Source organism: Helianthus annuus, chromosome 10 (genome assembly GCF_002127325.2).
Source record: "Helianthus annuus cultivar XRQ/B chromosome 10, HanXRQr2.0-SUNRISE, whole genome shotgun sequence".
NCBI classification, from domain to species: Eukaryota; Viridiplantae; Streptophyta; class Magnoliopsida; order Asterales; family Asteraceae; genus Helianthus; species Helianthus annuus.
Genome location: NC_035442.2, coordinates 8,976,446 through 9,048,534, shown reverse-complemented (window position 1 = coordinate 9,048,534; position 72,089 = coordinate 8,976,446). Strand labels below are relative to the sequence as shown.

Genomic DNA, 72,089 nt, shown 5'->3' with positions numbered 1-72,089 from the left:
AAAACCAGGGTTTAAAGTCCCTGACGAGTTGGTTCTGTTGCGCGCCCCTAGGGTTAATGATCTTTACATTTTAGACATGAGCGCTGCAACACCAACAACTCCTCAAAAACAATGCTTTGTGACAAAATCTAAAGCGACTGAAAAAGAGTCGGTTATGTGGCACAGAAAGATGGGTCATATACACATTCGTAAAATGAACTTTCTTGTGCACAACGATTTGGTAGAAGGTGTGAATGTTAAAAATTTTCATTTATCTGACGATTGTGTTGCATGTAAGAAAGGTAAACAGGTAAGGAAGTCTCATCCGCTAAAGATGATCAACACAATCCGGTTACCTCTCGAGAGATTGCATATGGATCTCTTCGGGCCGGTCAACGTCAAAAGCATCAGTTGAGACTCTTACTGTTTGGTGGTTACAGATGATTATACAACGTTTTCATGGGTTGTTTGTTTGGAAAAGAAGGATGAAACGTTCGAGGCTTTAATGGTTTTGTTTAAAAATATGGAAACAGTGTACAAGCTGCCGATCAGAAGAATTCGAAGCGATAATGGAACTGAGTTCAAAAACAACAAAATGTACGAGTTCTGCAATGAAAAGGGGATACTTCACGAATTCAGTGCGCCATATACTCCACAACAAAACGGCGTGGCTGAGCGAAAGAATAGAACCCTAATTGAGACTGCACGTACTATGTTGGCCGATTCAAAGCTTCCGATTTTCTTCTGGAGTGAAGCAGTGTCAGCAGCTTGCTATACACTGAATAGAGTTCTGACAGTGAAGAAATATAAGAAGACTTGTTTTGAGTTGTTGCATCGCTACAAGCCAAATCTTGAGTTCTTGGAACCTTTTGGCTCTCCGTGCATGTTCATCGATGCTGATGGTAAATTCGGAGCAAAAGCGAATGAAGGATTTTTCGTAGGATACGCCAGCCCATTAAAGAGGGTATTTGTACCGTGTCTGGGGAAGGTGATTCAGGTCCATCATGTGGATTGTCAGAAGCATACGCCGTCACAACAACTTCCCGGACAAAGGTTCCTATTTGATTACGACAAACTCTGGGAATCGTTTCATCTGTCGTCCGAGCCGAGTGAGGAGGAAATTGCTTTAATGTATCTGTATCAGCAAAGTCAGTTGTACGAGCCGGAATCTAGACCGATAGATGTTCCTACGCCCACCGTGGGCACTCACGATGATGAAGCTGGACCGAGTGGAACAGTTCATATACCGCCAGAGGAACCAGAGGAACCAGCTCTGACATTTGACGTTTCTGACGACTCAGAGGAGGAACCCGCTCCTACCTTTGATGAGGAACCAAATGAGACATCAGAGGAGGCTGTTGATCAGATTGTTGATCTCGACATTTCAAATCTGGAATCGGAAGTTGTGGTGCCTGATACTGCTATGCCACGGACACTGTCTTACCATCCTTCAGAACAAATTATCGGCGATTTACAGAGTGGCGTCAAAACAAGACATCAGATAGACCAAGCTTTTTCATGTTTTTATTCTGATATAGCTAATATGCAGAAAGAAGTCTCATACAAATGTTTTATTTCGCAGATAGAGCCCAGAACTTACAAAGAAGCATTGACCGAGGACAGCTGGGTAAATGCTATGCAGGAGGAACTGCAACAGTTTGAGAAACTGGGCGTCTGGAGACTGGTCGATCTGCCGAAGAATCAGAAGCTGATAAAGACAAAATGGGTGTTTAAATGTAAACGTGATGATAGAGGAGTAGTGGTGAGGAACAAAGCACGTCTCGTGGTCCAGGGCTTCAGCCAGTAGGAGGGAATAGACTATGAAGAAGTTTATGCGCCGGTAGCAAGGCTTGAAGCAATCCGCATTTTTCTAGCCTTTGCTTCATGGAAAGATTTCAAAGTCTATCAACTCGACGTTAAATCGGCATTTCTGTATGGCAAGATTCGAGAAGAAGTTTATGTGGGGCAACCACCGGGGTTTGCAGATCCGCTAAACAAAGACAAGGTGTATTTGCTGGATAAAGCTTTATACGGTCTTCACCAGGCCCCGAGAGCCTGGTATGAGACGCTTTCGACCTACTTGCTGGACAACGGGTTCACAAGAGGGACAGTAGATAGCACCTTGTTTACGAAAGAAGTAGCTGGCCACTTGCTAATTGTGCAGATCTATGTCGACGATATCATTTTTGGTTCCACCAACGACGAGTTATGCAAAGAGTTTGAAGTTGTGATGAAGAAGAAATTCGAGATGAGTTCGATGGGGGAGATGAAATTCTTCCTCGGGTTACAAGTTGAACAATTACCCGACGGAATTTTCATTCATCAATCGAAATATGTAAAGGACGTGCTGGATAAGTTTGACATGACAGACTGCAGTCCTGCATCAACCCCTCTCGCACAAAATCATGGTATATGTCCAGATGAACAAGGTGTGAAGATGGATGAAACATTATACAGATCAATCATCGGTTCGTTGATGTATCTTACAGCTTCCCGGCCCGACATCATGTATCCGACATGTTTGTGCGCTCGATATCAGTCAAACCCGAAGCAATCACATCTGACGATCGTCAAACGCATTTTACGGTATTTGAAGGGTTGCCCAAGCATCGGCTTGTGGTACCCTCGCTCGGGTGATTTTACATTATCTGGTTTTGCTGATTCAGACTTCGGTAGTTGCAAACAGAACGCTAAGTCCACCACTGCTGGGTGCCAGTTCTTCGGAACTAGGCTCGTTACCTGGCAGTGCAAGAAGCAAATTGCAGTCGCGCTCTCAACTTGCGAGGCTGAGTACGTCTCAGCCTCTAGCTGTTGTTCTCAGATTCTCTGGATTCAACAGCAGATGCGCGATTTCGGCCTGCAATTCTTGGATACTCCAATATTTGTGGACAATGAAACGGCCATCAATGTTACGAAAAATCCGGTTCACCACTCAAAAACGAAACACATAGAAATCCGTCACCATTTTATTCGAGATTGTTACGAAAAGAAATTAATACGGATTGAACATGTGAGCACCGATGATCAGAAAGCTGATTTTTACACGAAACCGTATGATAAAAAGAGATTTTATTATCTTTTAAGGTTAAATGGGTTAAAAAATCTGCAATCTGGGAGGGTTGTCGAGTGTGAAGCCGAGCTGGGCGGCGATCTGACTTGAACCGTATCATGTTGTCAACTTTTGTTTGTACAGTTGTATTTTCTGCTTTTCGTTAAAAATAAAAACACAAAAATATGTTTTAGTTTTAGGGGGAGATATTCGCAGAAAAATACAAAAACATGATAAAATCATAAAAATCCAAAAACATTAAAAAATACAAAAAGAGCTGTGTAATATAGGGGAAATGATAGTACATTAGCTAGACAGACACAGTACGCTAGTGATATGTAATGAAAAATGCAATTAAGCAGTCTCGCTAAAGATGTGCCGGTAGGTTCTTGCAGATTTAGTAGAACGGTTTGGGATATAAACTAAATTTAACTTGCGTTTTCGTGGGGAACACCTCCAGGATATATAGGTAACCCCTGAAATCCTGTTTGAAAGGCCCCGTATTCTGAGATACTAGGTCTTTATACTCGGTGATATCTGGGGTATTATCCCGGGACTTCTGCTGTATGGAAATACTGACCTAGTCCCCGGATAATACTTAATGCAAAAAGCTTTGAAACATAAGCTTCACCCTTAGCATGCTGATGAAACAATAAAATTGATAGTCGCTGCTGTTGAAATGCAAAAGATCCTCTAAAGGGGGCCCACTGAAAAGTCGAGCCGTCATCTCTCTGCTGAACGGAAGTTCTGACCTGAGCTCTCACGGTTTCGCATTTACCCCCAACAGATATCAGTTGTGGTATATTCACCTGTAAGACTGCATACGGGGATCCGGATACGGGAGTATATACTGAGGTGGGAACACACGTTGACGTTTAAGTCTCTAAAACACTATTAACGTATCCCGAATAGTTTGAAAATTCTGTGAGAATTTAAAGTGGATCAATATACCGGCAATCAACGCGAATTGCTTAAAGGTTTAAAATGAAATAAGCTTAACGGTGCTTGTGTTCTGTCGGTAGCTGATATGATCCCTTAACACGCTCAGAAAAATAGTGTGTGTATATATTTCTGTTTGTACAGCTTTAAACCCAAAAAGATTTTCTTTTCTCATTTTAGTTTCGACAACTGATACTGGGGATTGGAAGTTCAAAGCCTGTGTGCAGAACATGTCGGTATTTGTTGAGGTTTGGGTAAGCTGTGATTGCAAACAAAGATCTGGGATGATGTTTGAAAGATAAATTGTGCAAATGTTTTAAACGAAGTAAAGTTCATTAATTTGAACTGATTTTGAAACAAAATGACAAAGTACTTCATAAATCTGATTATCCAAGGCCATTAACTTGGACTTGGAAGATCAATCAGTTGTTCCAAGGTCATTAACTTGGACTTGGTCAACTGGGTGTCAGCATGTGAAATCGAACAAGTTGAAAAAATGATTAAAAATTGAATTTTTTGAAAAATTAAGAGTGGATCGCTTTTATGACACATCTATGGACCGCTCTTGTGAAAAGCAACAGTGTGAACCGCTCATAAGGCATGACAAATAAGCGGTTCAGACATTCATATATAAGGAACTTGGTTCGCTTATTCTGCCATTAACCTAAATCGCTTATACGACATTTGTCTCTGGGGCGATTCCACCTGTTTATCGTGATTATCAAGATTTCGTGCTGATTTGACCTTATTTTCACTTGTTCGTGATAGATTACTACTTTGTACATCATGGGCAAGGTAAGTCATCTTTTAATTTCAGTTCTAAATGTTATAAATCATGTCAGTCGGCTTGTTTGTGTGAAAGATTTATGTTTCAAGCCTGTTTTGTGTGAAATAATTGTTGATTCTGTGTCGCATGATCATTTTAGGTGTAGTATTACATGTTGATTGATGAGATTTGATCGATTGTTGAGGGTTGTCGGAACTGATGATGTTTAAATTTAGATCTAGGATGCTTTAGACTATTCTAACAAAATTAAAAGATAGCCTTAGGATCGGAATGTTAAGCAGGATCTGATTTTTTAATCAATTTTAAGTTTTAAGATGTTTTTACACGTTGTAGATATGTGGACCGCTTTTACAGCTGGGTTTGTTTAGGACCGCTCATAGGTTAGTCTTGAACCGCTTTTGTGAGCAGATGTACTTTGAACCGCTCATAGGTCCCATGTTGAATCGCTCATAAGTCACTCTCTAGGACCGCTTTTGTGTATTTGGTTTGAACCGCTTTTTTGTACATTCCAGGACCGCTTTTAAGGCATATTAGGTTAGTATCGCTTATGTGACCAGGGGTGGATCGCTTTTGTGTAAATTCTATCTAGGACCGCTTTTTAGTCATTCCTGTGGATCGCTTATAGGGTGTTAAGACCTTGAATCGCCTTTGTGGTTATTATATTTGGATCGCTTTTAAGGTTATGTGATGGATCGCCTTTTTGGTCAAAGTGTTAAAATTTTGAAATTTTGTCTAAGTCCCTGTTTGTTGTTGTTGTGCAGGCATCTACGAATGTGTTGTTCGATCCAGTCCACAACAGTTGTGTGGATTTAGATGTGGAGAAATATCCTCTGTTATCTGAATTCAGCAGTATTCTGAGTTACATGGATCGTATACCAGTAAAGAAAGCTATGACGGAACAGAGGCCATTATATCGATCACATATCAGCAGATTCTGGAACAGTGCAAAGTATGATGAGAAAAACAAGGTGATCTCAGCAGAAGTTGAAGTGAATGGAAAGATAGAGAATATACTAGTGACTGAAGAGTTGGTTCGAGAAGTTATGAATTTCCCTGATGAAGCCAACTACCCAACTAGATTTCCTGAGCGAATGGTGAAGGGTTGCATGCTACGGTTGGGATACAGAAGCACGTTGAATACTGGAAATTACTTGAAGTCAAAATTTCAGAAATCTTTCAAGTTCTTGATTCACTGTATCTTCATTTCCCTGAGTCACACAAAGGGAAGTTATGACCAGATGAGAGATTATCAAATGAATATGTTAACTGCTTTAGTATTGAACAAGAAATATAGTTTCTCGCACATCATTTTTCATTATATGGTGGAGAATCTAGCGTCAGAAGTTAGAGTTTGGAGATATCCACGCTTTGTTCAAATGATGATCGACCGTGCTTATCCTGGTATTAACAGACACATTAAGGATGATCTTCTTGTTCAAGGACACATGTCTAATATCTCGCTGAAGAACTTGATCAAGTACCATCCTCATCATCCAGAGCCGGAGTTAGTGATTGAAAACTTCGGATTACTTAAAGATGCAAGTTATGTGGATCCTGATCCAGAAAATCATCAAAACTGGAGAAATGAAGAAGAAATGAAAGAAGCATTGTATGCTGAGGAGTTGAGGATAATTCAGGGTTTCAAACCAACGAAGAATGAATGGTATGTGAAGGAGTCTGGGCGCAGACGTAGACTTGTATCTCCGGTAGCTGAGGGTTCTTCTTCAAAGCCAAGAAAGAAACAAAAGAAGAAGGCTGAAACTATGTTAATAGATGAGTCTGAAGAAGAAGTTCCTGAGGTAAACATTGAAAAGGAACAAGAGGCGGCTAGTGTAGCTCATATTGAAATCGAGACAGATTTGTTCACAACAGAAGCAGATTTTGTTGATAGACCAGTTACGTCTGAGGTTGAAAAGGAGAAAGAGAAAGTGGTAGATGATGTTGAAGGCGACGATGTTGATAAAGACACTACTAGTTCATCTAGTGAGTCTGTGTTTGAAATAGTTGATGCAAGAGAGCGTGAAAGACGAATGAGGGAGGAGGTAGAAAAGGAGAAGTTACTCAGAAAGAGGAAGAGAGAAGAGAAAGAAGATGCACCTTATGAACCGTCTCCAGAACATGTTTATGCATCTCAATCTACTCCTAAGAGTACAAAGAAAGCTGGAGGTAGAAAGAAGGCTACTCCAAAGATAAAAGTGTCCAAGCGCCCTCAAAAGATCATGCATTCACAACAAACACCTCCACGTCAACAAACACCTCCACATCAACCAACACCTTCACAATCTCCAATACATCAATCACCACCTAGACAACCAACACCACATCAATCACCAAAACAACCTACTCCTCCTTCACATTCAACACCACCCAAACAACCTACTCCACAACGACAACCATCTCCTTTGTTTCCACCATCACCACCTCCATATCAAACATTCTATTCTTCACAAAATATTTTTGGCACACCTCCTCTTGCTCAAGCACAACCTGGCTCTTCAAGTAGAGGTCTTGCAATACCGCATGATAATCTGCTAGATGTTGATTTTGATTTTGCAAGCAATTCTCAAGTTTTAAAGTTGGAAAAAAGAATTGATGAGGTGATAGCAGAAAACAAAAGGTTGGCGGATGAATGCAAAAGAATTGCTGAAAGAGAAAAGTCTCTTGCTGGAAAGGTGCAGAAATTAGAAGGTGAAAACAAAGTGTTGGAACTGAAGATAAGTTGATCAGACGGAAATTGATGTTTTGAAAGTTCGAGTGTCTGAGTTAGAAGAGGAGAAGGGTCGTCGGGAAAGTGAAAACGAGTACTATAAGCTGAAGAACAAAGAACTTATGGCTGCTAAAGCATTACATGAACATAAGTTCTACATGTTAAATAGGGTTGTAGAAAGTATGTTGGAGACGTCTGTGGAACAGAAGTATGAAGAGTTGAAGTTGGAAGATCTTCGTGCTGAACGTAAAGCAGAAGTAGAAAGGAAAATGAAAGATAAGGGTAAAGCTGTTGAGGGAAGTTCTGTAATGACTATTGTGCCTTCAATGGTGATAGATAATCCAGTGCCTATATCTTCTGTTCCGGGAATAGTCGAAGAGGATTCACTGACACAAAAGTTAATTGGTGGTGAAGAAGAAGAGGATGATGAAGATGATGATGATGAAGAGTTTGTTTACTCTGCAAGCAGTCACAGTTCAAAAGGTGATGATGACGATGACGCTGCAGGAGGTACAGGTGTTAGAATATCTGAAGCCTCAAAAGAAAAAGTCGTTGAAGATCTGCTGAACGACACAGTAAATGAAGAAAGAAGTGAAGCTGGGGGAAAGGGGGAGTCGAGCAAGAATCAGATTGTAGAACATCACGAACCCCTGTTCTTATGTCTAGATGTGTATAGGGAGATGTTAAAAGATGTAACTCCCAAGATTCCAATTGATCTTGAAGCTGATCTGGAATCTTTTGATATTAATAAACAGAAAGATTACAAGTATAACTATGTTGAGGATGCAGATCAGTACGATAGGGTTGAAGTAGAGGATTGTTCTGATAATGAGGATGTTCCTGAAGACACTTCAAAGTTTCCGACGTTAATGGAATTCTTTGCAGCAGAAAACAGAGAAGAGTTGCGTCAAAAGGTGACTGAAGCGGTGAATGAAAATGTGTTCGATTGTTTGCGAAAAGAAGCTGAACAAGAAAGTCAATCAAATGTTGAGAAAGAGGATCATTCAAAATGGTTTAAAGACAATCATGAGAGAAAGTTCAAGAGGCCTTTAAAGTTTTTTCAACGTGATAGATCTGTTTCTCTTGGTGATATTATCAGTTAGGGTTTTCTTCCTCAAGTCAACGCATATGCAGTGAGAAGAGAATATGGTGTCCAATACTTTCAACGTTTATATGACATCATGTCACTACCTTGGTGGGATGTTGATGAATTGTCTCAGGTGAGAACGTTGGAATATGAGGTGAGACAGAATGATAAGGCAATGTGGGGATATATCAAGTATGAGACTCTCAGAGGTTATCTGAAATGGAAACCTCATCGTCCAAGACGGGTTGAAAGAATAGATCCTGAAACTGGTGTACGGGAAACTATTCTGAATGTAAAGCCTCCAAGAACCATGACGACAATTCCGATGCCTGAAATGGAACAAGATTTTTATAAAGGGTTTATTGATTGGGTGTATAGCTGTCTAACAACCGAAGCTATCATTACATACAGAGCTGGGAGTGAGCTGAGATATATTCGTGTCTATGATCCGATGTGGCTGGTGAATTGTTCGGCAAAAGACATCGAATGCTTGTTTATTCACAAGATACGATATAAAGCAGAAGATAAAGATCAAGCTCAGCAGTTCCAACGTGTTGTATCAGTGTGCTTTCAAAAAGGAATCAATTCCGAAAGCAAATGGAAATCATCTTGGTGGGCATTGGATGAAAAGATGAAGAAGAAAGCTAAACGAGAACGTGAACGTGAAAATCGTAGGATGGAAGAGAAAAGAGGAAAGTTTTTTAAGAAACAACAAGAAGAAGAGAAGGCAGAAAAGCGAAAACGTGAAAAGATCAGAGTAGCATTGAGCAGGAAGCCTAAAGGGCGTGAGGAGCATTACAAAGCTGCTATCTGAAGACCAATTTTCAAGACAAAGACTGCGGCTTCATCCAAGGGGGAGTTTGTTGGTGCATAATGTCTAAAGCCTGCGTCTTTGTAAAGTTAGATTAACGTATATGGTCTAGATAGGTTATTTTGTAATAGTTCAGGGGTTGAAAATGTAATATTATGAAAGTTATGTTGCTGGACCGCTTTTGTGACAGTTGTCCACAAAAGCGAACCAGGCTGGATCGCTCATGTGGACATGTCACATGAGCGGTTCCAGAATCTTATATATACCCCTGAGTTGTTTTCATTTGTAACGTTGTCTTGTGCTGTACGTCGAACTGCTGACCGATTGGCAATCGTTATCAAGTGAAGTAAAAGTGTTTAAAGTGTACATCTCTCTGTTTTCTACTCCTTTCTATCAGTTTTATCATCGTATCATGCTGAAAATGTGTTTTCGCCACATTTTCAGTAAGCACTAGCTCTGATTGACTCATTCGTGTGGTCAAAACTGATCCTACAGTAAGGGGGGTATCTGGGCATGTTTCAGCAAGGTCGGTTACGGACCGTAACCATTTCCGCATACGGTTCGCAAGAGGTCCTTACGGACCGTAAGGCCTCAAGCTTACGGTCTGTAAGACCGTCGCTGGCAGCAGTTTTTGGACAGCTGCCTGTTCAGCCCGTTACACCGACTTAGATTGTTAGTTTCTGAATTCAGGGGCTTGCTAGGCGGTATTTAGCCCTCTAGGGACACCTGGGGTGATCCCCCAACCATTGTAGACTTGCTTGTCTTAATCTTGGACCATCTAAGTTCACTATATAAGGGCAAGAGGTGTAACCATTTTCCTTTGCTCACTTGGGACTTTGGTTCAAGGCATCTATGGAACTTCTCTGGTCTACACCAAGTTTTCTTAGGCTCCATAATTCTCCTTAGGACTTTTGTAAGTGTCCTTAACCTCCTTTAATCCATTCTAGCTTAGTTAATTAAGTAAAAGTCAAACCGTCGTAATTAAGGTTTGACTTCGTGATTAACCATAATGTGCTCTGTCAAATCACGAATTAAAAATACCTTTAGCAAGGTAATTAAGTGGGTAACAAACCCTTAAAAGGGTATTTCCAGAATCCCAATCTAAGCATGTCAATTGTCGAGTCAAAGCTAACTCTAAAAAGTCAACAGGATGCTTAATTTCAAATTAACATATAACTAGCAATGTAGGTTGCATGAAACCTGTTCTATCATTAATATAACTTGGTAAATGATGTAAGAACATGTTCCAACATGTTCAACTCGACAATTTTCTGTTTAGACCCGGTTTGGAACCGAAAGTCGTATAGTTTGACTTTCGCTTTGACTTTCAGTTCTGACCCGTTTTGGTCATAATTAAGATTGCCTTAGAGCTTCTTTTGGACCTAATAATATGTTAGTATATCCTCCTGTGCTTATACAACTTGCTTCATTAGATATCTTGATCGTATGCATGTTTCCGTTAAATGCCCATATGTTGACCATTATGCCCAAATGTCCATAAATCATGATTTCTGAGAATAAAAAGGGTAGACATCTTAGTTACTGAATTATAGACTTGTCCCCAAAATTTGACATCAGTTTGAGGTCTAGATTAGGAGTTATGCTCATTAGCGTAATTAGAAGCTTTCTTATTAAATAGTTAGCGTAATTAGCATGTAACCTACCTAGACCCAAATTTTATATCAAAACCTTATACCCACTGTTATATAATAATATTTTGGGAATTTTAAAGATTTTTGTTTATTTTTAGGCTGAGCATAACATAAGGTTTTAAGCTTAATTCGGCTTATGCCGGTTTTGCCCTTTTAGACCAAAAAATGAGTTTTACAAAACCTTTTGACCCCAAACCTTTTTCTACTGATTTGTTATAATAAATATATTATTTTGAGCCTTCTGGAATTATAAAAATATCAGCTTTTCTTTTAAAACCCGGAAATGGCTCCAAATCGCATTTTTAGGCATTTTTACGACATAGTATATGTCAAAACTAGTTTATATATATAAGAGTCAACACCTACTGATATATTTTAGTAGAAATTTATATTATAACAGTAAACTAAAGTCGAAAACTCAGATTTCCAGTTTTGACCCTTTAGGCATATGTGAAATTACCAAAATGCCCTTTCGGTGCATAAAATGATTATAACTAATAAAATTCACATATATATGATGCCCTACTGTTATAACATGATAAATTAAGTATAACTACTGATTTATTCAGATATAAGGCTCAGATTACTAGTTTGATTCTTTTATGACCTATTAAATGACCAAAATGCCCTTATGAGGCGTAATTTGAGTTTAGGAATATTTGGGGCATAATTGGACATAGCCTACTGATATCACAACATATTTGGTGCATATTATCTCAGGAAACTTGTATATGATTTATATGGTTGCCCGTTACGCACTTTCGCGTTCGGGTCGGCCTATGTAACTAGTTCATGCATATTAGCCGAAACAGGCCAAACCGTATCATCTTAGTCTCTAAATTCAGAATGTATTTAGTTTACCCATATTATACAAGTCTCCAAACTTGTCGGGCCTACGGCACATTCCTTTTCGGTTTTCGCATTCCTCGCGATTAAACCATATTTAATATTCGAAACCAACCGGTCTAAGCTTAGGCTAAATTAAAGACCCGATAGGATTCTAATAGGTTATTATAAACCTTCGTTCCAGAATAGGAGTCCAGTAAAAGACCCTTGCACTTGCTTAATTGTGGTTATACTTGCTCAGGTAAATACTTTTAACTTATTTTCACTATACGGGCTTGGGGGTACGGTATATAAAATACCGCTTGGTCGGGCAATTGACCCCAACTCATTAGTAGTTGGGTACTATCAATGTGACCCATTTGAAAAATTGGTTTTGTTTGTTTTACGCCTTTGGGAGTTTAATGACCATGTCCCGGATATCCTTGGCATCATTTTAAGAAATGGCCACGACCTTGACACCCGGGTGTAGGCGTACACCCGGTAATGTGTCCATATTATTAAGGTCTAAACGTTGGCTTCCCGCCGCGAACTTATACTGAGTGGTGTGTCAATTAACCTTAAACCCGGCACGACCCGGGCGACTGAATACATAACGAACATGTAATTCTTTTACAAGTTTAACTTTGATTAATTATTCCCAAGTTATAAAATGTTTTGTGCCATGTGCATTCAAATAAATTTTAAACCTTTTCAAAATGAGTCAGTTAAATTGTATTTACCAGTGTAAACTGACGTATTTTCCCCAAAAAGATTAAGTGCAGGTGCTACACGAAATAGGCTGGCTTCTCCTAGCATCATAGAGTCTCGCAAACTTTGGGATGCATTTACCTGTTGAACAATTTTCTCTTTTTATTCCGATCCGCCTGTGGATCTATTTCGACTACTTATGATACCTTAATATTACATTTAATGGTTGAAATAAATATATTTTCATTTGCTTCCCCCGTGCATTATAATTTGTGTTGTTTGACAAATGATGATATCAACTACGTCACGATACTCCCCGCCGGGCCCACCGGTGACACGTGGAAATTAGGGGTGTGACAGGTTGGTATCAGAGCCAATACTGAGTGAATTAAACACTAGCCTTTTGTGTTTAATCTCAGTGCACTAATTGCACATTCTTCGAGTTCCAAGTCTAGACATTGAACATAGGACAAACTCTGTTTTGGTTTTATTTTGGGTCTTTTATTATTATATTGTTATTGTTATCTAAATCTTGTATGCAGGTCATCATGCCACCAAGATTTCTACGCGGAAGAGGCAAGGGACCCGTCACGGGTCATGATCACGAAGTCGGGCCCTCGCACCGGCGTACTCCATCCATTACTATGAGCACCAGCCCGCAAGAGCCATGGAGGCTCTACGTTGAGCTTGGAAGACGGTCTGTCTCCCTTAGCTCTTCACCTTCCTACCAGCACTCCTTTGGGCCCCAATCAGAAAACGAGCCCAACGAACAACCACCCTCTTTCTTACCTCTGCAGAGATCCAACTCTCACCACTCCTTTGGTGACCCAACCCCAACCTTCCAGAGCCGGTTCAACCCGGGCAACATTTTTCCAGAACCCGTGGGTTTTAACCCACTTGGACCGGAAGACCACTTCTCTGGGGATAACGATATGGACGAGGATACTGACCCTATGGAGCCTGCTACGGGGACGCCCAACCACCCGATAGAGATCTCTGACGGATCATCTTTTCACGGATCGCCTTATCGCGGTCCAGACAGCTACGAGGAGAGGTTCCGAAACATCGACTGGTATTTTACCCCCTCACACCACTCGTCCCCCTACCAGCAGCAACAACAGCAGCAGCAACCTCAACAGGATCCTTCTCAGGATTCTCGTTTCGTGGCAGTTACTCCGCCACCACCACCACCAGTGGAACAGCAGCCGCCTCCGGAGCCACCGAGGTGGAGGAGGTCGAACGCACAGATGTCCGTGCGAGGGGGTGTCCGTATTAGCACACCCCAACCATCAAGTGGCAGCCATTATCCGCCACTTCAGGAGGAAGAGGAAGAACCACAATTGGGGGGTCCATCAAGCCCCATTCCAGAAATCAACTCAGTACCTGCGGCACCACCATTGGGTTTCGATAACCCAATCCCTGCATACGCCGGTTCGGCGGCGTATAATCCTTTTGAGCAACCGGCACATACCCACTACAATTACAACTACGCTAGTGTGGATCCATATCAGGAAGCATGGGATTATAACGCTAGCCACCCAGAGGGGCCTTATGGTGGCCTATGGACTACTGGCTACCCGACTTTTGGGTACCAGCATCCGCCGCCTCCTCCACCGGTGTACCAGCCGCCGCAGCCACAGTTATATCCACCAGAGCACCAGCAGGAAGTCCTTGAGAGATTAGACCGTTGTGAACGGGAGATTCGGACTGAGCGCAGACACAACAGAGGATTCTTCAAAGGACTATCAGATTTGATCAAGGGAAAGTCCAAGAGAAGGGACTAATGAAGATCCTTGTTATTTTTATTTAGTTGTAATTCAGTCCCTGCGTGGACTTTTTGCTTCAGTATTCAGCTCCTGCGTGAGCTTGTTATTTTGTACTCTGCTCCTGTGTGAGCATGTTTGGTTAGTTAACCCCTGCGTGGGTTTGTTCTTGATTTCCGCCCCTGCGTGGGCATTTATTTTTGTAGAAGTCCCGTTTTGGGCAAACGTTGTACTTGTTTGAAACAATTTATGAGATGTTTTAGTTAAGCTTTCATTTTATTTATTATATGCATAAAACATGAAGATAAATGAAAATTTAAAAAGGATCTACTAATATATTAAATGGGTAAAATCTAAAGAGAACAGAGACCTAGCCTTTGATTAATAAAACAAGGCCAAAATGGTAGTTCCATAATTAGGTTAAGATCCATAATTAACATCTCAATTTAGGACTATTCTGCGTTAAATATTAGAGAATCTTGGAGGTAAAACCTAGCCCTTGTGTTGTTGCAAACATGGCCAAGATGGTATAACCCACATAATAGATTCCAATTATTAACATCTGTTAGTATGTTAATGATCTTGGCAAACTGTGAATCAGTAAAGTCACACAGGCCATCCAACATAAAGGGTTAATTTTAAATTCCCTTAACCATTTAACCACTTCTTGGAAGTGAAGTGCCTTTGGGTAATAATTAAATGTCCTCCGTGACTAAGGCCAGTGGTAGCTTATAACTCCCTGTTAATAAATGGTAATGAACTATGATTCAAACCTAAAACATCTAAGATACTATAAAATCTTGGTTTATTAAATATTTTAACTGTCCTTGTGACTAGGCCTTATGTGCTAGTAATAAAGTATTCTAGGATAATAATAATATCCTAATGTTCTAATGAATTAACCTAAAATGGCAATTTAAAACCTTGGTTAATAAAACATAAAATACTGTAAGAGCCTTTAAGTAAAAACCTTGTCCATCATTTATATGTAGCAATTGAAGCTACATAGGAAACCGTGATGATGCTAAATTCTTAGTAACAAGTGCTGAGCTAAAAGCAATTGTGAACGATGCGGTTGCGAAAGCCTTGGAACGACAGTACAGTGAGTACAGTGAGACCCGAAGTAGAACCCTACCTATACCGCATGCTAAACCAAAGAATCATTCTGAGGCTCACGACAAACCACCACCTATTCCACCCAAATCTAAGAAAGATGATGACCCACTCTCCTCAAATGAAAACAGTGTTCGCCCCAAAAAGATTGTGTTTGACAATGCTCCGCGTGATAAGGGTTGCAGATATAAATATTTTGTGTCCTGTAAACCCCGGGATTTTACTGGGGAAAAAGGAGCAGTAGAATGTATGACATGGCTTGATGAAATAGAGACAGTTGTAGACATTAGTGGTTGCGCTGAGAAGGATATGGTTAAGTTTGCATCCCAGTCCTTCAAGGGTGAGGCTCTAGCTTGGTGGGGGGGCGTTGATCCAGGCCTCTGGAAAGGTTGCCTTGTACAATTTGTCATGGAAGCAATTTGTTGCTCTTGTCAAGGATAACTACTGCCCTCAGCATGAGGTTGAACGAATAGAATCTGACTTCCTATCTCTGGTTATGAAAAACCTAGACTGCCAGGCATACCTCACCAGTTTCAACACCTTCTCCAGAATGGTTCCTTACCTAGTAACCCCGGAACCCAAAAGAATTGCGCGCTTCATTGGGGGTTTGGCCCCAGAAATCAAGGCCAGCATGAAGGCCTCCCGACCTACCACATTTAGATCTGTAACCGATTTGTCTCTGTCCCTCACCCAAGATGCAGTGAGACAGAGATCGTTAAGAAATGCGGACTCTGAAAAGAGGAAACGGGAAGACGAAAATTCACGACGATCAGGAAAGAAGCAAAAGGGGAACCGTGATAGTAAAAAGGGGTCTGAAGCCAGGAGGAACGATCAACAGTCGGGCGATAGGCCCAAATGCAAGGTTTGCAAGAAACACCACTTCGGGAGGTGCAGGTATGAGCAGAAATCCCAACCTAAGGCATGTGGGATATGCAAGTCCACTGAGCACCGAACTCTCGAGTGCAAAAAGTTGAAGGATCCAACTTGTTACAGTTGCAATGAGAAAGGGCACATCAAGACCAATTGCCCAAAGATAGTAAAGAAGGTTGAGGAGGGGAAGAAGACCAACGCTAGGGTCTTCCAGATGAATGTGCAGGAGGCCATCCAGAATGATAACGTCATAACTGGTACGTTTCTCATTAATGACGTTTACGCAAGAGTATTATTTGATTCTGGAGCAGATAAATCCTTTGTAGATGATAAATTCTGTGAATTATTAAGATTGCCTATTAAAGCCTTGAAAGTGAAATATGAGGTAGAGTTAGCAGATGGGACTTTAGAAACCGTCTCGACTATGTTAGATGGATGTGCCATAACCATTAGGAACCACTCTTTTCCTCTGTCCCTCCTCCCGTTCAAACTAGCAGGCTTTGATGTAGTAATAGGAATGGATTGGTTATCGCGTAACCAAGCCCAGATAGTGTGCAACAAAAAGCAGGTAGTAATCAAGACCCCATCAGGTAAACCACTCACTATTCAGGGAGATACTCAGCACGGATTGTCAAAACAAGTGGCCATGCTTAAGACATCCGGATGCACGAGTAGGGGTTGTGTCATTTATATGGCACAAGTAACCATTGGCGAGAAGAAGCCCAGGATCGAAGACATACCGATCATTTCTGACTATCCCGAAGTTTTTCCAGAGGAACTACCTGGTTTGCCACCAGACAGGCAGGTGGAATTCAAGATTGACATCATTCCTGGAGCTGCACCAGTAGCCAGAGCACCGTATAGATTAGCACCAACAGAGATGAAGGAATTAAGGACACAGCTGGATGATTTACTGGCTAAAGGTTTTATTAGGCCTAGTTCATCTCAGTGGGGAGCGCCAATTTTGTTTGTTAAAAAGAAGGATGGATCAATGCGCCTATGCATTGATTACCGTGAGCTAAACAAGGTTACCATCAAGAACAAATATCCTTTGCCCAGAATCGATGATCTATTCGACCAACTACAGGGAGCGAGTTACTTCTCTAAGATAGATCTCAGGTCAGGCTATCATCAATTGAAGGTTAAGGAGGAGGATGTACATAAGACCGCGTTTAGAACTCGTTATGGTCACTACGAGTTCCTGGTGATGCCTTTTGGGCTCACTAACGCACCTGCCGCATTCATGGATCTCATGAATCGCGTATGCAAGCCTTATCTGGATAAATTTGTCATCGTCTTCATTGATGACATCCTCATCTACTCAAAGAACCGAGCCGACCATGAGAGGCATCTTCGGTGCATTCTTAAGCTGCTCCATCAAGAGAAGCTTTATGCCAAGTTTTCAAAGTGTGAATTTTGGCTTCGCGAAGTCCAGTTTCTTGGACATGTTGTGAGTGAGCGTGGAATTCAAGTGGATCCCGCAAAGATAGAAGCTATCATGAACTGGCAGGAGCCAAAGACACCTTCAGAGATTCGTAGCTTCCTGGGTCTGGCTGGATACTACAGACGATTTATCGAGAACTTCTCAAGAATTGCAGCACCCCTAACTTTGCTGACTCGCAAGAATAGTAAGTTCAATTGGGGGCTTAAGCAGCAAGAATCCTTCGATATTTTGAAGCAAAAGTTGAGCAACGCTCCTGTTCTGACGTTGCCTGATGGAATTGATGAGTTTGTAGTATATTGTGATGCATCACACACCGGGATGGGGTGTGTGCTTATGCAGAAAGGGAAGGTCATTGCCTATGCTTCACGTCAGTTAAAGGTGCACGAAAAGAATTACACCACCCATGACTTGGAGCTGGGTGCCGTTGTATTTGCACTAAAACTGTGGAGGCATTACTTGTATGGGACCAAGTGTGTGATCTACTCTGATCACAAGAGCCTTCAACATCTGTTCAATCAGAAGGATTTGAACATGAGGCAGCGACGATGGATGGAAACATTGAACGATTATGATTGTGAAATAAGGTACCATCCAGGCAAGGCCAATGTAGTCGCAGATGCATTAAGCAGGAAGGAAAGAGTGAAACCAATAAGGATCAATGCCAAGAGCATTGAAATTAAGAATAGCTTGAATGAAAGGTTGTTGGCTGCACAAAAGGAAGCTGTGTTGGAAGCCAACTATCCTGAGGAAAAGTTAGGAGTGACTGAAGAACAGCTGTCCTACGATAAGAACGGAATGTTGAGATTAAATGGACGAATATGGGTTCCTGTATTTGGAGGACTTCGAGATGTTATCCTCAAGGAAGCCCACAGTTCCAAGTATTCCGTCCATCCTGGAGCCGATAAGATGTACCAGGATCTAAAGGCGAATTATTGGTGGATAGGCTTGAAAAAGTCTATAGCTGCTTACGTAGCTAAATGCTTGACGTGTGCTAAAGTCAAAGCTGAACATCAGAAGCCGTCAGGTTTACTGCAACAGCCTGAAATTCCCACGTGGAAATGGGAAATGGTGACAATGGACTTTATCACCAAATTGCCTAAGACGCCGAAGGGAAACGATACCATATGGGTCATTGTTGATAGACTGACCAAATCAGCACATTTCCTGCCCATTAAAGAAACCTTTAGCTCCGACATGCTAGCCCAACTATACGTGGATAAGATTGTGGCTTTGCATGGCGTACCAGTATCTATTATCTCAGATCGGGATACTAGATACACATCACATTTCTGGAAGAGTTTCAGTACGGCTTACCATCCTCAGACGGATGGACAGATCGAGCGTACTATCCAGACATTGGAAGACATGCTACGGGCATGTGTAATTGATCTAGGAGGAAGTTAGGACAGGCATTTACCATTGGTCGAGTTCTCCTATAATAATAGCTACCATACTAGCATTAAGGCTGCGCCTTTTGAGGCACTATATGGTAGAAAGTGCCGAACGCCCTGCTGGGCAGAAGTAGGGGATACCCAATTATCAAGTCCTGACTTGGTCTTCGAGACAACGGACAAGATTGTCCAAATTCGTGACCGTTTGAAAGCTGCTCGAGACAGGCAGAAAAGCTATGCGGATGAAAGACGAAAGCCTCTCAAGTTCGAGGTTGGTGATAAAGTTTTGCTCAAAGTATCGCCTTAGAATGGGATGATGCGATTTGGCAAGAAAGGTAAGTTAAGCTCAAGGTATATAGGACCATTCGAGATCATCGAATGCGTAGGGTCCGTGGCTTATAAGTTGAATTTACCTGAAGAGCTCGATGGGTTCATAATGTATTTTACGTCTGCAATCTGAAGAAATGTTTAGCTGATGAGTCACTAGTCATATCACACACAGATGTACAAATAGACGAGAGCATAAGATTTGTGGAAAAACCTGTGTCGATTGAGGATCGACAGGTAAAGAAGCTCGTGCATATAGTCAAGGTCAAATGGGAGGGCCGCAGAGGTCCTGATTATACGTGGGAATTGGAATCCACAATGAAGGAAAAATACCCTCATTTGTTTCAGTAAATCTCGAGGTCGAGATTTCTTTTAAGGGGGTGAGGATGTAACACCTCGGATTTTCCTGTCCAAAGAAATAAAGACACGTGTCATGAAGGACACACGTGTCAGGAACCCGGAACAATAAAGAGATGTATGGTAGGATTTTAAAGAGGGCGTCATGTTATTAAAATACCTCTGAACGGCCCAAGGGTGACATGTTATTAAAGCACCTCTGAGCGACCCGAATTATAATCCCAAGATCCATAAGTCATTGATAGACATCTTACGTTCTAACCGGTTGATTTCCGAATAAATAAAAATTTCCACCTTTATATGGAAAATGGACTAATGATAATGTTACTACAAGAAAATCTAATTGTAATACTAATCTATTTGGAGATATTGATTAATCTTGTTCAAATCCAAGTTTTCCTTGATGTTCCCGTCAAATTAAAGCTCTTGCAAGAGTCCAAGAATTGTAAGAGCATGCTAGGCATGCAATGGCTGAACAAGATGGTCCCACATCTGAAAAAGTGGCATGAGGTTCGGAATCCACGAGGCTGCATGGTCAAGACTTGAAGATTTTAAAAAATTTTTGTCCTCTGGCCATCGGTTACGGACCGCAAAGCCTTAGGCTTACGGTCCATATAGGGGGTATCTGGGCATGTTTCAGCAAGGTAGGTTACGGACCGTAACCATTTCCGCTTACGGTCCGCAAGAGGTCCCTACGGACCGTAAGGCCTCAAGCTTACGGTCCGTAAGACCGTCGCTGGCAGCAGTTTTTGGACAGCTGCCTGTTCAGCCCGTTGCACCGACTTAGATTGTTAGTTTCTGAATTCAGGGGCTTGCTAGGCGGTATTTAGCCCTCTAGAGACACCTGGGGTGATCCCCCAACAATTGTAGACTTGCTTGTCTTAATCTTGGACCATCTAAGTTCACTATATAAGGGCAAGAGGTGTAACCATTTTCCTTTGCTCACTTGGGACTTTGGTTCAAGGCATCTCTGGAACTTCTCTGGTCTACACCAAGTTTTCTTAGGCTCCATAATTCTCCTTAGGACTTTTGTAAGTGTCCTTAACCTCCTTTAATCCATTCTAGCTTAGTTAATTAAGTAAAAGTCAAACCGTCGTAATTAAGGTTTGACTTCGTGATTAATCATAATGTGCTCTGTCAAATCACGAATTAAAAATACCTTTAGCAAGGTAATTAAGTGGGTAACAAACCCTTAAAAGGGTATTTCCAGATTCCCACTCTAAGCATGTCAATTGTCGAGTCAAAGCTAACTCTAAAAAGTCAACAGGATGCTTAATTTCAAATTAACATATAAATAGCAATGTAGGTTGCATGAAACCTGTTCTATCATTAATATAACTTGGTAAATGATGTAAGAACATGTTCCAACATGTTCAACTCGACAATTTTCTGTTTAGACCCGGTTTGGAACCGAAAGTCGTATAGTTTGACTTTCGCTTTGACTTTCAGTTCTGACCCGTTTTGGTCATAATTAAGATTGCCTTAGAGCTTCTTTTGGACCTAATAATATGTTAGTATATCCTCCTGTGATTATACAACTTGGTTCATTAGATATCTTGATCGTATGCATGTTTCCGTTAAATGCCCATATGTTGACCATTATGCCCAAATGTCCATAAATCATGATTTCTGAGAATAAAAAGGGTAGACATCTTAGTTACTGAATTATAGACTTGTCCCCAAAATTTGACATCAGTTTGAGGTCTAGATTAGGAGTTATGCTCATTAGCGTAATTAGAAGCTTTCTTATTAAATAGTTAGCGTAATTAGCATGTAACCTACCTAGACCCAAATTTTATATCAAAACCTTATACCCACTGTTATATAATAATATTTTGGGAATTTTAAAGATTTTTGTTTATTTTTAGGCTGAGCATAACATAAGGTTTTAAGCTTAATTCGGCTTATGCCGGTTTTGCCCTTTTAGACCATAAAATGAGTTTTACAAAACGTTTTGACCCCAAACCTTTTTCTACTGATTTGTTATGATAAATATATTATTTTGAGCCTTCTGGAATTATAAAAATATCAGCTTTTCTTTTAAAACCCGGAAATGGCTCCAAATCGCCTTTTTAGGCATTTTTACGACATAGTATATGTCAAAACTAGTTTATATATATAAGAGTCAACACCTACTGATATATTTTAGTAGAAATTTATATTATAACAGTAAACTAAAGTCAGAAACTCAGATTTCCAGTTTTGACCCTTTAGGCATATGTGAAATTACCAAAATGCCCTTTCGGTGCATAAAATGATTATAACTAATAAAATTCACATATATATGATGCCCTACTGTTATAACATGATAAATTAAGTATAACTACTGATTTATTCAGATATAAGGCTCAGATTACTAGTTTGATTCTTTTATGACCTATTAAATGACCAAAATGCCCTTATGAGGCGTAATTTGAGTTTAGGACTATTTGGGGCATAATTGGGCATAGCCTACTGATATCACAACATATTTGGTGCATATTATCTCAGGAAACTTGTATATGATTTATATGGTTGCTTGTTACGCACTTTCGCGTTCGGGTCGGCCTATGTAACTAGTTCATGCATATTAGCCGAAACAGGCCAAACCGTATCATCTTAGTCTCTAAATTCAGAATGTATTTAGTTTACCCATATTATACAAGTCTCCAAACTTGTCGGGCCTACGGCACATTCCTTTTCGGTTTTCGCATTCCTCGCGATTAAACCATATTTAATATTCGAAACCAACCGGTCTAAGCTTAGGCTAAATTAAAGACCCGTTAGGATTCTAATAGGTTATTATAAACCTTCGTTCTAGAATAGGAGTCCAGTAAAAGACCCTTGCACTTGCTTAATTGTGGTATATACTTGCTCAGGTAAATACTTTTAACTTATTTTCCCTATACGGGCTTGGGGGTACGATATATAAAATACCGCTTGGTCGGGCAATTGACCCCAACTCATTAGTAGTTGGGTACTATCAATGTGACCCGTTTGAAAAATTGGTTTTGTTTGTTTTACGCCTTTGGGAGTTTAATGACCATGTCCCGGATATCCTTGGCATCATTTTAAGAAATGGCCACAACCTTGACACCCGGGTGTAGGCGTACACCCGGTAATGTGTCCATATTATTAAGGTATAGACGTTGGCTTCCCGCCGCGAACTTATACTGAGTGGTGTGTCAATTAACCTTAAACCCGGCACGACCCGGGCGACTGAATGCATAACGAACATGTAATTCATTTACAAGTTTAACTTTGATTAATTATTCCCAAGTTATAAAATGTTTTGTGCCATGTGCATTCAAATAAATTTTAAACCTTTTCAAAATGAGTCAGTTAAATTGTATTTACCAGTGTAAACTGACGTATTTTCCCCAAAAAGATTAAGTGCAGGTGCTACACGAAATAGGCTGGCTTCTCCTAGCATCATAGAGTCTCGCAAACTTTGGGATGCATTTACCTGTTGAACAATTTTCTCTTTTTATTCCGATCCGCCTGTGGATCTATTTCGACTGCTTGTGATACCTTAATATTACATTTAATGGTTGAAATAAATCTATTTTCATTTGCTTCCGCTGTGCATTATAATTTGTGTTGTTTGACAAATGATGATATCAACTACGTCACGATACTCCCCGCCGGGCCCACCGGTGACACGTGGAAATTAGGGGTGTGACACAGTTGTCAAGACTGTTTGTCGGGTTTCCAACGTTCTACAGCACAAGTTCATCACCGGTTTCTACAGCACAAGTTCATCACCGGTTTCTACAGCACAAGTTCATCACCGGTTCTATAGCACAAGTTCATCACCGGTTTCTACAGCACAAGCACATAGACAATTTGTTGGAAGAACCCGTCACGTCTTCTGCTAGTTACTCTTTTCTTCGATTTCAACAAATCTTTCAAGGTCTTAAGTGATGGACGATTTCAAGAATATGTTCACGAACCATAATGGACTCAGACTCATACTACTAGCAGAAGAACCCGACACGTCCGGTGATTGTTGATACATGGAAAAACAAGGACCATTCACCTCTTTCAACCTACCAAGACACCAAAATCCGTACCGGTGATTGTTTATCCATACTATTCTTCATAGCCGTATTCCCACTCACAAGTTGTTGATACTGAGCATCCTGATACATATCGTTTATAAGAAACTTTTCATGCACTGAACCTTCAGTTGTGTACTCTTCAATCTTCTTGAGTATTTTTCTAACTTTATGCTTGCATCCACCACAGTGAATATTAACTTTGAGTGAAAGAGTTTGGAAACCGGATGGTAAAAACGAAGTAACTGTTGGAATTTGTGGATTTCGGTTGGTTCATAAACTTAACAAGAGAAGCAACTAAAAAAATACAATTGATTAAAAAAATACAATTGATTTCTCTTCATGTTACGGAGAATGTTCTAGAAATTGAAGGAAAAGGAAAAGATTTGTTGAAATCAAATTCAACAGAGATAACTTAATACAACCGGTCAAATCACACACTATATAAAGATTACAGAGGTTTTTACCATATGTATACGGGTCGTACACGGTTTATACGGCCGTATACTCTCAGTAAAATTTTTTTTTACCGATCGTATACAATGTATACGAACGATGTATACAGGTCGTATATTGTTATACGGCCCGTATACTATGGGTAAAAAATGGTAAAAATTGGTTTATTCTGTTTAATCTATTAGAACGATCCTTGTTTTGAGAACCTGATTCTGATTTAAACAATGGAATTTGTGGATCAACAGAAATAACTGAAAATAACTCGCCATTCTCTTGCACCTGTGTCCGTCATCATTGTGTGAGATTAGCCAAACGAGAATGAAAGATACTCAAACCATCTCATCCCGTTGTTGCAAACTCCTTTAATGTGAGATTCTTCAAGTTTGCACATTTTGGGAAAATACCAATGTGTTTGTCAGCTTCGTCAACACACAAAGTGACAGAATGATGTGGAAAAACAAGGACCAGATGTCGATTGTTGAAAGTTTGAACTGATTATTTGTTATCAGGTGAGTTCCAAGTATTTTATCGCGTGTTGTAATTTTAATGAAGCAATGAAGATTGAATATGCACTAGGGTTTTTTCACTTCCGGTTACCAGGCCTATCATTTCCGTCTACGTTTGGTTTCCTCAACGAAGAACCATCAGCCATTATCTGCCCTTTTTCCTTTGGTTTTTGGTTGATTTTGAGGGTGAGGGTTTTGCATTGATTCCTGCGCTCCAATCATCTGCTTCCTGAATCTGAATCTGGAAGTTAACTAGACCCCTCAAGTTGTCATTCGTAACAACTAAGCGTCTGGAGAAGAGTATGTTGATATAGGAAAGTTGAACCCGACACGTCTTCTGTGATGATTCGAAAAAAAATCTGTAAAATTAGTCATATCGATTGCTATAACAGGATGGATGTGACACACACAGATAGATAAGCTGTCACAGTTGTCAAGACTGTTTGTCGGGTTTCCAATGCTCACACAGGGTGATAAACAACGCTGATACGAACACATATGTTTCGAAATAGGCTTTGTTCTTGGTTTAATGAAGTTACACGTAACATCTACTTATATTCAGATTTAAACAATGCCCACCTCAACTGAGATAACGGACATCCATCAAGCTCAAAAAGAAAACTTGTGTTTCCCATAGTCACAAAAGATTGCGGTTTGTATTTCGCATAGTCACCGTTTCCGTAGTAAAAAACGGTTGCGGTTTGTATTTCGCATAGCCACCGTTTCGGTAGTAAAAAACGGTTGGGTTTGCACATTCAATCTTCAATACTTCATTAAAATACAACTAGTGGAAGAACCCGACACGTCTTCATGTTACGGAGAATGTTCTAGAAATTGAAGGAAAAGGAAAAGATTTGTTGAAATCGAATTTGACAACTATGACAGCTTATTAAAAGTAGCAATCACCTCCAATCATTTCCTGGTCTAATCACACACTATAAAGTTTAAAGTTATCGTGTGTTGTAGTTTGGAAAGATGACCAAATAGAGATAATAACAAATTGTGGAGAACTTGTTTGTGTCGGGTTCTTCTACTAGTTACTTGATCAACGGACTGATCGGTAACGTTACTGTACTTGTGCTCCGATTTAAGCGGCGTGCTCCGATCAACATTTTTTAAAGGTGATGAAGATTTTAGAAACCCTAGAATAATGGTGTTTTTTTACGGGAAAAAACGTGATAATTGAAAAACATCAATCTATACGGCCCGTATACAGTGATACGGCCCGTATACATTTGGTAAACATAAAAACCTCAGAAATAAATCCATTGAGCCGTATACTTTTTATAAATCGTATACACTTGTATACGGCTCGTATAACTATATACGGGCCGTATATAGTAAAATAAAAAAAAAACATTCTCTGCGCATTTTCCTATTAAAAAACATTCTATACGGGCCGTAAGGGGGGCCTTAATTAAAATCATATGCACACAACATGTTTGATAAAATGTTTGTGTGATATAAAGTCTATCAAGATGGGTGATAAAATGCTTCTTAATCTGCAGCCTAGTTCGGCAACCTGTTTGATAAAATGCTTTTGCATAGTAAAGCCTTAAAAATTGGATAATGTTCCTTTAATACGTTACATATGACACATAAATGTATCCTAATCCACAGCCTGTTTTGGTCCACCCAAGATTATATAGCTGTAATCAGCAGTCTGTTTTGATCAAAAATAAAGAGAAAAGACCCAAAACCTGATGCACTTATTAATAGATCCTTTCTAATTTTGCGTTTATCACCAAACAATATCTCTTTTTTTTTTCATTTACATAGAATCAGTAAAGGAGTATAGACTTAGTTGACTTGAATGTCTTTATTTAAAGATAAGGGAAAACAGAGCACAACCCAAAGATTAGGTGTTTGTGGATACAAATTGCCATATTGACTTCAAAGTCTTTCTGTGAAGACAGAGCAGGGGCTAACGATTACTTGTTTGTGGATACAATTTGCGGTGTTGACTTCCAAGTCTTCCATGGAACTAATTAAGTTTGACATCTTCTTAACCCGAAATGGCTACTCGGTCTTTCCATCTGACTACACTTCCCTACTTCAATGAAAGGGGGTGAGGTTGTCAAATTCATTTCTAAAACTATAAATGCACTCGTATTGTTAATCTCAACAACCCATAACTTCATCATAAGAATCCATCCATCTTTATACTTCATTTACCAGCTTAATAGGTGTCGTGGGATTAAAATATGGGAATTCAAGGGGGGGGGGGGGGGGGGTCCATTTCATTTTGGTAACTATATTTCTAGTTGCCACCACAAATACCTGTTTTGATGCTCCAAAAAATTCCACGGTGGCTTGCAGTGTCAAAGATAACTGAAAAGAGAGTTTTCTTATGAGTGAGTTAACTGAAAAGTATAATTATACTGGACAAACAAAGTTAACTATAATGAAAATAAACTCAGTAAGACCATAATAGATGAAATGCACACCATAATAGTTAAATAATATATACTATTGTAACAGCAGATGAAGGGAAAGCTGTACAGTGTACACCATATATTAAAAGTATATTTTTCTAGTCTCTGTAATATCATAGATTCATGTCAGTACATCACTCCCAATGTCCCAAGTCCTATACATGTTCACAATATTTCGCATGCTATTGGGTGGTTTGTAGGCCCAATCGGAGAAGTAGGAATAGGGTTGGTATGCTATGGATTGGGTTTGGTACTCAGTTGGCCCAATGTTTAAGGCCCTTAGGGAATAATGTTTAGGGAGGGCGTATAAAAAACTGTTTTGGGGAGTTAGATTTTACTTAGGTCATCATCCTAAGAAGACATACGACGATGCTCCCTTTGTACTCGGTAAATGTTTGTTAAAGTGTAAACTCTCATTTCGTCCCCGCAGTTCGATGAAAATTGCCATTTTCATCCAATACTTGGTTTTCTCACATCTAGGTTTTGTGGTTTTCAAATCTTGTCATTTTCATCCGGTCAAATGCATCCAACTTTCCCGGTTAATTGAGGGGTATAATGTTCATTTTACATATGTGATGAAAGTAGCAATTTTCACCTAAACCCGAAATCCTAAAATTGCAGTTTGCTCACATAACATGATATACATTGTTTAGTTATTTTCATCATAATTTTGTATATAAAATGATAATTACATTAATAATAGGCTCGTTTAGGTTCACGAGACTTAGTATCAGGTTTTCAAGATTTGACATCAACTTTAATAACAAGCTCGTAGGTTGGCTAATGTACCTCACCCCTAAAACTTTTTCATCATATCCCCCCCCCCTAAAAATGTTAAATCAACAAAATCTTTTTGTTATTCATTATGAAAAGGGGGAACACTAATGATTGCTCAAGATCGGCTCGCAAAAAACTCGAATCAAGACGATGCTAAACAAGTTTGAGCTTAAGCCCACGCCTAAAAATAAGCTAAGCTTGTTTTGTTTTATAAATGAGCCCAAACCCGAACTTTAATTATGGAGAGCGTGGTATTAGATCTCACGAACCTAAGGAGCCTGTTATTAATGTAATAGCTATTTAATATGTAAGATATATATATATATATATATATATATATATATATATATATATATATATATATATATATATATATATATATATATATATATATATATATATATAGGGGAGGGTTCATTTGAGAAGAAATTTTTATTGAGAAGAAAAAGAATAAAAGGGTACAATTGTAAAACATTAAATAGTTTTTTTTCTCATCTCATTTATTATTATGTTTGATTAATTAATTAGTCATTAATACTATAATCCTCCACACTAAATATTTTTACCTACACACATCAAAAGTTATCCTACACATTTCGAAATTTATCCTACACATATTGAAATTTATCCTACACAACTCGTAATTTATCCTACACGCCTCGTATTTATCCTACACTATAAATGAATTTTTATTTTTTGTGAAAAATATATATCTTAAAAATAAGTTACAAATTTAATATAGTTAGTTATTAAAGATGAAACTACCAATTAATGATGTATGTAAATTTACTAATATACCCTTATAGTTACATTAAGTACAAATATTAAATGAAGTCTAATGAAGCATTCCTATTGGTTGAAGTTTCTTCTTTTTTCTTCTTACAAAGAATTTCTTCTCATTTGAACCCTCCACTATATATATATTTATATAATAGTTATTATATCTAAAATAATGATGAAAATAATTCAATAATATATATTATGTTATATATAATAGCTACAGTAAACAATTATTTTTGTTCATGTGGCTTGGTGAAAATTGTTACTTTCATCCATTATATCTAAATGACCAATATATTTATTTAACTGAGAGCTTTGGATGGAGTTAATTTTCTGGATGAAAACGACATTTTTTGGCAAATCACAAGGACTCTGATGCACAAAAACCAAGTATTGGATTAAAATTGACACTTTTCACCTAACTACAGAGACGAAAATGATATTTTACTCTTTGTTAAATAATAATATATACCAGGGGGTCTTTCCCTTTACAAAACAAATAAAAAAAATAAATATTCCGCAAGACATTCCATCTTAAAATAAACTTTGGCTCATTTAAAATGGTCTACAAAGCATTGCTTTCTTCGAAATTGTCTATAAAACATTAAATTAAACTAAAAAGCTTCAGATTCAACCCGGTCATTTTAATTTGCCAACTCGCTTGACCCATCTATCGCCAACTCGTTTGACCCATCTAGATACAAGTTACTCTGAATTGTAGATCACACCAATTTTTTCAATGCCAAAAGAGATTTTATTCTACCAAAACTAGCAAGAAACTAGCACACGTAACAAGAGCTAATCACCAGAGGAAGAAACGCAAAAGATATTTAGGTGAAGGATGATTGACATGGTGAAAAGCTACACAGATCTTGACCGTTGATCCAGTGACGCGTTTTGTTTTTTGTTTTCATTAATAACTTAAATAGAATAAAACAAAATAGAATAAAGTGGATGCATTCTATTATCAATTCATATTTTTGTACAAAAGGAAAACATCTAGGATACGTGGAATTTAAAGTTGTTGCATGAAGAGAAAGAAAAAGAGTAGGACCCAAAGATTACTAGTTTGTGGATATAATTTATAGCATTGACTTCCAAGTCTTCCATGGAAATACTTTTCTATCATGTCTTCATCTATAAATGAAATTCGTTTAGTTAATCTCAAAACCCATCACTTCATCATAAAAATTCACCTTTATACTTCTCATTTTTCTAGCTTAATTGGGGTTGTGGGATTAAATAATGGGGAATCGGTGGGGTTTGGGGCTCCATTTTATTATTGTAACTATTATTATGGTTGCAACAATAAATACATGTTTGGGGGCTCGTAATATAAACAGCACGGTGGCTTGCTTTGAGCATGAGCGGCTTGCTCTTCTCAAATTCAAACACAGTGTCAGAGATGACAATGGTATGTTGTCATCATGGGTTGGCAATGACTGTTGCCGCTGGGAAAGAGTCATGTGTGATGGTGTCACTGGACATGTTGAGAGTCTTTATCTCAGTCGTGATGAAGACTTCATCTTAGTTAGTAAAGAGTTGAGCACTTCTTTAGGAGAGTTGAGGCATCTAAAACACTTGGACTTGAGTGGGAATGCTTTTCGAGGAAATCAGATCCCTGAGTTCATTGGATCCTTCAAACAACTAACTTACCTCAATCTCTCTAATGCAGATTTTTCTGGTATTATTCCTTATCACATTGGAAATCTGTCTAATTTAAAAAGTCTTGATCTTAGTTTAAACTATTACATTCGTATTGTTAGTTCAAGCGGTGTTATTGAGAATCGTCTGATCGCACATGATGTGAATTGGATTTCTGGCCTTTCGTTACTTGAGCATCTTGACTTGAGTTCTGTGAATCTTACTGGATTAAAAATCCTTGATGTGGTCCTTTACATGGCGCCTTCAGTAAAAGTGTTAAGTTTGTCAGATTGTGGTCTTTTAATTAACGATAGTTGTTTGCTTCGTAATTTGAGCACTACACTTTCCAACATCAAACACCTAGATCTTAGGGGTGGGAATATTTTCACAGGTAAACTCCCTCACTTTTTTCAAAACCTGACATCCCTACAATTCCTGGATCTTTCATTCGTTCCTCTTGGTGCTTCATCCAACTTTGCAAACTTGCTAAGCGTGATCCCTTCTTTAGTAGAGCTCCACTTGTCATATTGTAGTTACCTCAAAGAGACGCATCTATCTCATATTCTTCATAATCTTACTACCCTTTCTAACATCCAATACTTAGATCTATCTTCAAACATGTTAACAGGTTCAATTCCAGAATCTCTGAAAAAATTAAAAATGTTACAAGTGTTAGATCTATCTCATAACGACTTAATGGGTCCCATTCCGACATTCCATGGGAAACTTAAGGAACTTTACCTTTCTGGCAATTACTTGAATGGTTCAATTCCAGAATCCATCGGAAGATTATCTGGTTTAACAGCTTTGTCTCTAGACGAGAATAAGTTAAGCGGGACTATTCCAGTTTCAATTTCAATTGGGCAACTCTCTAAACTCCGTTCTCTTGATGTCTCTTATAATTCTTTGGAAGGAGCAGTTTCTGAATCCCATTTAGCTAACCTTTTGATGTTGGAGGACTTAAATACAGCTTATAACAGTAAGTTGGCTTTCAATCTTTCACATGAGTGGCTGCCTCCATTCCAATTAATACATATTGATATGAGTTCTTGCAAGACTGAAAATGGATTTCCTCAGTGGCTTCGAAATCAGAGGAAACTTCAAAGATTAGTGTTATCTAACACAACCATTTCAGGACCTCTGCCCACATGGTTGCGAAAGATGCCCATCATTCCTGTCATGGATCTCTCCCACAACAACCTCAGCGGACCTTTAACCAACCTTCCTAATGGGGTTGCTAATGTGGATGATGAGGATTTTATTGAACCAGTGTTATTTCTTCAAAATAACACTTTCAGTGAGTCGATTCCAAGGTCCTTGTGCAAGAGGACAGATTTAGTTTGTCTTGATCTTTCCAAGAATAGGTTAACTGGAGAAATTCCCAAATGTTTCAAGAATCTGCAAAACCTGCGGTTCCTGAGATTAAGCTCAAATGGGTTAAGTGGCACCATTCCAAGTTTTATAGGGCACTTGTCAATATTAGGATCGCTAAACTTGAACGATAATAACTTTAGTGGTGAGCTTCCTGCAGAACTTTGGAATTTAAGTGAGTTATTGGTCTTAGATTTGGGTGATAATGTATTCTGTGGAAAAATACCAGAATGGATTGGAGAAAAAATTAAATCATTGCAGGTTTTCAGGTTACACAAGAATAACTTCACCGGAGGAATTCCTCGATCTCTGTGCACACATATAAATCTTCAAATTTTGGATGTTGCACACAACAGCTTAACAGGGACAATCCCTCATTGTCTAGGAGAATTGCAAGGTATGCATGACAGTCATTACGGTGTTGGTATTAATAAGCCTATTGAGGAGGGGCTGGTTCAGGTTATAAAAGGCAGTTCTCTTGAATATACGAATACATGGAATTATGTCAAGAACATGGACCTTTCAAGCAATAAACTTGTTGGAGACATACCTGTAGAGTTAACTACACTTCAGGGATTGATGGGTCTCAATTTGTCCAATAATCATCTTAGCGGATGCATTCCAGACCACATTGGAAACATGAAAGCATTAAATTCTCTCGATTTATCAGGAAATGAGTTGGGGGGTATGATCCCACCAAGCATCGCAACTTTGACTTTTTTGAGCTACTTGAATTTGTCAAACAACAAATTGTCAGGCCAAATTCCAACAGGAAATCAATTGCAGACCCTCATTGATCCATCAATATATGCGGGGAACAAAGATCTATGTGGCCCTCCGATGCCAAAGAATTGCTCCAATCCTGATGACCCAACCATAACTCCCAATAAAAAGTATGAAGCAACTCATGAGCCCAACAAGGTATGGTTTTATATGGACATAATGTGTGGTTCTGCAACAGGCTTTTGGGGAGTTATTGTAGTTTTGATGTTAAAGAAGCAATGGAGAAATAAGCTTTTCATGTTTGCTGAGGAGTCCATGGACAAGATACACGTTGCAATCATGGTAAGAGTTAACAAGATGAGGAGAGGAAGAGGAGCCATATAGATCCACTCGAATGCAAGTAGTTCTCACACACACACACATATATAAATATATATCATAAATTCTTGTTTTTCATTTTTTTGCTGCTTTTAGGATTTTAATCATAAGGTATTTGTTATATGGTGTGTGTGTGTGTGTTTATGTATAAATTTGTTATGTAGTTCTTATCCATGTTAATTTTATGATTTTAATAGTTTTGAATGGTATTTCGTAATCATATTAATATGATTATTACTCAAGATTTTGTATGGTCATGGCCCAACCCTAAGATATGAATTTGCTATAAATAAAGATATTTGTATGGTATCTCACTTGTATTTTTTAAATAGTTTTTTTTTATTATACATTGTACTACATTGACATGATAGTTCCTTGAAATAGAGAAGTCTCTATTGTTTTTATGATATAACTAGATTTACGCCCGCCGCGCGTTGCGCCGGCGGCACAAAGCATTTGATAACTTCTTATAAATCCAATATCAATATTGTTTTTTTCCACGTATGCATAACGCTAAACCTAAACAATCCAGACGACAAATGTTTTCCCAAAAAATAACCTTAAATATAGGCTTTAGAATCAACGTTGGTCAAGCTGTCAAGCTGGCCGACAACTTGAGTTATTGCAACATCTATATTAAAACAACTGTGGCAGCATCGACTCATTTGGATGCACTTACAAGACGCCACTATATTTATTATAGAATAAATAAAAGCATAAAATGAAATCGAACTGAATCAAACAGAGATTGTAATCACTTTCCCTTCTTTTTCTTGGGATCAGGAGTTGCAGCCTGCTTCCCCGACTTAGCATCTGCCACAGCACTTGTTGCTCTTTTTTTGCAGTTGCATTCCTGGTGAACAAAGCTTTAACGTTAACAGAGCTTAAAACATTCAATTTACCATGCATATATCATATCATGACCCACGATTATAAAGTAGAATAAAGAAGGGAGAGAGATCAAATATGAGATTGGTCCAAAATTTAATAAAAGTGATTCACCAAAAGCACCAAGCTTCCTTATTAAATTGTGGCGATCAGAGAATTAGATGCTTTGGTGTGTGAGAAGTTATGATTAGTTTATAAACTAATGAATAATTACCAGAAGGCCTTCATTTGGAAAGAAAAAAGGCTATATATATGTCGAAATGGGAGTAATATACTATGAAGTTAGGTTGAAAGAAGTGGTAAATATTTATTTCTATTACATATACACGTAAGAAACCAATAATCTGAATGTAATAGTTAGAAGAAAAGGGTATGCTTTTAAATTATAGAACTTACAACTATGACTTGAAGTGTGCTCTTGTCTAAGCTACCACTATTCTTTTTCTTGAACAACTGATTAAAGTGTGGCCTGCAACAAAGAGCATCCTCAAAGGAGATGTAGTTACTGAGCTGCAAAAAGACCAAAATTTTGGAACAATCAGTTAGTATCATGAACTCAAAGTTATTGACGCATTACAGCGAACACCTTATAGGCAGATATAAGAAACCTCGAGTGTGTCACTGCAATGGTGGCATCTCAAGCAAGCTTTGCAGAAGACATAATTACAGCAATGAGTTTGTCCACCAAGTAGATATGCTTGTCACATGTCGTGCATTTGTGGGCTGTACCTGCAAGTGCCATTAGTATTTTGAGCTGCAAATGATGTTGGGATGTGTGGAGTGGATGAACGATAATGTTGGGTTGAAGAAAAGGAAACTAACACATGATAGGGATATCCACGACAAGCATTGTGTCTAACCTTTCAATTAAGCAACCATCTCTAACCAATGCAACGACTCAATTCTTCAAATGAACTCCAACAAAGCAACAATTTATCACCTTCTTTAACCATTATGGATGGCCATTGGTTGATTTTAAAAGTTATCAACTCCATAAAGTCATATACACAAACCACATGAAAATTTCTTACTTTTACCCATGTCTATGTATGTATACAGAAAACCCAATTTAAAACCTCAATCCACACGCATTGTATAATAACAACACATCAAAATAGAATATACACTAAACCCTAAACTCCTCATAAACCACATAGATGAAATAGATGAAATGCTTAGATCAATGTTGTTAGTGGAAAACAGTTGAGCGACAGTTGAGATCTAACAGATGTCGCTGCTACTACTTCAATCGCCATCGTCGTGGTGACCTTCCTTCTCTTCTTCTATTTCTTCTATTTCTTTCACCTTCACAGCAGTCTTCCTTGCTTCCGCTATCTTCGCCGTGAATTTTCTCCTTGATCTTATCAATAATCCTCTTGTTAGGTCGGCGGCGGAACCCTAGATCGGAATTCTCAAACCACCCCAACTCAAACCAATACACAATCAAATAACCTTTTATTTCATCTTACTCACATTCAACACTACACCACCATGGAATCAGTTCCCTTTCTTCTTATGCATTCTTTCTGTCGCGTGGCTTCTCTCTTTCTCTTTGATGGTTCCTAAAACCATCGCACGTGATATGCAAAAAAGGGTACAACCCCCAAATTAAAAGGTACAACTCCCACAAATATACAAGAAAAATCATAATTGCATAAGGTACAACTCCCACAACAACAAAATGTTACAAATTAGAGTGTTATATAATTTTATTGGACAAAACGTAATGTAATGTAATGATGTGGAATTTATTGGGTACATTTGTTTGTTTAATGGACAAAGTTATATTTCCAATGAATGTAGTTTTTTAGTTTTTCAGAAGGAATTCAACAAACTATAAAAGAAATTTAGAGCAGAATTAAAAGTACCTGCTTCTGTTAATCTGGTTTCAAAACTAGTAGGAAGAATTTGTTTTTGTTAGTATGCTGCTGATCATGCTAACATGCCAGTATTGTCTTAGTTGCAATAGTATTCTTGTATTCTGCTAAGTATATTGTGAATCCTTTTTTTAAGACGTGCCATTTGAACCCAACCCAAACTGATACCCCTGTTATAATGACCAGTTTCTGACCGACCAAAGCCGTTGTGACCCGTTACATGACCCTACCCGACCTAACCATTTTTCCAGCCTTAGTTTAAACCAACTTTTAAACAAATCTCATTAAATTACATCTCTTTCAACCCCACACTTTACCATATATATAATATCAAACCTTTATTTAATAAATTTGTGTTTCTTTTAGGCCTTTTTCAAAGATTATGGTTGAACTGAAGGACTTTATAAAGATTCACTCGTTCTTTGTTTCTTGTACTTCAATTTCCGGTTGAAATTGTTTGTAGGCGCTGTTTAGGTTGATACCTAACAACAAATCATTAAAGAATGTTTGGGTTGATTCCTATTGCACAATCTTTTTTGTATTCATGTTTTATATGACACTGTTGAATTTGCTTTGCTACATTGATGCATGAAATCCAGTAGAAAATATTAATTTCTAGTTAGAAATTGGTGCTGATTTATGCTTCCTATGAGTTTGCGACCAGATAATGGGTCGAAACCGCTCCAGTTATAATTTCTGGGTAAAATGGGTTGGCTTGACCCGCTAACACCTGTTTATTAGATGTGTAAGATATTAAACTTGATAATAAACATTATGGTGTTAAAGTAACAATTCTTTTTTGATCAGAAGTAAAGACAACTTCAAAGCGTTTTACCTGACCCTTGCTATCTTATTTTACTTATTTTTCATCAATTCTCAAGTTTGAGATGTCCATGGCTTGTTTTTATGTTTCCTTCCTATCAATTTTAATTCGTCCTTGGGATAAAATGTCCAAATCGTTAAGTTTTTTATTAGATTTTAATGAATTATCTAAAATATGCTCTAAAACTCAATGTTATAACGAAAGTCATATTTGTCACAAGTTATAAAAGCATTATAAGCCTAGAACTTACATGCATACAGATTTTTCAGTTTTGTTTCGTGAAAAAAAAAATCGGAAGAAAATTATAAAATGAGGTTTTTATTGGGTTTTCATGAATACGACAAACAGATAAATAAAATTCGAAATTTGAGTGATATTCCTCAATCCTCTCTATTATCATGGACTTTTACTTTATAATATTAGAAATATACATAAATATCGATTTCAGGCTTTTATTGTAGACTTTATAGTTATTTAGTTGGGCTTGGATTTGAAGGACTAAAGTGATTTTTGGGTTTTTAATTGGTTTATTTTTTTAAGCTGAACGCTATTTGAATGATTTCTCTTTGAACGGCGACAATAACTTGAACGAATTAATTTGTTTAAATTATGATTCAGAAATTATATGTGTTTGCGTATATATGTGTAGAGGAAGGATCCACTAAAAAATGGATTTTGTCTAAGTAGCCTAAGAAGAATTGTGATTATAACATGTCACACTCCTTATAAGTAGGAAGGAAGGGCATTTTGGTCCTAAAACATTTTGGTCCTTATAAGTAGGAGTGTGAATATGACATGTGGCATCCTTTTTGTTTTTCTCAAAAATACGAAAAAAATGCAGTACGAAAAAATCTAATACAAAAAATCTAGCACAAAAAAATTCAGTACAGAAAAATCAAGCACAAATATTTCAGAAAAAAATAATTAAGACAAAGAAATGCAGCACCAAATATAGTACAAAAATCTAATGCAAAATATCCTATACAACTTAGAAATACAACTTATTTTTGTGGGTTTTTTTTAGTTGTCATATTTTATATACCAATATGGTACTCAAATTAAAGATAAAAAGACGCTCAATTTTATGGTGAAATTTTTATGAAAAAATAATGTCGTATAAGAAAGTTACGAACGTTTAAAAAACAAGAGTGAAATATTGCATGTGGAGAGAGAAAGTTAATAAATAAGATTTTCCAAAAATACTCTTACACTCCTATTTTTTCCTACATTTCATCTTATCCATTGATTTAAAAAATGAAAGATTAAGATTTATTATCATCCTACTTAGACAAAATCAACTTTTTATTTGATCTTACCCCTATATGTGTATACTGTTTACCACCGTAAATTTAACTATTTGACTGGGTGATTAGATGGGTGTGGAGGAGGCTAGTCCTTGGAGGATGCCCTTCCATGTCACCCGCCACGTCAACATCCAAGGATGATGCCTCTCCAAGAATGGACCAAGGGGATGGAGGATGAGTCTCTCCCCATTTTTTTAATTTTTTTTTAAATTCAACATATTTTTTTAACATTTGATAACTTATAAAATAAAATCATTAATACTAACAAAAAACATTACATAACTTAAAAAAATTACTTGATTGGTAAAAATTAAAAATCCTAAGAATTTCATTTTTAGCGATTTTTTCTTTCATTTTACGCAAAACTAGACGGTCTTCTTCCGGATACGAGTTGATATCTCCCATTCCTTTAATTCTACTGCCTCTTGCTTTAACCGAACCCGTTTGTCTACTTCATGTTGCTTCGCTTGTGCCTTTTGGGCTGTGACCTCGGTAGCTCGGTGTATGCTTTAAACTGGGCCATCAAATCGTCCATTTTCGAACCGCCCCAATGAGGTTTGTTTTTTTTGCAGCCGCTGCCTTTTTGCCTGCCCCTTCCCGGGGGACATGCCTCCTCTCAAACTATGTGCTATTCGTCGACAAATTCCGGCTCGTCGTTTATACTTATTTGACATCGTGCGTCCGAACCCACCGCACTATAACTTCCAGTCTCCGAGGTTTTTGTTCGTTTAGCGCTTGCAACCTTGTTTGGAACCGGCACCGACTTCTTATTGGTTCGCATAACCTCCCATGCCCGGACGTGTGGGAAAACGACCCGATGCTCATCTTCGTATCTACGCATCGCCTCTTTAAAAACGACATCGTCACTCCACCCACTTGGACGATTAGTATATAAATTGTTATAATACCCACAAAAACGGTTGACGACCGTATGCATCTTTCGCCACTTCGAAGCGACGGAATCGAGATCGCGATATGGACCTTGTTCCATAATCGTAAGGAATTTTGCTAGTATTTCTTTCCAAAAACCATAGCTGGTTTGGTTGTTACCTATATTTTTAAAATTTAACAAAAGTTATATATTAAAAAATGTACAGTTTATATATTTAAAAAGTTTAAAATTTATATATTTTTACATACCAACAATGGAGCATTTTGAGGTGCGAATCCACGCCTTAGCTAACGCCTCCTCCTCGATATTTGACCAAGGTTGTGCCTTCGCTCTCGAAGGTTGATCACTGGCTAGACGCGCCACTTGCTTCCTTTTTACCATTTTGAGGTTTTGGGTTGCGTCTCCGGAACATATTCTTCAACTTCATCTTCTATGGGTTGAGACGATTCTACCGGTGGCGATGAAGGTTGTGGTTGCGATTGAAATTGTGAGTTGAACGGGTTTCGCATTAACATTTGTTGCATGGATTGCACTTGGTCATTTGAGCGAAAGCATTGGGGGTTTGTTGGAAACACGAGAAAGAAAATTGTGATGCCGACCAACTCGGATCCATCGTTGGATAGTAACCGGGTACCGAGAAAACGTTTGGGTTTGGGTTCGGGTTTGGGTTTGTGTTCGTGTTCGGGTTCGGGTTATTTAGATTGTATGGATCCATGGCCAAATTTATAAAAAAGACAAAGAATTTTATAAAGTTGAGAGAGAGTTTGCGTTGGAATGGTTTAAAAATGAGATGAAAAATGTGTATTTAAAGATAAAATAATAAAATATTTTTTTTAAATATAGCCCAACACACAATCATAAATATCTGGGCCCAAAATCTGATGAAGAAGAGGGCCCAAATCAAGAGAAATAAAAATTGTTGCCGCCTGCTGGTGTCCAGAAGCTTATCAATTAATTATGTTGTTTGATATGTACGATCAAACAGTTGTTATTATTGCTATTTTGTGTGCATAACTGTCTTTTATCTGACAACACATTACTTGATAACTTCATGATTATAATTTTTTTTTTTTGCAACGCTAACTTCATTAGGGGGTAAGGAGTGGAGGCGGCAAACGACTTTCACCGATTCGGCAATGGGCGGCAAACCACTGCCAACCCCATTGCCGCATACAATGTTGACGAAATGGGTAACAAATCGGTGATGCTTTACCGATGCGGGAAAGGAGAAAGGAAAGAGAGAGGGGGGTGTGGGGTGGGGTCCATTCCAATCTCAACCAATCACATTTTTTTCCTTTTTTTATTTAAAAAGTTTACCACTCACCAAATGTTTAAACCATTGCCAACACTTTTCAGCAAAGTTTAAACATTTTTGACTGATTGACATGGCACGCTCTAATTAGTCGGTTTTTTGGTTTACCACTCCAAAGTGTTTAACCACTCCTTAGTCCCCCCGTAATGGGGCGTTTTTTTAAAAAAAAATTTCAAAAAAAAAAACGCCGGAAAACGCCCGCACCTCCATTACATGCGGCGTTACCGGGCGTTTTTTTTGAAAAAAAATGGCTCCGGCGTGTTTATTAAAACGCTGAACCATGGTTTGAATGCCCAATCAATTGAGGACATGTGGGTTTAGAGAGAGAGATGGGGTTGTGGCCGGATTTTTTTCGGATTTTTGGCCGGATTTTATGATTTGCAGAAGGGCACGAAGAAGAAGGCATGAAGAAGAAGAAAGGTTTTTTTTAAAACTTTGATATTGACACTTAGGCCCCTATACTTTTAAACTTTATTATTTTCTGTTTTGACACATTAGGCCCTAAAGTAATTTTTTAGTATTTTATTTTCTGTTTTTTATTTTCTGTATTTTTATTTTCTTTATTTTTATTTTCTGTTTTTAATTTTTTAGTATTGTATTTTTTTATGTTTTAAATTAAAAAAAAAATAATTGGGAAATGATTGCATGGGCGTTATTGGAATAATGCCCCACTACACCACTTTATGCTATAATGCCCCATGCTGACTGGGATGACACGTGTCGCAAAACGCCCCATGGTAGGGGCATTATATTGATTTACCACTACACATGGTCTTACACCCTTAGAAACTAGCCAACCCAAAAAAGCCGGCGGCCAAAACAAACAGGCAAGAGACAATTACATAATTACAAATCTACACCAATTTTCCCAAGTCAAGGTTTTTAACTTCCATCTACTTCTAACCCATAGAAACCCGGCCGTCTTTATCTCACTAATGATGTTCTCGAACCGAGCCGGTTGGTTTGCAAACCTCAACACGTTCCTAGCTCTCCAAATGCTCCAACAACAAATGACAATAATGCCATGAAAAACGTTTTTTTTTCCAGCTTGTTAAGATCCGAATGATTATGAATCTCCATCAGGTCTCTAAAGGAGAAAGCAAAAAAATTAGGCCCCCGACACCAGTTGCTGACAAAATTCCAAAAAATCGTCGTCGTTCTGCAAGCAGTAAAAATATGATCGACCGTCACTTCGCTATCATTGCATAATGGATAGCTCACATCTTCGACGTTTATGTTCCTATTCCGTAAAGCCAAAGCCGTAGGAATCCGACCCATCTCTGCCCGCCAAGCGAAAACGTTGCACTTTGTGGGTATCCATTTACACCACTCCAAGATGAAGTTACTGCTGTGATCAATGCCTTTCGCTAAGAGTCGCTTAACGGCTCCCACGCTAAACTCTTTTGAGTCCGCCCCGATCCACTCCCATGTATCCCTACTGTTGCTTTTGTCGAAATCATTCAGCAGGTTGCAGATCTGAGCCAGCTGATGTGTTTCAGTTCCAACAACCAACGGTCTTTTCCAGCTCCATTTATAATCCGCATCCTCCCCTTCAGCCCAACATCTCTCTTTAATTTTGAATCTCTTGTTCGAATCGATTTGAAACAACAGAGGAAACATCTCCTTTAGCGGATCGTGAGAAATCCATGGATCCAGCCAAAAAGAAATGTTTTCTCCATCACCAGGAACACCTTTAAAAAACCGTCTGATAGGCACGCCTTCGACGACCGTTTTCGAGATAGTTTTAACATTATTGTTCCAAGCACCACTTAAAGTGTTACGAGCAGGAATAAAATCCCAGTCCTCGCACTTGTATGAAAAGCTTCAACTATCTTTCTCCATAGGTGCTTCGGTTTGACTTTGTACCGCCATCCCCATTTGATAAGCAAAGCGACATTAATATTTTTTGATTTGCTAATGCCAAGTCCCCCCTCGTCTTGTTTATCGTCACCCGGTCCCAAGAGACCCAATGCATTTTTTGAGCTTCGCTCGATCCACCCCATAGGAACCGTTTTATCATCTTTTCAAGATCGTTCACAACTTTAATTGGAGCTTTATATAGAGAGGGATAGTAACATGGAAGGCTTTCAAGAACGGATTTGACTAGAGTTAACCGACCTCCAATGGAGAGAGTTGCGGCTTTCCACTTAGATAATCGGCCTTCAACACATCGTAGACTGGCTTCCAATTATTAATGCAGTTCATATTCGCTCCAACCACTATACCCAAATACTTGAAAGGAAGCATCTCCGCTTTACACCCAACCAATAAGGCCCTTGATTCCACATGCCAAAGAGATTGGATTTAGACAAATTGATTTTTAGACCGGAACACATGTGAAAAACCCGAAGGATCCTAACCACTTTCACAATGTTGTCGGAGGACCAATCGCCTAGAATAACTGCGTCATCCGCGTAAAGAAGATGAGTTATAACCGGGCAGTATTCGGGGTTTTGATGCCTTGAATCAAACCATCGTCATGATTATAAACTGAGTTGCATATTTTATTTAAACTGACGTCAAAATAATCACCTTTTGGTGTCTGTAGACAGTTTATTATGGCTTTCTCAAGCATATTGTAGATTTTTAGATTATATGCACACCAAATGTTTGATAAAATGTTTGTGTGACATAAAACCTTTAAAGTTGGGTAAATGTTCCTTTATCAGCAGCCTTTTAAAGCAGTCGTCCAATTTACAGTTTTATTTTAAATGTTAACTATTTTAAGCAATTGGCATACATTAATGCATATACACCATTGTTTCTTTATCAAGCTTGTATAAAACTGAAACTCTGTATATATGTGGTTCTGATGCGGGCCCAAGTGTGGAGGAACGGGCCATCTTGTATTTGGAGGCCCAAGATCGCGTAACAAAAGGGGCTTCACTAAAATGGCTCTAACTTGGGCTACGGGGGTCCGTTTTGGGCGTGCGACCAGGCGAAACAAACGTGTGAACGAGCTCCATCTTGCTGCAAGGGTCATCGTCCGGGCCAAAAAACGCTTATTTCCATTAGTTATTTGCATTTCTATGTTTTTTTTAAGTATTTTGGGCATTTTGTTTTTGGGCTTGTGTTTGGCCCGTTATCTTTTTTAGGCCCATTTCGAATTTCCGGTTTCTATTTATATGTCCCTCTAGTAATATGAATGATCAGACCTGAATTTTGACATAATTGATTTTTCACTTCAAATTCCGTGCCTTCTGGGTGGAATCTTGGGGGTTGGGGAGGAACACACGGGTATTCTTTTGAATCAAGGTGTTTGATCTTCGTTTCCATATCACGCGCTACATCAGGTTCCCAATTGTGTTTACACCTATGTATCAACTCAATACCTAGATCAAACGAAGTACTTGTTTAACGATTCATCCTAAAAAAAATGTTAACGGCAGACAATTGTGTTTTGCTTGGTTGCCGTGACTTATTCATAATGAATTAGATCTCTCAGAGTAATTCATGTCATGTTATAATTTTGTTATATTAAGCTACTTTGCAATACAATACATTATATCTCTAAAGAGTTAAGAGTTGGTATATAAACATTTTAAACATTTAAATCATATTTGTAAATAATATCAATACATTATCTCTCTTAAATTAAGCAGTATGAAAGAAAAATTAAAATATTTATTACTTTTTAAACTATCTGTGAATTTTTCAAAGAACACTAGTGCTTGTTTGTAAAGCGTTGTATTCCTTGTCAATTCAAATTTCATATATCTTTTTTTATAAATGGATATTTCCAGGGGACTTTGTTGATTTCTTCAAAGTCTATGTGTAATTAAAGAGAGCAGGACCGAAATATTAGTGTGTTTGTGGATACAAATTGCCGTATTGACTTCCAGGTCTTCCATGGCATATATTTCTTTTTTTGGAACGGCCAACGAATCCTCTAAATGGGCTACTGGCGAAATTCACCACATCGAGATACACTCGTCTTCCGAACCGGGGAAAACCCTCACCTAGGGCCGAAGCCCGTGAACACTCGCCCGAAGGCACGACAGTGCGGTGAGGTAAAACTCGCTCAGTTCAAGGATCGAACTAGCGATCGCCGCCTACTCGCCTAGTCTCCCATCATCACCAGGTGCCGTAGAAACTAAATACCATGGCATATATTTCTACATTAGTGTGTTTGTGGATACAAATTGCGGTATTGACTTTAGGGGCTCTTTGTTTACCTCTTAATGAGGCTCTTAATGGTTTAGATCTCTTACTGGTTCAGCACTTAATGGTTCAAACTGTTTGTTTAACTAGCAGAAAGATGTCTGAATGGTTCAGACATTTGCCTCTGAATGGTTAAGACCTCTAATCTGAATTGGTCAGACATTTGCTATTAAGGAAAATGACTAACTCAAGATGATCAAAGAGAAAATCAAGTCCATCACATTAATTAGTCAAAACCGTTTAAAACCGTTTGAGTGATTGTCTCCCACATTATAGCCTTGCATGTATTTGTAATTAAATGTATTCCTTAGAATTAGCTTTCTCTTCTTATATTTATATGTCTTATTGTAATAGACAAAACATGGTTGATCAATTTCTTATATTTGCCTCTGAACGCTTAAGCATTATACAGGCTCTTAATGGTTCAGACCTCTTACTACCTCTTACTGGTACGACACTTAATGGTTCATACCTCTTAATGATTCAGACATTTGCCTCTGAACGGTTAAGCATTATACAGGCTCTTAATGGTTCAGACCTCCTCTTACTGGTTCAACATTAATAGTTCATACTTCTTAATGGTTCAGCACTTAACCATTCAAATGTTGCCAAACAGCCCCTTAGTAACACTCTTGGGGACACACTGCTTTATCGGTGGGATTTCCTACCGACCTTTGCATGGCAGGGGCCAGGGGCGTGGGTTGCTTCTGTTGCCATGCAAATTCCTTATGATATTTGTCGTATTTGGCAATTGTGACACTGAATTTCGCTTCGTAGATAGATAGGCACTGGGTTCATCCCTATAGTGTTCCTTTGATGTTTGTAACACCTTGGTATCTCCTGAAACCAAAGTGGTTTCCCTTGCATCTCGGTTTTTTTTTTTTTTTTTTGCTACATACGCGTTTCTAACCACCCCGTGTGGTTGAAAGGCTATGCAAAGTAAGGATCTCGATACCCCATCCGGCAAGTTTGTCATGTAGAAAGTGGTAAGGGGAACCTGTGATTTCCGGCCCTCATATCTTTTCTGGTGATGGACCTCAGTCCATGCTCTCTCCCGGTCATGTTTTTTTCTATTTCATCACTTAACTTCTCACCTAGTTTCTTCTTTTCAACTTCTATTACTTTTATTAGTGATATTTCATTCGCTTTAACTCTTTTTGGACATTGTTACAAAGCTCATGAAGAACCTTAACACATAAATTATTAGTTATATATCATAACTATACATAAATTTATACGACACCAAGGTTACTGAAGTTTTATTTTGTTTTTTCAACTAATTTTCAAACGTTGTAGTCAAAGAATCATCAGAATCATCAAAACTATCAAAACTATTAGTAATAACTATATGAATTCCATTCTGTCAAGTTAATAGTTTTTGAACACATAGAAAAATGTAACCTTAACTTGCATTCAGGTGCATTATTCATGAGCCATGACAGTATTTATGTTTGTGCGTGTTAGTTAGGGAGTTTACTTACAACTGCTATCAGCATGTGAATAGAAGAATGTTGCCAAAAGTCATATTAAACTACTTTACAATGTTGCCAAAAGTCACTTGTTCATATTAAGCTACTTTACATTACAATACATTACATCTCTTAAGAGTTTGTTTAATAAGCAAATTACTCGTTTAAGTCAAAATTTGTAAATAATAGTTTCATAAATCTTAGGACGAATGCTAGGGTCTTTGGAAAACACTTATTAGAAACAGATCTTGTTGAAACACTTTTGTGTGGATGTGGCTCGGTTCGGTTCGGTTCGGTTGTGCGGCCCGGAGTAGGACACATGAATGACGATGACACGAGAGCAATCCGGTTAAATATTGATGACATCATCATGATGTCATCACGACATCATCATGATGTCATCACGACATCATCAATGCTCGTTCATGTTTCTGTATACTATTCCTTTTGAAATAGGATATATTTATACACATCCATCGAAATAGGTTTTGTTTTTATGTGTTTGAAATATCGAAATAGACATACAGTAGAAACTCGATAAATTAATACTCGATTATTTAATAAACTCTCTAAGATAATATATTTTGCCGGTCCCGACTCGGGGATAGGATGCTAAATTAATAATTCGCTAAAATTATAAGATAATACATTTTTGATAATTTCTTTAGACCTCATATAAAATATAAATTAATAATTTCTTATATATAGCATATTACATGAATGATTTATGAAGGTTTCTTGAAAAATGACTCAATTGTCTTTTGTTTTTTGTTGAAATCAATTTCCCCTTGAATCTCGTCTCTAATTTTCCTTAGCATGGTAAGAACTTCTTGTGTTGTTTTCTCATAGCTCAACAAGAAATTGTTCAATGTGATTGCCGCTTTAATAGCTTCGTTTCGCGAAGGGGGCTCCGTTGTAGAACTTTCATCATCTTCTTCATCGATATCATCTTTATTAATTCCAATAACTCTTTCAATAATTTCTTCATCAGTCAACAACTGTGCAACTACATTTTCTTCTGGGTGAGTTAGAACATCTTCGACATCCATTGCATTGCGATAACCCAACTCTTTGATCAAATTCTGGAGTTCTTGAGTGCTTTCACCACCTTCATCTGAGTTCTCAAAAGTCATGTTATCTGTTGATCGAAGTTTACAATGACGAAAGCAGTTCGCAATTGTATTTGCACGAACATCCATAGTCCATGCTGAAATTGCAAGATTCATTGCATCTAATACATTTATTTTTGCTGGATTTGGAACCCCTAATTCATAACCCTCCAAAAGACTTCTATAAAATCGACGACGATAATGCATCTTCAAAGCTCGTATCATCCCCGCGTCACAAGGTTGAATTTTTGAAGTTGTGTTTGGTGGCAAAAAAAATAATTCAACATTTCGTAATCCTTCAATAATTTTTGGATGAGCAGGGCAATTATCCACAATCAAGAGAATTTTTCTTCCAGCCATTTTTTTATCAAGTTGGCGAACATATTCTTCAAATAACACACCAGTCATCCAAGCTCGTTTGTTAGCACGGTACTCACAGTTCAAACTGTTCAAGTTTACATTCTTGAAGCACCTTGGTTTAGCATATTTCCCAATAATCCATAAAGGAAGTTTTTCCGAACCATCCTCATTACAGCAAATAGCAACAGTTAGTCTTTCCTTGTCTTGTTTTTTCCCTTCAAGCTGCATTGTTGCAAGGGAATGATCCGGTTGAAGTCTAAAAAACAAACATGTTTAAGATCAAAACATGTAAATAATTACATCACTAAAGTACAAAATATAAAATAAAATAATAAAAAAACAAACCTGTTTCATCCATATTAAAGATGTCTTTCATTTCAAACTGATCAACTTTGTCTCTTATGGATTTTAATTTGTCCTCCATGCCATCCATTTCAACAGATCCACTCTCTCCAAAACGCCGGAAATTTTTAATTCCATATCTTGCTTTGAACTTTCCAAGCCAACCAATAGAAAAAGTAAAGTCTGGAGTATCCACTGGATACATATCTTTCATGAACTTTTTCGCCTTCTCGATGATTAGTTCACCTGTCATATTCACATGTTCTTGATATTGAAGAATCCATTCATAGAGAGATTTTTCTAGGTCAGGAAATTTTGCCGATTTGTGTCGCTTAACATCGCCTCTTTCGGGAGCAAGTGAGAGATACTCTAAAGACCGCTTAACTGTATTCGATATTGTCGCTTGACTCACCTGCAAACCATAGTTACTATGAACCCATTCTTGCAATTGCTTTTGAGTGAGACTTGGATTATCCTTGTTGTGCTTGCATAATGCTCTTCGAATCTCGTCTGTCATTGTTGTTTTTTTCACACCTTTAAGATGGGAAGCCATGTTGTGTGTATGATTTGTTTGTGTTAACCTATTTTGATCTTGTATTTATATAGAAAATATTTTTAATGTCCATAAAGTGATACATTTAACACAAGAAGCATAATAAGGTGGGAGATTGAAGGTTTCTTTCAAATTGGGCCGTTCATTTGATATACATGCATTATATACAATAATTAAGTGGAAGCTTGAAAGGTGTTTGTAAACAAAGTATTCTACTATAAATTAATAAAATATTAATTAATATATAAATTAATAATTATTATTTTATCGATTAATTAATAACTCTTTTAATTAATAAATTTTGGTGGTCCCAAGTGTATTATTTTATAGAGTTTCTACTGTATGTCTATTTTGATACATAGCAGTCCTGTTTCGATGATGGCATTATATGTTTCTTTCTATTTCTATTAGAATAACATGTATTTCGATGTGTATGTTTGTGTGTCAATGTAAGCCACTGGTATGATTCTATAAATACCGGTAGGCATCTCTGTATAAGTGAGCTTGCAAGAGCTTGAGAGAGAGTATAGTGAGAGAGAGTTTGTTGGGATTGAACCCTATTAAAGGAACAGATAATTAAAAGCCAAAACTGGATCAGAGCAGTGGATCCAAAATAAGCAGATGTTATGCATACAAGTCTCTCCCCTTGAAAGTGGTTTCAACATCTGCTGACCTCCTATTTACTGATCATACAAACTGCTGACCTACAACTGCTGATCAAGTCAAATACTGATGAAGAAACTAAAGCCCTGCTGCCCAATCTACTGCCTTGAGTCAAGCACTGCTGATCATGACAACTACTGATGGGTTCACAACAGTGGAATGATGCAGCAGTAGTTTTGTTTACTTTATGTAATGTATTGTAATATCAATAGTTAGCATAGCAGTGTTTGTATAGGTCAGAGGTTCGAGTTTGTTAGGAGGTTAGATGTCACTTTCATGGTGACGTCAGCTTAGATGCTTCAGTGGTTTGCTTGTGCCTATAAATAGAACAGTGCTCTGTACTGTTCTATTAGCTCTTTCACCATCTTCTTCCTGCACGAACAAATTACTGAGCTCGGGCTGAGGGGGAGTTTGTAAGCATACATGCAAGTGTAATCAAAGTTTGAAATAAATTTAAGCATTTGATTCTCTGTTGAAAATGTATGTTTGAAAGCATTTCTCCCGTTTGATTGTGAAAAGTTTGTTTCCATCTAATTTCTGCTGCACAACTCATTCATCTTCATCTTAATTCAAACACAAATCACAATCAATCCAAACTCAGATCCTAACAATTGGTATCAGAGCTTGGACAGTCAAATTTGATTTAACAATCATTTTGACATAAATAGTTCAGCTCGCAATCGTTGATACTGATAGTTTGTTCGTCTCGTTGAAAAACAGAGCAAGGTTTAATCAACATTAAAGTTGATTAATCAGTGCTTGTAAAACAACTAGGATGACGTCACAATCACAAGATGATAAAAATAACATTGGCTCTCTTTTCAAACCACCCATGCTTAAACGTAATGAATACAACATCTGGGAGAGAAGGATGGGTCACATCCTTGCTCAACAGAACACTGGATGTTGGAGGTCTGTTGTTTTTGGTCCTCATGTACCTATGGTGCCAAGTGCTGAGGATGCAAAGAAGTTCGCTCCTAAACCAACTGAAAACTATACTGAAACTGATTTTCAAAAGTTCGAACTCGATGCCAAAGCATTTAGCATCATAGCATCTGCATTACCAAATGAAATCTATGCTGGGCTGTTACATTGTAACAGTGCCAAAGAATTATGGGATGCATTGAAGGAACAATTTGGGGGGACGGAAGAGGTTATTGAAAACAACAGGGAAATTCTGAATCAGCAGTATGAAACATTTTGTCACATCAAGGGTGAATCATTAACCCAACAATTTGAACATTTCAGCTGTCTCATTAGTGAACTAAGGCTTGTTAAAGTTACATTATAGCAGGTTCCTTAGATCATTACCCGAAAAGTGGGACACAATTGCTTTTGTCACCAGAAATTCAGCTGAGTTCAAAGATCTGACCCTGACCCAACTCCATGGTAGACTCCTGTATGAAAGGGAGTTAAACCAGAAAAGAAAGTTGCAAGAGTCTGGTAAAGTTGCTGATGACTATTCATTTGGCAGCACAGCTCTGTTTGGTCAGGAAGAATCTGGTAGCAGCAGTAAGGATCAGAGTTTTGATCATTTTATTGACATAACTGCTAGTTTTAACAACTCTGATTCTCACTCTGCAAATTATGCTTTCACGGCAAATTGTGAAAACCAGATGTCAGATAACTTGTGCTTTGAACTCAATGATTTGCAACATTTTGATCCCACTGACTTAGAAGAGATGGACATTTTGCACAAATTGGCTTTGCTTAGTGTTAGAACAAGCAAATTCTACAAAAGAACAGGGAGAAAATTCCCAGGGCTTCATGGGAATTTAAGGGTAGGGCTGGATAAATCAAAACTGAAATGTTTCAAGTGCAATAGGCTACGTCACTTTGCTAGGGAGTGCAGGAGTCAAACCACTGGTCCAATAATAACTCATCCCAGCTCAAACCCTAGACCATAACATCAAAGCACTGTGCAATATACCCAATATACCCCTGCAGCACATGTGAACACTGCTCACTATGCTGCAACCCCTGTGCCTATGCATTATGTTCAAACCACTATTCCACAAATTCAGTATGTTCAAGCCCATGTCCCTCAGGCACAAGTGCAACCTGCTGCACCTCAACAAGCTGCTCCAACAGTTGTACAACCAGACCAACAAAGTTTCTTTACCCAAGGCTTTGTTGACTGGAGCAGCTTGCCTGATGAGCTTGGTGATGAAAATTTTGCACTCTATGCTTCTAATGATAATTTTAATGATGAATTTTGTTTGATGGCATTAGAGTCAATACCAGAAGGAGTTGAAACTGAAGGTGAACAGCTAAGTGCTGAAACAGTGGATGAAGTTGCTGAAGCAGTGGTTACTGCAGTTGCTGGTGAACTACTGCTGGGAGAAAATTCAGAAACCCTGATTGAACCACTGTCTGACCCTTGGTCCAAAGAAGACAAAAAGAAAGAAGAAGTAAAGAAAGCTGGTGAGGAAGAAGGGAGAGCTGATGAAGAAAGTGATCGTCAATGTGATTGTTCCATGATGGCTGCTGCCAAGGTATCACCTCAAGTTCTTGAAAAACTGTGTTCAGACAAATGTATTATTGCATTTGCTAACATTAAAGAGGTAAATGAAAACCTTAGGGATAAAGTCTTGTCTGATGAAGTCAAATTTGAAAAGTCATTAAAAGAACTCAGAAACAAATTGGCTGAAAAAGATAAAGAGATAAAGAGATCAGCAGTCTCAAAGAAGAGCAGAGCATAACCAAAACTCAACTCCAAACTATGGTAGAAAAATACCAAGTTTGCAAAAAGGAGTTGGAGTCCACCCAGATCACCTGTGAAAGATGGGTGGAATCCTGTAAAGGGTATGAGGTTATGCTTGAAAAACAGCTTAAAAGCAATGTTAAGTTTGGTATAGGACATAGAAAATATGATGATCTTGTAAACACTGCTGAAAAACAAGCTGGTTCAACTGAAATCATAAAAACCAACAAGAGTGGCCAAGAGGTTAAAATAACTGACAAACTTGGTAACAAAATTACTCTTGAAAGATCTGTGGGATCCTCAACTTTTGAGGAGATTGAGAAATATCAATTTAAACCCACATGGTCTGATGAGTGTGACATCCTGGAAAATTTCAAACCAATGGATTTCACAACCACTGATGGTGTAAAAGCTCCAAAGGCAAAGGTCATTCCTATCAAAGATATCCCAACAGAGGTTCAAAACTCTGTTGCAAAGGAATCTGAGATAAGGAAGAAGAGAGAAAAGATTAAAAACCTGTTTTGTGATTTTTGTGAAAAAAGGAATCATCTAACAAAAGATTGTTTTCATTTAAAAGCACATCATCTAAACAAAACTAGTGTCATTGTACCTGCTGAAAGCTGCACCATCTGTGGTAAAAATAACCACAAAACTAAGGAATGTGTGTATCTCAAAAACTTTGATGAGAAAAAGAATGAGTACATTGCAAAAGCATCCTTAAGTTCATCAGCATCACCTGTCAAATTCACCAAGAAACAACCACTGTTTGTCCCAGTCCAAACAGCTGTCACAAAACAGCTGAATCAAACATCTGTTCAAAGAGATGTTCAAGTGACTGATGCACCTCCTGCAAATCAATTCAGGAGAGGTAAAGGACAACCATCATACCAAAGGATTCCACACGTTTATAAGGCTTACAAAAAGCCCTCTAAACCAAGAGTGAACAGGCATCCTTTTGGTTATCAACAGGTGATTGGCCAAGACCCACAACAGTGGTTAGAGAAGAACATTCCCAAAAATGTTCAAACCCTTGAGCTAACCACTGTCCATGCATCTGCCTCCATCCAGACACTGTTGAGACCCCATCCAAAGCCTTATTGGCTTTGAAGAACTTAATGAACTAATCCTTTTACTTCATGTGCAGGGAGCTTCTGCATGCTTAGATAATCTTTGGTATGTAGATAGTGGAGGCTCCAGGCACATGACAGGATGTAAAGCCCTTCTTCAGGACTTCAAAATTCATGGAGGGGGTGATATATCCTTTGGTAATAATAGTAAAGGGAAAGTTCTGGGGTCTGGTACAGTGAAATCTGGTAGTAAAATTTGAAAATGTCAATCTTATAGACAATCTAAAATTTAACCTCCTGAGTGTTTCTCAAATGAGTGATAAGGGGTATGGATCATTCTTCACAAAGGAGTGTTGTAGGATTGTTGGACCAGAAATGGTTGAAAAGAGTGAAGCAATAATTAAAAATGGTAAAACTAAACTTGTTGCTCAAAGAAGTGGCAATGTTTATGTTGTTGATTTGTCAAAAGAGTGTCCCAGAGCAGAGCTGATGCCTGTCTGTTCTCAGCTGCATCAAACAAAGAGACAGAACTATGGCACAGAAGATTGGGGCACACAAATCTTAAGACAATCACTGCCATTTCAAAACAGGGCCTGGTAAGGGGTTTACCTCAAAAACTGTTCACCTGTCCTGAGTATTGTGTTTCCTGCCTAAAAGGAAAACAACATAAAAGCTCCTACAAATCCATCGATGAGTCCAAAACAACCAAATGTTTGCAAATGATTCATATGGATTTGTTTAGCCCAGTGAATGTCATGAGTCTCAAGAAAAAGAGATATTGTTTGGTTATTGTTGATGACTTCTCTAGGTTTACATGGACTTACTTTTTACACTCAAAAGATAAGACTGCAGACATACTGCAAGACTTTGTGAAACAGGTTGAAAAGCAGTTTGACCTTCCAGTAAAAATCTTCAGAAGTGATAATGGCACAGAGTTCAGGAACAAGGAGTTGGATGATTTCTGTGTGTCAAAAGTAATTGTGAGGCAGTACAGCATTCCAAGGACACCAGAACAAAATGGGGTTGTTGAAAGAAAGAACAGAACTTTGATTGAGGCTGCCAGAACCATGCTTGCAGATTCAGGTTTGCCATTAACTTTTTGGGCAGAGGCAGTAAACACTGCTTGTTATGTTCAAAACAGAGTTTTAATCAACCCCAGGCATCAAAAGACTGCTTATGAACTGCTGTATAAAATAAAGCCATTAATCTCATATTTCAAAGTTTTTTGTTGCCCATGTTTCATTTTAAACTTAAAAAATTCTATCTCTAAGTTTGCAGCCAAGATTGATATGGGATACCACCTGGGATACTCAACCACTGCTAAGGCCTACAAAGTGTTTAATGTGACAACCCGCATAATTACAGTTACTGTACAAATTAATTAACCCTAATTATGTGCTTAATGACTGTGCTTGATTACATCTGACACTTTAAACTGCTTACTGATTCATATTACATACATATATGTGCATCCTTTACATACAGTCACTCCATTTAATTCATACAAACTCTTAGTGACAAACCTGATGCACAAAGCACAGTTAGCACAGTGAGCGGATAACACAGAGACATGCTGACAATGCCAGCACATAGACAGACACTATTTTTTTAGGCCAGTATGGGCCAGAAATAAAGCACTAAACCAGTGTGGAGTGTAGGGAAGTGAGGACCATAAGACTGTGTCACTAGGTGATAGTTTGAGTGCCGGACAGTGCCTAAAACTCATTTTAAGTACAGAATTCTGCATTTTCAGTAGCAATTCAACTTTTAACACACTCGTATTATACAGAGTATTGACTAAATGGTCCCGAACGCTTTCCTAAGTGTTGGAATTAATTTCGTTACAAAAAGATGCATAAAAGACACTATGAGGTACAATTAAACGCTTTAACGGAACGATACGTAATCGAACAACCAGACATTACCCGGGACACCAAAATATTGTCAGAAATATTATTTTATCATTCTTAATTATTTACGGTCACCAAAAATCCCCATGCACTATCGAAACATGGCATACACCCACTATTCTAGCAAATACCCTTAACCTTGTAATTAAATACCTATTAGTTAACAAAATTTTTCATTTAACCCCCCCCCCAACCGAAATTCTGCCCATGATTATATATATATTTTGTTTAGATTTTAGTAAAGGTGATCTTAACTCTCATTGGCCAAAAATCTAACTAATTATGACATAGGTTAGAAAGATGCATGGTTCCAAGGTATAGCTCATCATATCTTCCAGACCCACACTCAACTTTCCCCCTCCCTCCCCTTATTTTCGGCTCCCCCTCCCCATAACCGAAAATCACCATCACCACCTCTCATACTCTCATCTTCTTCACTACAAGTCCATTCCAAGTCTTGAAGATCATCCATAATAGTTACAAGTTGAAGGACTCTCAAGGAAGCTTTGTTCAAGCCTCAAGCACTATCATTTCTTCGTCAACCTTGCATTAAGATCTCTAACCCTAGCCTTGTGCTAGTAGTAAGTCCCTTCACACCATTGTTTCAACTTGTTCTTTGTTATGATATTTAGTAGGATGATGATAATCAAGTAACACAAGAAAATGAACACTAAAAAGATGAACATGAATTTCTGCATAAAGACCCTATATAAAGAGTTTGTGTGAAGTGAAATCTGGTTGGTTTAGGGTTGGTTAAAGCATGATTGAAGTTTGAACATTAAACCATCGATAAACCATGTTTAAGACCTTTGTTGATGCGTTTTTAGTAACTTTTACGTTGAAAACAGCAAGCTGATTTGTATTTCCAGCCAACTTCAATAGGCTGTAACTGGACCGTTTTAAATCGAAAAACTGATTTTCTGAAGCCTAAAATATGCATTTTGGAATAACCAAACAAATAGCACTGGAATTGTTATTTTTCGAGACTGTTTACTATTTTTAAGGGACTGTTTTTGGACAGTAGCTCAAGCTGCATTTTTACTGCAGAAAAAGTGTGTTGTTTTCGAAGTCATAACTTGAAACCTGAGTAGAATCGACTCACGGAATTTTCACAGTAGTTGGTCACCGTTGTCATGATGATCTTCCAACTGGAATTTCGTCAATCGGACTTACGGTTGATTTTTAGTGAATTATTCCATAAACTGCAATCAGAAAGTAACAAATCTGATTGCAGTCGAGTAAATAAATTTCTATAAAATATTGGTAACGAACTGGACTCTGATATTTTTACATATTAAATTTTGGAACATATAGGAGATTCTGTAAAAATTTGGAAATTTTTGGAAAAGGTTAACTATTTATAAAAATCCTCGAAAACAGTCCAGTTTTGATTTATAAAGCTGAAATAAAGTAAGTAATGCTTTGTATGTCTATATGTCGATTTGATTATTGAAAATGAACTACGGGATATACGTAAAAGAAAATGATATGCTAATTAAGCATGGACACCTCTATTTACAAAGGAGACTATGGCGAAATTTTCCGAAAATCCGAAGACTTAGTAAAATATTCGAGAAATATAGATACGAAATAGTTGTCTAACTATTTTCTAAGAACGATAGTTAAGTTAAAATAATTATTATTATTTTAACAAAATAATACCAAAGTGACACAACTCAAAACACTAAACTCTAAGCCAAGGCACGGCCCGTTCGTCTAATAGACATTAGTACGTTGTAGGTTGTCGTGTAGCAGACAGAGTTGAGATTTGAGTCCAGATGCACTACTGTGAGTTCATGACCCCCTTTTCTTTTACTGTTTTCCATTTTATACTTCGGGGGTGGAATACATGTTTACAATTTATTTCAGACATTTTATACATGGTATTGTTAGCTTAAGGAGGGTTTTTAATACGCGATTAAGTGAGTGGTGGGCATGACACTTAAGGCCATTAATCCTCATAGTAGGACCACGGGACATGAGTGATAGATCTATTTGGGTGTAGCGAGCCCACACCCATGAGGCCGGGGGCCCATAGTGGTGACTATGTCTTCATACCGGAGACAAATTTGCTAGGTTTGAGTCTTCCTGCATCATTCACATATACTATTGGCTTTGCAACCCAATGGTGATCAGTTTTTCCTTATTGCTACATACCAGGGACTATTTTTACTTACAGACATACTAAACGGTTTATACACACAGACTTACACATGAACTCGCTCAACTTTTTGTTGACTTTTTAAACTACATGTATTTCAGGGAATTAATTCGATCTGGCAAGTGTTGCATGTTAGACAAGCTGCGTACGTAATAAGGATGTCATCCAGAGTTGTAGGGTTTGGGAAGTGCAACTCCTTCCTGGACGAGTTGCATGTCTCTTATCCTTGTGTTGTTGGTAGTCTTTTGTCGAGTCTTACGAACTCGTTTTAAACAAGTAATGTTTTGTAACGCATTCTGTGGTTGATGTTTTAAGACAATATGTTATGCATTTTTCCAAACTATTTTAATGGATGAACATCATGTATTTTTATCATATAGCATTGTTGTGATTGTTGCGATGGTATTAAGAAGTCACACCAAATAAACCCACGCTTCCGCAAAAGCCAGGGTGTGACAGCTTGGTATTAGAGCCTCGATCATAGCGAACTAGGATTCATTTTCAAGTCTAGACTATGATCACTAGGGCTCTCACGAAAATGTTTTCAAACGTTTTTACATTTTGCATACACTAAAAGTCCAGATCCAGGGCACAAACATTTTTACAAACAAAAGGGCACAAATACACTTTTCAAAAATTTTGTATCAGTCTTAGAGACTGAGGGAGGTTTCAGTCTTAGAGACTGAGCGGTTCAATCTTAGAGATTGGGGAAGTTTAGCCTTAGAGGCTGGGGAAAATTTTGAGTCTTAGAGACTGGGAGGTTGGTCTTAGAGGCCAGGGAGTTAGTCTTAGAGACTGGGAGGTTGGTCTTAGAGGCCAGGGAGTTAGTCTGAGAGACTAGGAATTTCAGTCTTAGAGATTGGGTAGGATAGTCTGGGAAGGCTAGGATGCATACATGATTACATTGTTATTTGTTTACATGCTTACCTGATTTATGTGCATATGTTGTGGTTGTGTTACAGACACCATGGCATCATCTCGTAGTGGAGTATCCAACGCGAGCGACCCGATGGCCTTTACATCTGATGACGAGATGGCCACCGACTCGGGAGTCTACACCTCAGACACCACGAGCACCGATGAAGACGATTTCCAGCCATTTGCCCTACCGATCTTCGGAGACGACGTACCCCTAGCTGATGGCCCACCAGGAGAGGACCTACCCCTTGTTCCAATCCCTGCCCCTCTCCCCTTCGCTGTAGTTCCCTTTGAGAAACAACCTCTCGACGCGTTACCCGATGGCGACATCGACCTACTCATCGAGGGTCCCCCGGGGGGAGACCAGGATGGTGGGGCCCCGGTGGAGGACGGTGTTCCACCTGTTGATATCCCAGTTATTGATCCCATTGTTCCCATGGTTGAACTTCCTGATATGGAGGTTCATTCTGATTCGTCCGCCTCAGGTTCTTTTGAGTCGATAGCTTCCTTTGTCCCACCGCTGGGATTTGGTTACATTCCTCGTATTGACGGTGATGAGGAGATGGAGTTGGAGCAGCCTGCTGAGGCTCCTGTTCTCCCAGATGATCAGATTCCTGTTATACCTGCTGATCATCAGCCCGCTCCAGTCGTTCCAGAGCCCATTCTTGCCCTTGACCCTGTTCCTGTCACTGATGCACCTGTCGTTGCACCACAAGCTATTGAGATCCCAGATATAGCACCCATACCCGATCCCATGGCGATTTTTGATGACCTGGCACTGTTTGCTACCCACATTGACCCGAGATACACTCACACCAGCAATGGGTGGATTGAGGAGGATGACTACCCTCCGTATGTAGTCCCAGTCACTCCCCCTACCGCACCCGTTACTGTACCCCTCGATAATCCGTTGTTTCCTCCACCCACGTCCAATACCCATCGTACCGACCTTCCGATTACTTTCCTTCAGGACATTCCTCCGCCCCAACCTGGGGAGGGATCGTCGAGTCAGCCTTTCGGTCACACACCATTTATGTCAGGGGATAGTCAGTTCTTACCACAGATCCCTTATCCAGATTTTGTTCCATCCGTGTCATCTACTGCTCCTTTCATATCTCAGTTTTCCCATACCACTTCACAGGTTGCATTTACCCCACACACTACACATCCAGCTTCAACCCCGATGGGTGAGCCATTTCTATGGTCATCACCCCATGTCATGCCAGTGTCCGACCCTTATCACCCGTTTCATGTCGGATACTCTATAGAGGACACGCTCACGTCACTGCAGTTACAGCAGGACGCCTTGAGATGATATGTCCAGGAGTTGGGGAGAGCCCCACACCCCCATGCCCCTGCCAGACTCGGTCTACAGCACCTCACATTTTTTTCCATCATCTCAGGATTCAGATGTTCGTTTCCTCCCTCTCGATCAACAGGTTGCCTACGTGTTGCGTTTTGCCTATGCACTTGAGGAGGACTTGGTGCAGTTGCGCCGATTGATTTTCTCTCGTTTTCCGCCTCCTCCGCCGCCATCGGCATAGCCACTTTTGATTTATTGCAGGTATTGACTATTTTGACGAGAAGACAGCGACAGAGCCAGACGTACAACATTTTTGAAGATCACTTTAGACATCATATGGATATTTGATTTTGTCAGTTGTATTTGGGTAGACATTTCAGACAAGGGCATTGTGACCCTTAGTCTCTTGGGTTGTACGATACTTTCTTTTTGGGAACAAACATTGTATTGTGGTTTTATTTATATGAAAGCTCAGTCGCAGTATTCTCATTACATGTTTTGTTAAAATTATTGGTGTTGTGGTTATGACATGAGATGTTATGTGGATGATGAATGTTACTATATATACGTATGATTATTATACCTACTATGACCTGACCAATATGAAACATCCTCTAGAAAATGCCTCCACAACGCGACGCACGCATGCCGACTACCCAGGCAGAACTTCAAGGGATCATCGCTGCCGCTATTGCGCAATATGCTGCTTCTCAAGGAGAAACAAGCGGAAACATTTCAAACAACAACAACAACCCCCCGAATGGTAATGATCAGTCATAGGAGACACATTACACTATATTTAGATGATCCTTGTGCGACTGCTAATAATTCCTATAAATGACATTGCTTGTACAGGGTGTACTTTCAAGCAATTCTTAGATTGCAAGCCGCAAAACTTTGATGGCACTGGGGTGCCGTGGCTTTCACTCGTTGGACTGAAAAGACGGAGACGACAATAAGAATGAGCAAATGTGCACCGGGACAACAAGTTATGTACATCACTAGGCTTTTTACTGATGGTGCCCTATCATGGTGGAATCCCCAAGTTCAAACCTTAGGAGAGGCTGCAGCGTACGCCATGACTTGGGCTGAATTGAAAGAGCTGATGCCCTAGAAGTATTGCTCCAAGGCTGAGATCCAGAGATTGGAAACCGAATTTTGGAACTTAAGGATGGAAGGACCAAAAATCGCTGAGTATGTTCAAAGGTTTCATGATCTGTCCCATGTAGTGCCATACATGGTCACGCCCGAATTCAAGCGCGTGGAATGTTTCATCTGGGGGTTAGCACCTCAGATTATGAGTATGGTCACAACGTCGAAACCGGCAACCATTACCGAAGCCATCGATTTAAGCATCTCACTGACTGAAGAAGCCATCAGGCTAAACAAGTTTTCAAAGGATGATCAGAAAAAGAAGGAGACTCATGTGGAGTCGTCGGGAGAAAACAAACGCAAGTTATCCAACTTCAAGCAAGGAACCAGCAGCGGTAGCAAGAGAAGTGAATCAAACACACCGACCAGGGCCAAGAATGGTGATGAAAACAGAGGAAAAGGTTACATCGGCACTCTGCCCAAGTGTGGTACATGTCAGTTCCATCATCCCGGCCCGTGTCGACTCAGAAAATGCGAATCTTGCGGGAAGACAGGCCATTCAAAGGAGATGTGTTGGGTTGGATCAGGCCAAGGTGGCCAAAGGGGTTACAATAACAACAACCGTGGTAATGGAAACAGGCCGCAAGGAAATAATGGGGGAAACGGAAATCGTGGGAATGCCTCGAATCAAGCTGGTAACCGGGGAACAAACGGAAATTGAGGAGGGAATGGAAATGGGAATGGCCGAGGGCCAAGATACTTCAACTGCGGGGACGTTGGGCACTTCAAAAGAGAATGCCCAAAGCTAAATCAAGCGCAAGGCCGAGTTTTTAACATTGGTGCGAGGGAAGCGCGCCAAGATCCGAATGTTGTCACTGGTACGTTCCCTATAAATCAACGCTATGCGTCTGTTCTTTTTGATACTGGTGCCGATTATAGTTTCGTATCGTTAGAATTTAAGAACATACTTGGGTTGGCCACTAGTAAGTTAGACGTTCCGTACTCTATTGAATTGGCGAATGGGAAACTAGTGGAAACGGGTGAAGTTATCAGGGGATGCATGATAGAACTGGGAGGACACGAATTTACGCTAGATCTACTGCCAGTCGAGTTGGGAAGCTTCGACGTGGTAATAGGGATGGATTGGCTGTCTAGCAACAAGGCCGAGGTGGTTTGTCACGAGAAGACCATCCGCATCCCAATGGCCGATGGAGAGACGATTGTAGTTCATGGAGAAAAGCGCGATACGCCATTGAGGATCATTAGCTGCTTGAAAGCTAGGAAGTGTTTGAAGAAAGGATGTGTTGCCTTCTTGGCACATATCGTTGATAAGGAAGCCGCTGAGCCAAAGATCGAAGACATTCCAGTGGTGAAGGAATATCCTGAAGTCTTTCCAGAAGACTAGCCGGGATTGCCGCCTCCAAGACAAGTCGAATTTCACATTGACTTAGTTCCAGGCGCCGCGCCTGTGGCTAAGGCACCTTATCGACTTGCACCTTCAGAGATGCAAGAGCTATCAACACAACTCCAAGAGCTATTAGATAAGGGATTCATCAGACCAAGCTTCTCACCTTGGGGAGTTCCAATTTTGTTCGTTAAAAAGAAGGATGGTAGTTTTCGTATGTGCATAGACTACCGCGAGCTTAACAAGTTGACTGTCAAGAACAGATATCCTTTGCCAAGGATCGATGACCTGTTCGATCAACTACAAGGTTCGAGTTTTTACTCAAAGATCGATCTAAGATCAGGTTAGCACCAGTTGAGAATACAAGAGGAAAGTATCCCCAAGACTGCTTTTAGAACTCGATATGGACATTACGAGTTTCTAGTGATGCCGTTTGGGTTGACAAACGCTCCAGCAGTTTTCATGGACTTGATGAACAGAGTCTGCAAGCCGTACCTCGACAAGTTCGTAATCGTATTCATTGACAATATTTTGATCTACTCGAAGACGAAGGAAGAACACGAGCAACACTTGAGAGCTATTCTAGAGCTGCTTAAGAAGGAGAAGTTGTACGCTAAGTTCTCGAAATGTGAGTTTTGGTTACGCGAAGTCCAGTTTCTTGGACATGTGGTTAATGGAAGTGGAATCCATGTGGATCCCACAAAGATCGAGGCAATCAAGGGCTGGGAGACTCCAAAAACGCCAACCGAGATTCGACAGTTCCTAGGGTTGGCTGGGTATTATCGAAGGTTCATTGAGGATTTTTCTAAAATCGCTCAACCTCTGACCACACTCACACAAAAGGATAAGAAGTTTGATTGGAGCGATAAGCAAGAAGAAGCGTTTCAGTTGTTGAAAAACAAGCTTTGTGATGCACCGATTTTGGCTCTACCCGAAGGCACAGATGACTTCGTGGTATATTGTGACGCCTCGCGTCAGGGTTTAGGCTGCGTGTTGATGCAGCGACAGAAAGTTATAGCCTATGCCTCGCGCCAGCTGAAGGTACATGAGAAAAACTACACCACACATGACTTGGAGTTAGGCGCCGTAGTGTTCGCATTGAAGATCTGGCGACACTATTTGTATGGAACGAGATGTACGATCTTCATTGATCACAAGAGTTTACAACACATTTTTGATCAAAAGGAACTTAACATGAGACAGAGACGTTGGGTTGAACTGTTGAATGATTATGATTGCGAGATCAAGTATCACCCAGGGAAGGCGAATGTGGTTGCCGATGCCCTGAGTCGAAATGAAAGGATTAAGCCCATAAGGGTTAGGGCCTTAGAAATGATTGTCCAGACAGACCTCTCGTTGCGCATTCGTGCCGCGCAGAGAGAGGCCTTGAAAGAAAGGAATATGGAGGATGAGTATCTCTGTGGAATGGAGAAGCAGTTAGTGCCAAACAAGGAAGGAACATTGTGTTTCATGAATCGAATTTGGGTTCCTCTGTTTGGAGGATTGAGAAAGGTTATATTCGATGAGGCTCACAAGTCACGATACTCGATTCATCCAGGAGCGGACAAAATGTACCAAGATCTTAAAGATTTCTATTGGTGGCCTAGGATGAAAGGCGATGTTGCGGTGTATGTTGGCAAATGTTTAACATGCGCCAAGGTCAAAGCCAAGTACCAGAAACCTTCAGGTCTCCTGCAACAACCTGTAATACCCAAATGGAAATGGGAACGGATCTCCATGGACTTCATAACGAAATTGCCAAAGACGCCCAAGGGCCATGATACAATCTGGGTAATAGTAGACCGTCTAACAAAGTCTGCGCACTTTCTTCCAATCAAGGAGAAGGACAATACGAGTAAACTTGCTGAAATATACATGCGGGAGATAGTTGCACGTCATGGAGTGCCTCTCTCGATTATCTTTGATAGAGATGGACATTTCGTATCAAGGATTTGGCAGTCCTTCCAAGAAGCATTTGGTTCTTAGTTAAATCTGAGTACAACGTTTCACCCACAAACGGATGGCCAGAGTGAACGAACGATTCAAACACTGGAAGATATGCTAAGAGCATGTGTAATGGACCTAGGTGGTAGCTGGGACAAACACTTACCCTTGGTCGAATTCTCGTACAACAACAGCTACCACACAAGCATTGGAGCAGCACCGTTTGAAGCTCTTTACGGACGCAAGTGTCGATCACCGCTATGCTGGGCTGATGCGGGTGATAAACAGCTGGTTGGCCCCGAAATGATCCAAGAGACGACAGAAAAAAATGCACAGATACGAGAGCGTATCAAGGCGGCTCGTAACAGACAGAAAGACTATGCAAACCAAAGGAGGAAACCTTTAGAGTTTCAAGTTGGGGATATGGTTTTGTTAAAGGTTTCACCCTGGAAAGGTGTGGCACGCTTTGGAAAGTGTGGGAAGTTGAATCCGCGTTACATTGGTCCTTTCAGAATCCTGCAAAGGATTGGGCTTGTAGCATACAAGTTGGACTTACCTGCTGAACTTAATGGCGTTCATGATACATTCCATGTATCGAACCTGAAGAAGAGTCCAACTCAAGAGATAGTTGTCATTCCTGCTGACGAGGTTCATATCGACGACACACTCCACTTTGTTGAGGAACCGGTTGAAGTTACGGATTGGAAGATTAATAAGACACGCCGGAGTAGTGTCAAACTCGTCAAAGTTCAATGGAATGCGCGACACGACCCAGAATTCACGTGGGAACGTGAGGATCGCATGAAGGCCAAGTACCCACATTTATTCCCCAAGACCCCTGCAACTAGAAGTAGAACTTAAAATTTCGGGATGAAATTTTCTTAACGGGGGGAGAATGTGACAACTCGCATAATTACAGGTACTGTACAAATTAATTAACCCTAATTATGTGCTTAATGAATGTGCTTGATTACATCTGACACTTTAAACTGCTTACTGATTCATATTACATACATACATGTGTATCCTTTACATACAGTCACTCCATTTAATTCATACAGACTCTTAGTGACAAACCTGATGCACAAAGCACAGTTAGCACAGTGAGCGGATAACACAGAGACATGCTGACAATGCCAGCACATAGATAGACACTATTTTTTTAGGCTAGTATGGGCCAGAGATAAAGCACTACACCAGTATGGAGTGTAGGGAAGTGAGGACCATAAGACTGTGTCACTAGGTGATAGTTTGAGTGCCGGACAGTGCCTAAAACTCATTTTAAATACAGAATTCTGCATTTTCAGTAGCAATTCAACTTTTAACACACTCGTATTATACAGAGTATTGACTAAATGGTCCTGAACGCTTTCCTAAGTGTTGGAATTAATTTCGTTACAAAAAGATGCATAAAAGACACTATGCGGTACAATTAAACGCTTTAACGGAACGATACGTAACCGAACAACCAGACATTACCCGGGACACCAAAATATTGTCAGAAATATTATTTTATCATTCTTAATTATTTACGATCACCAAAAATCCCCATGCACAATAGAAACATGGCATACACCCACTATTCTAGCAAATACCCTTAACCTTCTAACTAAATACCTATTAGTTAACAAAATTTTTCATTTTACCCCCCCCCAACCGAAAATCTGCCCATGATTACATATATATTTTGTTTAGATTTTAGTAAAGGTGATCTTAACTCTCATTGGCCAAAAATCTAACAAATTATGACCTAGGTTAGAAAGATGCATGGTTCCAAGGTATAGCTCATCATATCTTCCAAACCCACACTCAACCTTCCCCCTCCCTCCCCTTATTTTCGGCTCCCCCTCCCCATAACCGAAAATCACCATCACCACCTCTCATACTCTCATCTTCTTCACTACAAGTCCATTCCAAGTCTTGAAGATCATCCATAATAGTTACAAGTTGAAGGACTCTCAAGGAAGCTTTGTTCATGCCTCAAGCACTATCATTTCTTCGTCAACCTTGCATTAAGATCTCTAACCCTAGCCTTGTGCTAGTAGTAAGTCCCTTCACACCATTGTTTCAACTTGTTCTTTGTTATGATATTTAGTAGGATGATGATAATCAAGTAACACAAGAAAATGAACACTAAAAAGATGAACATGAATTTCTGCATAAAGACCCTATATAAAGAGTTTGTGTGAAGTGAAATCTGGTTGGTTTAGGGTTGGTTAAAGCATGATTGAAGTTTGAACATTAAACCATCGATAAACCATGTTTAAGACCTTTGTTGATGCGTTTTTAGTAACTTTTACGTTGAAACAGCAAGTTGATTTGTATTTCCAGCCAACTTCAACAGGCTGTAACTGGACCGTTTTAAATCGATAAACTGATTTTCTGAAGCCTAAAATATGCATTTTGGAATAACCAAACAAATGGCACTGGAATCGTAATTTTTCGAGACCGTTTACTATTTTTAAGGGACTGTTTTTGGACAGCAGCTCAAGCTGCATTTTTACTGCAGAAAAAGTGTGTTGTTTTCGAAGTCATAACTTGAAACCTGAGTGGAATCGACTCATGGAATTTTCACAGTAGTTGGTCACCGTTGTCATGATGATCCTCCAACTGGAATTTTGTCAATCGGACTTACGGTTGATTTTTAGTGAATTATTCCGTAAACTGCAATCATAAAGTAACAAATCTGATTGCAGTCGAGTAAATAAATTTCTATAAAATATTGGTAAGGAACTTGACTCTGATATTTTTACATAATAAATTCTGGAACATATAGGAGATTCTGTAAAAATTTGGGAATTTTTGGAAAAGGTTAACTATTTTATAAAAATCCTCGAAAACAGTCCAGCTTTGATTTATAAAGCTGAAATAAAGTAAGTAATGCTTTGTATGTCTATATGTCGATTTGATTATTGAAAATGAACTACAGGATATACGTAAAAGAAAATGATATGCTAATTAAGCATGGACACCTCTATTTACAAAGGAGACTATGGCGAAATTTTCCGAAAATCCGAACACTTAGTAAAATATTCGAGAAATATAGATACGAAATAGTTGTCTTAACTATTTTCTAAGAACGATAGTTAAGTTAAAATAATTATTATTATTTTAACAAAATAATACCAAAGTGACACAACTCAAAACACTAAACTCTAAGCCAAGGCACGGCCCGTTCGTCTAATAGACATTAGTACGTTGTAGGTTGTCGTGTAGCAGACAGAGTTGAGATTCGAGTCCAGACGCACTACTGTGAGTTCATGACCCCCTTTTCTTTTATTGTTTTCCGTTTTATACTTCGGGGGTGGAATACATGTTTACAATTTATTTCAGACATTTTATACATGGTATTGTTAGCTTAAGGAGGGTTTTTATTAGGCGATCAAGTGAGTGGTGGGCATGACACTTAAGGCCATTAATCCTCATAGTAGGACCACGGGACATGAGTGATAGATCTATTTGGGTGTAGCGAGCCCACACCCATGAGGCCGGGGGCCCATAGTGGTGACTATGTCTTCATACCGGAGACAAATTTGCTAGGGTTGAGTCTTTCTGCATCATTCACATATACTATTGGCTTTGCAACCCAATGGTGATCAGTTTTTCCTTATTGCTACATACCAGGGACTATTTTTACTTATAGACATACTAAATGGTTTATACACACAGACTTACACATGAACTCGCTCAACTTTTTGTTGACTTTTTAAACTACATGTATTTCAGGGAAGTAATTGGATCTGGCAAGTGTTGCATGTTAGACAATCTGCGTACTTAATAAGGATGTCATCTAGAGTTGTAGGGTTTGGGAAGTGCAACTCCTTCCTGGACGAGTTGCATGTCTCTTATCCTTGTGTTGTTGGTAGTCTCTTGTCGAGTCTTACGAACTCGTTTTAAACAAGTAATGTTTTGTAACGCATTCTGTGGTTGATGTTTTAAGACAATATGTTATGCATTTTTCCAAACTATTTTAATGGATGAACATCATGTATTTTTATCATATAGCATTGTTGTGATTGTTGCGATGGTATTAAGAAGTCACACCAAATAAACCCACGCCTCCGCAAAAGCCAGGGTGTGACATTTAACACAGCAGTGGAAGAGACTTTGAATGTAAAGTTCAATGAACTTTCATCAATGAAAATCCCAGCAAATCCTGCTGATTTGTTTGATCTTGATAAATTCACTTTTGAAAACACTGCTGTCATGACTAACAGTGCAGGTCCATCAGAGGATTCAACACCAGACTATGGGTATGAGATCATCACTCCCCAACAAAAGTCTGCCACAATGGGAAGAACAGCAGATGTACAAAACAGCTGTCAAAGCGCAACCACTGCTACCTCAACAGTTGTTGACCAAAGTAGCCCTTTAACCACTGTTTCCACATCATCAAGCACTGTTGATACAAGTCCTCTAAAAGTGGATCAAAGTCAGCATGTGTCCACACCTTTACCCCCTATGCCACCACCTTTTGAAGCCACTGCTGGGTCATCAAAGTCACCAGCAGTGGTTAGCTCTGATGATACACATTTGCAGCCCTCACCACTCAATGCCATTGTTCCATACCAAGGAGAGCTCATCTTCTTGAAATCTCATCCACCAGATCAAATTATTGGCAACATAAATGAAGGGGTGCTCACAAGAAGTCAATCCCAAAACATTTGTCTTTTTGCTGGTTTTCTATCACTCCATCAGCTAGTCAAGTACCAAGAGGCACTGAAAGACAACAGCTGGGTAGAAGCCATGCAAGAGAAGCTCCAACAATTTAAAAGACAACAAGTATGGGAGCTTGTTCCATTGCCAAAGGGTGTGAGTCCTATTGGCACAAAATGGGTCTTCAAAAATAAAACTGATGAAAGGGGTATTGTTGTCAAGAATAAAGCCAGGCTTGTGGTTCAAGGTTTCAAACAAGAAGAGGGCATTGACTATGACGAAACTTTTGCCCCTGTTGCAAGACTTGAAGCAATCAGACTATTTCTGGCCTTTGCTGTCAACCACAACATAAAGGTGTATCAAATGGATATCAAATGTGCATTCCTCTATGGTAAGATTCAAGAAGAGGTTTATGTCTGTCAACCTCCAGGTTTTGAGGATCCATTTAATCCAAATCATGTCTACAAGCTGAATAAAGCTTTGTATGGCCTGAAACAAGCACCAAGGGCCTGGTATGAAACTCTTTCCACCTTTCTACTTTCCATTGGTTTCACCAGAGGCAGAATTGATAAAACACTGTTTTTAAAATGGAAAGGAAAGGATATGATGATTGTCCAAATTTATGTGGATGACATCATCTTTGGAAGCACATGTAATAAAATGTGTGAAGAGTTCAGGCAACTCATGACAACTGAGTTTGAAATGAGTGCAATGGGTGAACTCCAGTGCTTTCTTGGTCTCCAAGTAAGGCAGCTACAAAATGGCACTTTCATCCATCAAGGCAAATATGCCAAAGAACTTTTAAAGAAATTTGACATGGATGATTGTAAGCCATGCAGTACACCCATTGCAACCAATAAATTAGTCATGTCTGATGAAAAGGATGATTTGGTTGATCAGACCTTATATAGAAGCATGATTGGGTCTTTATTGTACCTAGCTGCATCTAGACCAGACATCATGTTTGCAACATGTGTCTGTGCAAGATCCCAATCAGCCCCTAGAAAGTCAAACCTTATTGCTGTAAAAAGGATATTCAGATACCTAAAAGGTGCTCCCACACTTGGTATCTGGTATCCAGCTGATGGTAAAATTGAGCTTTCAGGTTTCTCAGATAGTGACTTTGCTGGATGTGACAAAACAAGGAAGTCCACTTTAGGAGGGTGCCAATTTCTAGGCAATTGCTTAGTATCTTGGCAAAGCAAAAAAGCAAGCAGCTGTTTCCTCATCCACTGCTGAGACAGAATATATAGCTACTGCAAGCTGTACAGCCCAACTGCCCTGGCTTCAAAATCAGTTGCTGGATTTTGGTATCACTGCCTTGAAGACACCACTCATGTAGGATAGCCAGGCAGCAGAAAATATCATCAAAAATCCAGTTTCTCATTCAACCACCAAACACATCGACATCAGACATCACTTTGTGAGGGATTGCTATGAAAAAGATTAGATTTCTCTACATCATGTTCCAACTAAGGATCAGCTGGCAGATGTGCTAACCAAAGCATTAGACACATCTACCTTTGAAAGCTTGATCTCTAGGATTGGCATGCTAAACATGGAATAACAGGCAAAATCATGTTTTTCTATGAATAAAAGCATTAAAATGTTTTTAGAAAATAAAAAATCCATCCTTAAAAATAGCTAAAAATGAATTTTTCATTAAAATCCTTAAAAGTCTGCCATAACCACTGATGAGTTCAAAAGTCTGTTCTACTTCAAAAGTTTGTCCACTGCTGAAAGTTATCCCCTGTTCCCATATTCCTTTGATAAGCACTGTTGTTCAAAATCAGTGTTGTATCCACTGATATGCTATCCACTGATAGTAAAAATCATCCACTGCCTTCATTACCGTTGCAACCACTGTCTTCACCAGTAGTTTTCACAAAAGTACTGTCCTTCGCTTCACCAGGGGACGGCATGTGGACAGTACATAGTGGTCAGACCTTTTGTAACCGCTGCCACGTCAGCATTCACTTTTTCTCCATAAAACCCCCTTTCAACACCCCAAACAGGGTTTTACTGTCGAATTGAATTCTTAAAAATTCTCTTCTCAAAGTAGTTTTCTTCACATTTCATCAAATTCCTTCACAAATTTCTTCGATCGTCTTCTTCAAAATGACTAAACCGAAGTCCTCCGCAAAATCCACTTCGAAATACCGCATAAAACATCTCACAATCTTCTGGGTCTTCTCACAAAACCCGGCACCACCGATGCTTTCGACTCCATCATTGATACCATCTCTGCATCAAAGTACAAAACTTTGTTAATGGCAGACGCACCAATTTACTTGGCGACCCAAAGAGAGTTTTGGAAAAATGCAACCCTTGAAAAACAAGGTGAGACTGTCATCGCCATTAACTCTTCTCTAAAGGGTAAAGCTATCAAAATAACACCACAATTCATCTCAGAAGTCTTTCAACACGAGGATCAGCAAGGTAAAACTTTCTTTCCTAAAAACGAGTTAAAAATTGACTTCATTGAAAGAGGGTATGCAGACACAATGATGAAGAGGGATACCTTACAAAAAGGTTTCTTGCCTCCTGCAACAAGATTTTTATTTCATACCCTCCTAATGTGTGTTTCAAACAAAACCATTGCTTTTAATGAAATACCATTGAAGATTCAAAACTTGGGATATGCTATTCTTCAAGAAGAAAATTTTAATTATTCTAAGGAAATCTTCAATGATTTGGTTAAAAATGTTGAAACAAAATCATTCTTACTTTTTCCAAGATTTCTAAGCTACTATTTTGAAAAGAAAATGGATAAGAATGATATTTCTGCAATAAAACAAGGTGACTTTTTCCAAATGCACAACTTAACTGCTAAAACTTTTACTAGAATGTCAACACCTTGCAAAACACAAGCAGAGGTGCCTGAGCAGAATTTAGCAGCTACCACTGCTCCTCAGGTATCTGCTGCTGAGCCCACTGCTCAAGGTGATCAAAGTAGCAGAACAACTACTTTGAAACCCACACCTATAATCACCAAAAAGCCACAGAAAAAGAAAACTCAAAAACCCCCCAAACCTACCAAAAAGGCAACTCTGGAGGTTGAGATACCAGAGCAACTGCCTGTGACAAAACAAAAGTCACACGAAACCACTGCTGCTACTTCCTCACAGCAGTTGGTAGAAATATCTCAAACCATGGCTGAAACTCCTCCTGCTTCTTCTCAAAAAGAACACGTTGTACAAATAGGGACACCACATTATGATGCTCTAGAATCACTTGCTTCCATCATCCACAGCCTAATGCCCGGGGCAAATTCTCTTTCTACACCCAACCTCACATCCACAATTCCACCAAATACAAAACTTTTGTTGGATGCAATTGATTTGAACCAGGCACAAACCTGTCCTTCTCAATCACCTGTCCATGAGAATATGCCTCAACAAATGACTGGGCCTGCTGTATCAATCTTTGCTAACCCACCAACACAACCTGAGGAGGTTACACCCCTTGAGTTACAAGTAACTCTTGGTGGTAATCCAAGTGAAGCAGCCACTACAAGTGTTGAACCCACTGGTTTACACTTGGACAGTGGTTACATCAATAAGACTTCCTTGGAGGCAATTCCTTCCATAACACCACTGACATCCACCAGTGGATTCATTTTGACCACTGGCAACATCAAAAGGTTGTCAAGTGTTGAAGGAAGAAGACCCTAGTACCAAGAAAAAGGGGCATCGGTGGTTAATGTTTGGAGTACACTCCCTACCTCAACCACTGATAAAACCACTGCTAGTGGGAAATCAGATGATCCCATTAAATTGGGTGATGGTTTAAAGTACCAAGAATTGACGGCCAGAGTAGAAAAACTGGATACTTCTGTTGCAGAAATCAAAGATATGCTGCATCAGTTGTTGACAGTACAAAAGGTGCAGTCCACTGTTGTTCCACCTCAAGCACCTGCTCCACCACAAGCAGTTGCTGCAAATGAGCTATGGAACCTTTTTCAACCTTTTCTCCAACAACAAAAAGAAATGGCAGATCAGAAACATGAGATACATGTACAAAAGCTGTGAAACGCCATGGAGTCTAGGTTCAAGAACACACAAGCAGATATTAAGGCACTCAAGGCCCACATATTGGAAACCACTGGCACTGCTCCTCCAACTGTTCTATTCATTGATCAACCGCCCCCAGATAATGCCAAAAAGGGGGAGAAAATTCAGGAGTAGAAAAAGAAGGGTATAGATGATGGGGTGTATATTGAACCTGAAAAGGATGCTATGACCAGAAACATTCCCTTGC

At 39.0% G+C, this 72,089-nt stretch overlaps 3 protein-coding genes and 1 long non-coding RNA gene across 6 annotated transcripts; 1 reads left to right on the top strand and 3 right to left on the bottom strand.

Moving 5' to 3' along the window:
- Window positions 1-29,979: 29,979 nt before the first annotated feature.
- LOC110883963 (receptor-like protein EIX2) lies at window positions 29,980-33,140 on the top strand. Its single transcript, XM_035979082.1, has one exon. The coding sequence runs from the start codon at window positions 30,046-30,048 to the stop codon at window positions 32,920-32,922; it is 2,877 nt and encodes a 958-aa protein (XP_035834975.1). The 5' UTR covers window positions 29,980-30,045; the 3' UTR covers window positions 32,923-33,140.
- A 257-nt stretch (window positions 33,141-33,397) lies between these two features.
- On the bottom strand, window positions 33,398-35,974 carry LOC110883964. Of its 3 annotated transcripts, none has more exons than XR_002560822.2 (4): window positions 34,627-35,658; window positions 34,413-34,533; window positions 34,201-34,314; window positions 33,399-33,769 (listed from the first exon to the last, which is right to left on the bottom strand). It is a non-coding gene; the product is annotated as an uncharacterized LOC110883964 (long non-coding RNA). The 3 variants fall into 3 exon arrangements; XR_004870521.1 differs by adding an exon at window positions 35,673-35,974 and having other exon boundaries at window positions 33,405-33,769; window positions 34,413-35,366; XR_004870520.1 differs by having other exon boundaries at window positions 33,398-33,769; window positions 34,413-35,653.
- A 2,462-nt stretch (window positions 35,975-38,436) lies between these two features.
- Window positions 38,437-39,081, bottom strand: LOC110880529 (glutathione S-transferase T3-like). Its single transcript, XM_022129039.1, has 2 exons — window positions 38,949-39,081; window positions 38,437-38,858 (listed from the first exon to the last, which is right to left on the bottom strand). Exons 1-2 carry the CDS (start codon window positions 39,079-39,081, stop codon window positions 38,437-38,439), a joined length of 555 nt encoding a protein of 184 aa, XP_021984731.1.
- A 7,273-nt stretch (window positions 39,082-46,354) lies between these two features.
- LOC110880709 (CENP-B homolog protein 2-like) lies at window positions 46,355-48,086 on the bottom strand. Its single transcript, XM_022129178.2, has 2 exons — window positions 47,457-48,086; window positions 46,355-47,380 (listed from the first exon to the last, which is right to left on the bottom strand). The coding sequence occupies exons 1-2, from the start codon at window positions 48,004-48,006 to the stop codon at window positions 46,368-46,370; spliced, it is 1,563 nt and encodes a 520-aa protein (XP_021984870.1). The 5' UTR covers window positions 48,007-48,086; the 3' UTR covers window positions 46,355-46,367.
- Window positions 48,087-72,089: the final 24,003 nt, after the last annotated feature.

Coding starts and splice junctions, on each gene's coding strand:
- LOC110880529 (XM_022129039.1), bottom strand. CDS start 39,081: ATGGTAAAAAGGAAGCAAGTGGCGCGTCTAGCCAGTGATCAACCTTCG. Junction 38,859..38,948: donor CTCAAAATGCTCCATTGTTG/GTATGTAAAAAT, acceptor TTAAAAATATAG/GTAACAACCAAACCAGCTAT.
- LOC110883963 (XM_035979082.1), top strand. CDS start 30,046: ATGGGGAATCGGTGGGGTTTGGGGCTCCATTTTATTATTGTAACTATT.
- LOC110880709 (XM_022129178.2), bottom strand. CDS start 48,006: ATGGCTTCCCATCTTAAAGGTGTGAAAAAAACAACAATGACAGACGAG. Junction 47,381..47,456: donor CTTTAATATGGATGAAACAG/GTTTGTTTTTTT, acceptor GATCTTAAACAT/GTTTGTTTTTTAGACTTCAA.